Here is a 63,246-nt window from a genome sequence, read left to right as displayed (position 1 = left end):
GAAGGACAATAACATAGTATGCCTATTTACAGCAGCATATGATTTAAAATATGTTTTACCAAAATGAATGAATGTCAATTGATATATTCATGGTATAGAACATATAGAATTGTACATGATACTATAGTCTACCACTGACACAATGCTGATTGATATAGGTTAATGAACAGTGGATTGGTCTGAAGGACTACCATAGTCTACTACTGACACAATGCTGGTTGATATAGGTTAATGAACAGTGGATTGGTCTGAAGGACTACCATAGTCTACTACTGACACAATGCTGATTGATTTAGGTTAATGAACAGTGGCTTGGTCTGAAGGACTGCCATAGTCTACTACTGACAATACTGGTTGATATAGGTTAATGAACAGTGGATTGGTCTGAAGGACTTTAGTAGGACTAGTGATATTATTGTGACTGTTAGATTCTGGGTTAAACCTTGGAACATTGTTATACTCAGCAGCATAGCATCTGAGGAGTGATAGACAGTTTATAGATCATACATAATACTGTATCTGAGGAGTGATAGACTGTTTGCCATCATACAATACTGTATCTGAGGAGTGATAGAGACTGGTTTATACATCATACATAATACTGTATCTGAGAGTGAGGAGTGATAGAAACTATTTTATACATCAGAAGTTAACGTTTATCTGTAGGAGCCAGATGGCTTTGGAATGCTGTTGGGTTGACGAGAGGAAGACACAAGATTGCTAGAGGAGATACTGGTGGAGGTCTTTGGATTAGGCATCAAGGGGGTTGAGGTCAGGTCAGATCCCTTTAAGGGAGAAATAGTGTTGCCACTATTTAGGGTGTTTTGAAGGGGCTGATACAGTGTTACCCACTATTTAGGGTGTTTTTTGAAGGGCTGATACAGTGTTGCCACTATTTAGGGTGTTTTGAAGGGTCTTATACAGTGTTGCCACTATTTAGGTGTTTTGAAGGGTCTTATACAGTGTTGCCACTATTTAGGGTGTTTTGAAGGTCTTATACAGTGTTGCCACTATTTAGGTGTTTTGAAGGGTCTTATACAGTGTTGCCACTATTTAGGTGCGAGAAGGGTCTTATACAGTGTTACCACTATTTAGGGTGTTTTGAAGGGCTGATGCAGTGTTACCACTATTTAGGTGTTTTGAAGGGGCTGATGCAGTGTTACCACTATTTAGGGTGTTTTGAAGGGCACGATGCAGTGTTACCACTATTTTGGGTGTTTTGAAGGGGCTGATACAGTGTTACCACTATTTAGGGTGTTTTGAAGGGGCTGATACAGTGTTGCCACTATTTAGGGTGTTTTGAAGGGCTGATACAGTGTTACCACTATTTTGGGTGTTTTGAAGGGGGCTGATACAGTGTTACCACTATTTAGGGTGTTTTGAAGGGGCTGATACAGTGTTACCACTATTTTGGGTGTTTGAAGGGGCTGATACAGTGTTACCACTATTTAGGTGTTTTGAAGGGGCTGATACAGTGTTACCACTATTTAGGGTGTTTGAAGGGCTGATACAGTGTTGCCACTATTTAGGGTGTTTGAAGGGGCTGATACAGTGTTACCACTATTTAGGGTGTTTTGAAGGGGGGCTGATGACAGTGTTGCCACTATTTAGGGTGTTTTGAAGGGGCTGATACAGTGTTACCACTATTTAGGTGTTTTGAAGGCTTATACAGTGTTGCCACTATTTAGGGTGTTTGAAGGGGCTTATACAGTGTTGCCACTATTTAGGTGTTTTGAAGGGTCTGATACAAGTGTTGCCACTATTTAGGGTGTTTTGAAGGGGCTGATACAGTGTTACCACTATTTAGGGTGTTTTGAAGGGGCTGATACAGTGTTACCACTATTTAGGGTGTTTTGAAGGGGGCTGATACAGTGTTACCACTATTTTTGGGTGTTTTGAAGGGGCTTATACAGTGTTACCACTATTTAGGGTGTTTTGAAGGGGCTGATACAGTGTTGCCACTATTTAGGTGTTTTGAAGGGGCTGATACAGTGTTACCACTATTTTGGGTGTTTTGAAGGGGCTGATACAGTGTTACCACTATTTAGGTGTTTTGAAGGGCTGATACAGTGTTACCACTATTTTGGGTGTTTTGAAGGGCTGATACAGTGTTACCACTATTTTGACGCACAGGGCTCCTGTTACCATCTGAAACAGGGAACAACGTGTTATAGTTCATTATATTTCCGACTGACCTTCAAATAGGCAACGCAATACAGGGCTATTTGTGATAATAAAGTGCTTGATTATAGGTCTAAAGTGGGCTAGGTGGAGATATAGATTAAAATACAGAGACATCATCGCTGTCTATATGCGGTATAAATATAGCCTACCATGCTTGTATGTTTATTACCTTACGTGCTGCTGTCTTTCTGTACGCTACCACTGCATCACATTGACATGTGGCATGTTTTGTGACAGGTGTGTTTATCTGCTTGGGTTCTGTGGGCTACTTATGAACAGAGGGATGTTTATCTGCTTGGGTTCTGTGGGCTACTTTTTAACAGAGGCATGTTTTGTGACAGGTGTGTTTATCTGCTTGGGTTCTGTGGGCTACTTATGAACAGAGGGATGTACTGTGACAGGTGTGTTTATCTGCTTGGGTTCTGTGGGCTACTTATGAACAGAGGGATGTACTGTGACAGGTGTGTTTATCTGCTTGGGTTCTGTGGGCTACTTATGAACAGAGGGATGTACTGTGACAGGTGTGTTTATCTGCTTGGGTTCTGTGGGCTACTTATGAACAGAGGGATGTACTGTGACAGGTGTGTTTATCTGCTTGGGTTCTGTGGGCTACTTATGAACAGAGGGATGTACTGTGACAGGTGTGTTTATCTGCTTGGGTTCTGTGGGCTACTTATGAACAGAGGGATGTACTGTGACAGGTGTGTTTATCTGCTTGGGTTCTGTGGGCTACTTATGAACAGAGGGATGTACTGTGACAGGTGTGTTTATCTGCTTGGGTTCTGTGGGCTACTTATGAACAGAGGGATGTACTGTCTGAAGGTGAAAGCCAAATCATGGCCCAGCTGCTCTATTTGGATAGACAGTGGGAAATCAGTACATCATTCTCTTTCTTATCAGATATATGATGTGCTGAAAACCATGGTAATAGAGGGGTGGTGAGGGCTATTGTGGGGATAATGGGTATAGGGGTTGAATAGAGGGGTGGTGAGGGCTATTGTGGGGATAATGGGTATAGGGGTTGAATAGAGGGGTGGTGAGGGCTATTGTGGGGATAATGGGTATAGGGGTTGAATAGAGGGGTGGGGATGGCCATTAAGGGGATAATGGGTATAGGGGTTGAATAGAGGGGTGGGGATGGCCACTAAGGGGATAATGGGTATAGGGGTTGAATAGAGGGGTGGGGATGGCCACTAAGGGGATAATGGGTATAGGGGTTGAATAGAGAGGTGGGGATGGCCATTAAGGGGATAATGGGTATAGGGGTTGAATAGAGGGGTGGGGATGGCCACTAAGGGGATAATGGGTATAGGGGTTGAATAGAGGGGTGGGGATGGCCATTATGGGGATAATGGACATAGGGGTTGAATAGAGGGGTGGGGATGGCCACTAAGGGGATAATGGGTATAGGGGTTGAATAGAGGGGTGGGGATGGCCATTATGGGGATAATGGACATAGGGGTTGAATAGAGGTGTGGGGATGGCCGATAATGGATATAGGGGTTGAATAGAGGGGTGGGGATGGCCATTATGGGGATAATGTTTTTTGTGTCCAAAACTTTTGACAGGTACTGTGTATGTAGAGGTAGAAACAGCTCACTACACAGACTGTATCTATCTGTAGAGGTAGTAAACAGACAGACGACAACTATCTGCTGAGTCATTAAACAGACCGACAACTATCTGCTGAGTCATTAAAGAGACAGACTACATGTCACTCCCTGGCCATAGAGAGGCTTGTAATTCTCTATTTTGGTTAGGCCAGGGTGTGACTAGGGTGGGCATTCTAGTTTCTTTATTTCTATGTTTTCTATTTCTTTGTGTTTGGCCAGCAGCTGTCTATCGTTGTCTCTGATTGAGAATCATACTTAAGTAGCCTTTTTGCCCACCTGTATTTGTGGGTAGTTGTTTTCTGCTTTGCACCAGACAGAACTGTTTCGTTTTGTTCTACTTTTTTATTTTGCTTCAGTGTTCAGTTTGAATAAATTATCATGAACACGTACCACGCTGCGCTTTGGTCCTCTTCTTCAGACGAGCGTTACACTACAACTATCTGCTAGGTCCTTAAACAGACAGACTACTGCTAGGTCCTTAAACAGACAGACTACTGCTAGGTCCTTAAACAGACAGACTACTGCTAGGTCCTTAAACAGACAGACTACTGCTAGGTCCTTAAACAGACAGACTACTGCTAGGTCCTTAAACAGACAGACTACTGCTAGGTCCTTAAACAGACAGACAACTATCTGCTAGGTCCTTAAACAGACAGACAACTATCTGCTAGGTCCTTAGACTACAACTATCTGCTGAGTCATGAAACAGACAGACTACAACTATCTGCTGAGTCATGAAACAGACACACTACAACTATCTGCTGAGTCATGAAACAGACACACTACAACTATCTGCTGAGTCATGACACAGACACACTACAACTATCTGCTGAGTCATGAAACAGACACACTACAACTATCTGCTGAGTCATGACACAGACACACTACAACTATCTGCTGAGTCATGACACAGACAGACTACAACTATCTGCTGAGTCATGACACAGACAGACTACAACTATCTGCTGAGTCATGACACAGACAGACTACAACTATCTGCTGAGTCATGACACAGACAGACTACAACTATCTGCTGAGTCATGACACAGACAGACTACAACTATCTGCTGAGTCATGACACAGACAGACTACAACTATCTGCTGAGTCATGACACAGACAGACTACAACTATCTGCTGAGTCATGACACAGACACACTACAACTATCTGCTGAGTCATGACACAGACACACTACAACTATCTGCTGAGTCATGACACAGACACACTACAACTATCTGCTGAGTCATGACACAGACACACTACAACTATCTGCTGAGTCATGACACAGACACACTACAACTATCTGCTGAGTCATGACACAGACACACTACAACTATCTGCTGAGTCATGAAGCAGCAACACATACTATCTGCTGAGTCATGAAGCAGCAACACTACAACTATCTGCTGAGTCATGAAGCAGCAACACTACAACTATCTGCTGAGTCATGAAGCAGCAACACTACAACTATCTGCTGAGTCATGAAGCAGCAACACTACAACTATCTGCTGAGTCATGAAGTAGCAACACTACAACTATCTGCTGAGTCATGAAGTAGCAACACTACAACTATCTGCTGAGTCATGAAGTAGCAACACTACAACTATCTGCTGAGTCATGAAGTAGCAACACATACTATCTGCTGAGTCATGAAGCAGCAACACTACAACTATCTGCTGAGTCATGACACAGCAACACTACAACTATCTGCTGAGTCATGAAGCAGCAACACTACAACTATCTGCTGAGTCATGAAGTAGCAACACTACAACTATCTGCTGAGTCATGAAGTAGCAACACTACAACTATCTGCTGAGTCATGACACAGACAGACTACAACTATCTGCTGAGTCATGAAGCAGCAACACTACAACTATCTGCTGAGTCATGACACAGACACACTACAACTATCTGCTGAGTCATGAAGTAGCAACACTACAACTATCTGCTGAGTCATGAAGTAGCAACACTACAACTATCTGCTGAGTCATGAAGTAGCAACACTACAACTATCTGCTGAGTCATGACACAGACAGACTACAACTATCTGCTGAGTCATGAAGCAGCAACACTACAACTATCTGCTGAGTCATGAAGCAGCAACACATACTATTCACTTCAACAACACAACTTATTCACTTCTCACTAAAACGTTTTCATCTGGACTCATTGCCCTTTAGTCTTTGTGCTCAACATATTCATATTTTAACAGTGACCTACCTACATTACTCCTGATTATCTTCAAAGTCAGGTTTATATGAATATGTATGAAGAACGTGATGGTAAACGAAGTCACCTTAACTCCACATCTGTCTGCAATCAGCAGTAGTTGGAATGCATGCTGTCTCCAACACAGACAGCAACCCCTGAATATGTGATTGTGTTTGGTAATGTCACTTATTCTAATCAAGGCATTGCTTGTTCTGGAAAAAACATTGGGAGGATTTTAATGCAACGGAAGAACAGAAACAGACTGGGACTCACTAAGGTCATGGACCCTTATCCAGGGTAGCCTAGTGGTTAGAGCGGTGGACTAGTAACCGGAAGGTAGCCTAGTGGTTAGAGCGTTGGACTAGTAACCAATACCTAGGATAGGATAAGTAATCCTTCTCACCCCCCTTTAAGATTTAGATGCACTATTGTAAAGTGACTGTTCTACTGGATGTCATAAGGTGAATGCACCAATTTGTAAGTCGCTCTGGATAAGAGCGTCTGCTAAATGACTTAAATGTAATGTAAATGTAACCGGAAGGTAGCCTAGTGGTTAGAGCGTTGGACTAGTAACCGGAAGGTAGCCTAGTGGTTAGAGCGTTGGACTAGTAACCGGAAGGTAGCCTAGTGGTTAGAGTGTTGGACTAGTAACCGGAAGGTAGCCTAGTTGGACGAGTAACCGAAAAGTTGCAAGATCGAATCCCTGAGCTGACAAGGTACAAATCTGTTGTTCTGTCCCCTGAACAAGGCAGTTAACCCACTGTTCCCCAAGTTTGCGGACGACACAACAGTGGTAGGCTTGATTACCAACAACGACGAGACGGCCTACAGGGAGGAGGTGAGGTCCCTCGGAGTGTGGTGTCAGGAAAATAACCTCACACTCAACGTCAACAAAACTAAGGAGATGATTGTGGACTTCAGGAAAAAGCAGAGGGAACACCCCCCTATCCACATCGATGGAACAGTAGTGGAGAGGGTAGTAAGTTTTAAGTTCCTCGGCGTACATATCACAGACAAACTGAATTGGTCCACCCACACTAACGGTTTTGACTTGAGGTTATTATTTATAGGGGTGCCAGGTAGGTTGTGCCTACCAGAGAAAACATTAGTTTCTCCTTTTAGTTTGGGTGGGAATGGGTCCCATCTGGTCCGTCAAGTCTACACCAATACAAAGGACTTATGTAAAAGTAAGGATGGAAATAAACTTTTCATAAACCCTTAAAACATTGGAAAGAACTTCAAAACAACTATATTCTTTTGCGTGGGTTGTAATAGCAACAATGATTACACACACATATATAATAATATAACATAATGAGTTCTGGTTCCTCCAGAAATGTCCTGTACCTCAGGCCTAAAAAGAGTCCTGCCCGGTAAAGGAGTTCAGTGAACTCAAGTGACTTTTGTCACACAATGTTTGTCCGTTCATTCAGTGTAGCGTAAACCCAGTATTAAACATACAATCAATATAACACAAATTTTACCACAGAACTTTAAAGCTTCTCAACTCCGATCCTGGGAAAACTTTCTTAGGCTACAAAACACACGTTTAACGGCAACAAAACAAACGGAATAGAGAAGCTTCGGAACTGAGGGTTGAACACATCCGCAGTCACGTCTCCATCACAACCCCACTTTCGCGCAGCTGATGCTGGCTATTTAATTGAGAATTAAAGGGAAAGCGCCCTATTGGAAGGAGCTGCACTGAGACGGTTCGTCACAACACAGACAGCATCATGAAGAAGGCGCAGCAGAGCCTCTTCAACCTCAGGAGGCTGAAGAAATTCGGCTTGTCACCAAAAGCACTCACAAACTTCTACAGATGCACAATCAGAGCATCCTGTCGGGCTGTATCACCGCCTGGTACGGCAACTGCTCCGCCCTCAACCGTAAGGCTCTCCAGAGGGTAGTGAGGACTGCACAACGCATCACCGGGGGCAAACTACCTGCCCTCCAGGACACCTACACCACCCGATGTCACAGGAAGGCCATAAAGATCATCAAGGACATCAACCACCCGAGCCACTGCCTGTTCACCCCGCTATCATCCAGAAGGCGAGGTCAGTACAGCTGCATCAAAGCTGGGACCGAGAGACTGAAAAACAGCTTCTATCTCAAGGCCATCAGACACTAACATTGAGTGGCTGCTGCCAACACACTGACTCAACTCCAGCCACTTAATAATGGGAATTGATGGGAAATGATGTAAATATATCACTAGCCACTTTAAACAATGCTACCTAATATAATGTTTACATACCCTACATTATTCATCTCATATGTATACATATATACTGTACTCTATATCATCTACTGCATCTTTATGTAATACATAAAGTAAAATACATATCTTGCCTATGCCGCTCTGTACCATCACAGCTAGAATATCAACCCAAGGGCCTTGTCTGTGAGCTTCATTAGACTACATTATTCATTAGACTACTCATTAGACATCCCTCTTCTCTTTCTTCAGCTTTGTGGAGCAGAATTATTACATATATGTATTATTATTTATATTATTATTTATTTATTTTTCCTTTATTTAACCAGGCAAGTCAGTTAAGAACATATTCTTATTTTCAATGACGGCCTGGGAACAGTGGGTTAAATGCCTGTTCAGGGGCAGAACGACAGATTTGTACCTTGTCAGCTCGGAGGTTTGAACTCGCAACCTTCCGGTTACTAGTCCAACGCTCTAACCACTAGGCTACCCTGCCGCCCCATAGGTATGTATATATAGGTATGTGTATATAGGTATGTGTATATAGGTATGTCTATATAGGTATGTCTATATAGGTATGGGTATATAGGTATGGGTATATAGGTATGTGTATATAGGTATGTCTATATAGGTATGTGTATATAGGTTTGTGTATATAGGTATGTCTATGTGTATATAGGTATGTGTATATAGGTATGTGTATATAGGTATGTCTATGTGTATATAGGTATGTCTATGTGTATATAGGTATGTGTATATAGGTATGGGTATATAGGTATGTCTATATAGGTATGTCTATGTGTATATAGGTATGGGTATATAGGTATGTCTATATAGGTATGTCTATGTGTATATAGGTATGTGTATATAGGTATGTGTATATAGGTATGTGTATATAGGTATGTGTATATAGGTATGTGTATATAGGTATGTGTATATAGGTATGTGTATATAGGTATGTGTATATAGGTATGGGTATATAGGTATGTGTATATAGGTATGTCTATGTGTATATAGGTATGTCTATGTGTATATAGGTATGGGTATATAGGTATGTGTATATAGGTATGTCTATATAGGTATGTGTATATAGGTATGTGTATATAGGTATGGGTATATAGGTATGTGTATATAGGTATGGGTATATAGGTATGTGTATATAGGTATGTGTATATAGGTATGTGTATATAGGTATGTGTATATAGGTATGGGTATATAGGTATGTGTATATAGGTATGTGTATATAGGTATGGGTATATAGGTGTGTGTATATAGGTATGTCTATGTGTATATAGGTATGTCTATGTGTATATAGGTATGGGTATATAGGTATGTCTATATAGGTATGTCTATATAGGTATGTGTATATAGGTATGTCTATATAGGTATGTGTATATAGGTATGTCTATATAGGTATGTGTATATAGGTATGTGTATATAGGTATGGGTATATAGGTATGTGTATGTGTATATAGGTATGGGTATGTGTATATAGGTATGTGTACATAGTTATGTGTATATAGTTATGTGTATATAGGTATGTCTATATAGGTATGGGTATGTGTATATAGGTATGTGTATATAGTTATGTGTATATAGTTATGTGTATATAGGTATGTGTATATAGGTATGTGTATATAGGTATATGTATATAGGTATGTGTATATAGGTATGTCTATGTGTATATAGGTATGTCTATGTGTATATAGGTATGGGTATATAGGTATGTGTATATAGGTATGTGTATATAGGTATGTGTATATAGGTATGTGTATATAGGTATGTGTATATAGGTATATGTATATAGGTATGTGTATATAGGTATGTGTATATAGGTATGTGTATATAGGTATGGGTATGTGTATATAGGTATGTGTATATAGGTATGTGTATATAGGTATGTGTATATAGGTATGGGTATGTGTATATGGGTATGTGTATATAGGTATGTGTATATAGGTATGTGTATATAGGTATATGTATATAGGTATGTGTATATAGGTATGGGTATATAGGTATGTGTATATAGGTATGTCTATGTGTATATAGGTATGGGTATATAGGTATGTCTATATAGGTATGTGTATATAGGTATGTGTATATAGGTATGTGTATATAGGTATGTGTATATAGGTATGTGTATATAGGTATGTCTATATAGGTATGTGTATATAGGTATGTGTATATAGGTATGTGTATATATAGGTATGTCTATATAGGTATGTGTATGTGTATATAGGTATGTGTATATAGTTATGTATATATAGGTATGTGTATATAGGTATGTGTATATAGGTATGGGTATGTATATATAGGTATGTGTATATAGTTATGTATATATAGGTATGTGTATATAGGTATATGTATATAGGTATGTATATAGGTATGTGTATATAGGTATGTCTATATAGGTATGTGTATATATAGGTATATGTATATAGGTATATGTATATAGGTATGTGTATATAGGTATGGGTATGTGTATATAGGTATGTGTATATAGTTATGTGTATATAGTTATGTGTATATAGGTATGTGTATATAGGTATGTGTATATAGGTATGTGTATATAGGTATGTGTATATAGGTATGTCTATATAGGTATATGTATATAGGTATGTGTATATAGGTATGTGTATATAGGTATATGTATATATAGGTATATGTATATAGGTATGTGTATATAGGTATGTCTATATAGGTATGTGTATATAGGTATGTCTATATAGGTATATGTGTATATAGGTATGTGTATATAGGTATGTGTATATAGGTATGTGTATATAGGTATGTGTATGTGTATATAGGTATATGTATATAGGTATGTGTATATAGGTATGTGTATGTGTATATAGGTATGTGTATATAGGTATGTGTATATAGGTATGGGTATATAGGTATGTCTATGTGTATATAGGTATATGTGTATATAGGTATGTGTATATAGGTATGTCTATATAGGTATGTGTATATAGGTTTGTGTATATAGGTATGTCTATGTGTATATAGGTATGTGTATATAGGTATGTCTATGTGTATATAGGTATGTCTATGTGTATATAGGTATGTGTATATAGGTATGGGTATATAGGTATGTCTATATAGGTATGTCTATGTGTATATAGGTATGGGTATATAGGTATGTCTATATAGGTATGTCTATGTGTATATAGGTATGTGTATATAGGTATGTGTATATAGGTATGTGTATATAGGTATGTGTATATAGGTATGTGTATATAGGTATGTGTATATAGGTATGGGTATATAGGTATGTGTATATAGGTATGTCTATGTGTATATAGGTATGTCTATGTGTATATAGGTATGGGTATATAGGTATGTGTATATAGGTATGTGTATATAGGTATGGGTATATAGGTATGTGTATATAGGTATGGGTATATAGGTATGTGTATATAGGTATGTGTATATAGGTATGTGTATATAGGTATGTGTATATAGGTATATGTATATATAGGTATATGTATATAGGTATGTGTATATAGGTATGTCTATATAGGTATGTGTATATAGGTATGTCTATATAGGTATATGTGTATATAGGTATGTGTATATAGGTATGTGTATATAGGTATGTGTATATAGGTATGTGTATGTGTATATAGGTATATGTATATAGGTATGTGTATGTGTATATAGGTATGTGTATATAGGTATGTGTATATAGGTATGGGTATATAGGTATGTCTATGTGTATATAGGTATATGTGTATATAGGTATGTGTATATAGGTATGTCTATATAGGTATGTGTATATAGGTTTGTGTATATAGGTATGTCTATGTGTATATAGGTATGTGTATATAGGTATGTGTATATAGGTATGTCTATGTGTATATAGGTATGTCTATGTGTATATAGGTATGTGTATATAGGTATGGGTATATAGGTATGTCTATATAGGTATGTCTATGTGTATATAGGTATGGGTATATAGGTATGTCTATATAGGTATGTCTATGTGTATATAGGTATGTGTATATAGGTATGTGTATATAGGTATGTGTATATAGGTATGTGTATATAGGTATGTGTATATAGGTATGTGTATATAGGTATGGGTATATAGGTATGTGTATATAGGTATGTCTATGTGTATATAGGTATGTCTATGTGTATATAGGTATGGGTATATAGGTATGTGTATATAGGTATGTCTATATAGGTATGTGTATATAGGTATGTGTATATAGGTATGTGTATATAGGTATGTGTATATAGGTATGTGTATATAGGTATGTGTATATAGGTATGTGTATATAGGTATGTGTATATAGGTATGTGTATATAGGTATGTGTATATAGGTATGGGTATATAGGTATGTGTATATAGGTATGTGTATATAGGTATGTGTATATAGGTATGGGTATATAGGTATGTGTATATAGGTATGTCTATGTGTATATAGGTATGTCTATGTGTATATAGGTATGGGTATATAGGTATGTGTATATAGGTATGTCTATATAGGTATGTCTATATAGGTATGTGTATATAGGTATGTCTATATAGGTATGTGTATATAGGTATGTCTATATAGGTATGTGTATATAGGTATGTGTATATAGGTATGGGTATATAGGTATGTGTATGTGTATATAGGTATGGGTATGTGTATATAGGTATGTGTATATAGTTATGTGTATATAGTTATGTGTATATAGGTATGTCTATGTGTATATAGGTATGTCTATGTGTATATAGGTATGGGTATATAGGTATGTGTATATAGGTATGTGTATATAGGTATGTGTATATAGGTATGTGTATATAGGTATGTGTATATAGGTATATGTATATAGGTATGTGTATATAGGTATGTCTATGTGTATATAGGTATGGGTATGTGTATATAGGTATGTGTATATAGTTATGTGTATATAGGTATGTGTATATAGGTATGTGTATATAGGTATATGTATATAGGTATGTGTATATAGGTATGTCTATGTGTATATAGGTATGTCTATGTGTATATAGGTATGGGTATATAGGTATGTGTATATAGGTATGTGTATATAGGTATGTGTATATAGGTATGTGTATATAGGTATGTGTATATAGGTATATGTATATAGGTATGTGTATATAGGTATGTGTATATAGGTATGTGTATATAGGTATGTGTATATAGGTATGGGTATGTGTATATAGGTATGTGTATATAGGTATGTCTATGTGTATATAGGTATGTGTATATAGGTATGGGTATGTGTATATGGGTATGTGTATATAGGTATGTGTATATAGGTATGTGTATATAGGTATATGTATATAGGTATGTGTATATAGGTATGGGTATATAGGTATGTGTATATAGGTATGTCTATGTGTATATAGGTATGGGTATATAGGTATGTGGATATAGGTATGTGTATATAGGTATGTGTATATAGGTATGTGTATATAGGTATGTGTATATAGGTATGTGTATATAGGTATGTCTATATAGGTATGTGTATATAGGTATGTGTATATAGGTATGTGTATATATAGGTATGTCTATATAGGTATGTGTATGTGTATATAGGTATGTGTATATAGTTATGTATATATAGGTATGTGTATATAGGTATGTGTATATAGGTATGGGTATGTATATATAGGTATGTGTATATAGTTATGTATATATAGGTATGTGTATATAGGTATATGTATATAGGTATGTGTATATAGGTATGTCTATATAGGTATGTGTATATATAGGTATATGTATATAGGTATATGTATATAGGTATGTGTATATAGGTATGGGTATGTGTATATAGGTATGTGTATATAGTTATGTGTATATAGTTATGTGTATATAGGTATGTGTATATAGGTATGTGTATATAGGTATGTGTATATAGGTATGTGTATATAGGTATGTCTATATAGGTATATGTATATAGGTATGTGTATATAGGTATGTGTATATAGGTATATGTATATATAGGTATATGTATATAGGTATGTGTATATAGGTATGTCTATATAGGTATGTGTATATAGGTATGTCTATATAGGTATATGTGTATATAGGTATGTGTATATAGGTATGTGTATATAGGTATGTGTATATAGGTATGTGTATGTGTATATAGGTATATGTATATAGGTATGTGTATATAGGTATGTGTATGTGTATATAGGTATGTGTATATAGGTATGTGTATATAGGTATGGGTATATAGGTATGTCTATGTGTATATAGGTATATGTGTATATAGGTATGTGTATATAGGTATGTGTATATAGGTATGGGTATATAGGTATGTGTATGTGTATATAGGTATGTGTATATAGGTATATGTATATAGGTATGTGTATATAGGTAAGTCTATGTGTATATAGGTATGTGTATATAGGTATGTGTATATAGGTATGTCTATGTGTATATAGGTATGTGTATATAGGTATGTGTATGTCTATCAAATCAAATCCAATTGTATTTGTCACATACACATGGTTAGCAGATGTTAATGCGAGTGTAGCGAAATGCTTGTGCTTCTAGTTCCGACAATGCCGTAATAACCAACAAGTAATCTAACTAACAATTCCAAAACTACTGTCTTATACACAGTGTAAGGGGATAAAGAATATGTACATAAGGATATATGAATGAGTGATGGTACTGGGCAGCATACAGTAGATGGTATCGAGTACAGTATATACATATGAGATGAGCATGTAGACAAAGTAAACAAAGTGGCATAGTTAAAGTGGCTAGTGATACATGTATTACATAAGGATGCAGTAGATGATTAGTACTTCCGGGTTGGAGCGAGCGGTCGCATCCGCATTTCGCTCCGCAGGTAGTATAACTTTTTCATTACATTTCATTACATTTCATTATAGTACAACGGTTTGATTTGTCTAATCTTAGCAATTTCTTCTTAGCTAGGTACATAGCCGTCTTTGTATCAAAGATAATTGCGTAATTATCGTATTTCGTCGTCCTAACGTAGACTTCACTGCTCTGCCCAGCAGCTAGCCAGCTAGCAAACGTCCACCGATTAGCTGCACTGTAGAAACTATTACACTCAACTGAACAACTTGATTAGTGTAGTGTTAGCTAGCTACATAGCTGTCTTTGCTGTCTTCGTATCCAAGATAATTGTGTAGTCTTAGAGTGATTATCTTAATTTACCGAGGTTAGCTAGCCAGCAATTTGTCGTCCTTAACGTAGGAGACACTGCTAGCTAGCCAACAGCTAGCCAACGTCTTCCGAATAGAACTTCTGCACTCAACAACCCGGTCGCATTCCGCTTCGCTCCACAGGTAGTATCACATTTTCATTTAATTTCATTACAGTACAACGGTTTGATTTGTTTGATCGTAGCTAGCTACATAGCTAGCTACATAGCCGTCTTTGTATCAAAAATAATTGTGTAGTCTAGAGCGATTTTCTAGGTTAGCTAGCCAGCTATTGTCGTTCTTTTAACGCAACGTAACGTAATCAACACTGCTAGCTAGCCAGCTAGCCCCCGAATAGCAGCACTGTAGAAACTATTACACTCAACGGAACGACTTGATTAGTGTAGTGTCAACAACGCAGCCACTGCCAGCTAGCCTACAAAGTCAACAACGCAGCCACTGCCAGCTAGCCTACTTCAGCAGTACTGTATCATTTTAATCATTTTAGTCAATAAGATTCTTGCTACGTAAGCTTAACTTTCTGAACATTCGAGACGTGTAGTCCACTTGTCATTCCAATCTCCTTTGCATTAGCGTAGCCTCTTCTGTAGCCTGTCAACTATGTGTCTGTCTATCCCTGTTCTCTCCTCTCTGCACAGACCATACAAACGCTCCACACCGCGTGGCCGCGGCCAACCTAATCTGTTGGTCCCAGCGCGCACGACCCACGTGGAGTTCCAGGTCTCCGGTAGCCTCTGGAACTGCCGATCTACGGCCAACAAGGCAGAGTTCATCTCAGCCTATGCCTCCCTCCAGTCCCTCGACTTCTTGGCACTGACGGAAACATGGATCACCACAGATAACACTGCCACTCCTACTGCTCTCTCTTCGTCCGCCCACGTGTTCTCGCACACCCCGAGAGCTTCTGGTCAGCGGGGTGGTGGCACCGGGATCCTCATCTCTCCCAAGTGGTCATTCTCTCTTTCTCCCCTTACCCATCTGTCTATCGCCTCCTTTGAATTCCATGCTGTCACAGTTACCAGCCCTTTCAAGCTTAACATCCTTATCATTTATCGCCCTCCAGGTTCCTCGGAGAGTTCATCAATGAGCTTGATGCCTTGATAAGCTCCTTTCCTGAGGACGGCTCACCTCTCACAGTTCTGGGCGACTTTAACCTCCCCACGTCTACCTTTGACTCATTCCTCTCTGCCTCCTTCTTTCCACTCCTCTCCTCTTTTGACCTCACCCTCTCACCTTCCCCCTACTCACAAGGCAGGCAATACGCTCGACCTCATCTTTACTAGATGCTGTTCTTCCACAAACCTCATTGCAACTCCCCTCCAAGTCTCCGACCACTACCTTGTATCCTTTTCCCTCTCGCTCTCATCCAACACTTCCCACACTGCCCCTACTCGGATGGTATCGCGCCGTCCCAACCTTCGCTCTCTCTCCCCCGCTACTCTCTCCTCTTCCATCCTATCATCTCTTACCTCTGCTCAAACCTTCTCCAACCTATCTCCTGATTCTGCCTCCTCAACCCTCCTCTCCTCCCTTTCTGCATCCTTTGACTCTCTATGCCCCCTATCCTCCAGGCCGGCTCGGTCCTCCCCTCCCGCTCCGTGGCTCGACGACTCATTGCGAGCTCACAGAACAGGGCTCCAGGTTGCCGAGCGGAAATGGAGGAAAACTCACCTCCCTGCGGACCTGGCATCGTTTCGCTCCCTCCTCTCTACATTTTCCTCTTCTGTCTCTGCTGCTAAAGCCACTTTCTACCACTCTAAATTCCAAGCTTCTGCCTCTAACCCTAGGAAGCTCTTTGCCACCTTCTCCTCCCTCCTGAATCCTCCTCCCCCCCCCCCCTCCTCCCTCTCTGCAGATGACTTCGTCAACCATTTTGAAAAGAAGGTCGACGACATCCGATCCTCATTTGCTAAGTCAAACGACACCGCTGGTTCTGCTCACACTGCCCTACCCTGTGCTCTGACCTCTTTCTCCCCTCTCTCTCCAGATGAAATCTCGCGTCTTGTGACGGCCGGCCGCCCAACAACCTGCCCGCTGGACCCTATCCCCTCCTCTCTTCTCCAGACCATTTCCGGAAACCTTCTCCCTTACCTCACCTCGCTCATCAACTCATCCCTGACCGCTGGCTACGTCCCTTCCGTCTTCAAGAGAGCGAGAGTTGCACCCCTTCTGAAAAAACCTACACTCGATCCCTCCGATGTCAACAACTACAGACCAGTATCCCTTCTTTCTTTTCTCTCCAAAACTCTTGAACGTGCTGTCCTTGGCCAGCTCTCCCGCTATCTCTCTCAGAATGACCTTCTTGATCCAAATCAGTCAGGTTTCAAGACTAGTCATTCAACTGAGACTGCTCTTCTCTGTATCACGGAGGCGCTCCGCACCGCTAAAGCTAACTCTCTCTCCTCTGCTCTCATCCTTCTAGACCTATCGGCTGCCTTCGATACTGTGAACCATCAGATCCTCCTCTCCACCCTCTCCGAGTTGGGCATCTCCGGCGCGGCCCACGCTTGGATTGCGTCCTACCTGACAGGTCGCTCCTACCAGGTGGCGTGGCGAGAATCTGTCTCCTCACCACGCGCTCTCACCACTGATGTCCCCCAGGGCTCTGTTCTAGGCCCTCTCCTATTCTCGCTATACACCAAGTCACTTGGCTCTGTCATAACCTCACATGGTCTCTCCTATCATTGCTATGCAGACGACACACAATTAATCTTCTCCTTTCCCCCTTCTGATGACCAGGTGGCGAATCGCATCTCTGCATGTCGGGAGGGACGTAGCCAGCGGTCAGGGATGAGTTGATGAGCGAGGTGAGGTAAGGGAGAAGGTCTCCGGAAATGGTCTGGAGAAGAGAGGAGGGGATAGGGTCAAGCGGGCAGGTTGTTGGGCGGCCGGCCGCCACCTCAAGCTGAACCTCGGTAAGACGGAGCTGCTCTTCCTCCCGGGGAAGGACTGCCCGTTCCATGATCTCGCCATCACGGTTGACAACTCCACTGTGTCCTCCTCCCAGAGCGCTAAGAACCTTGGCGTGATCCTGGACAACACCCTGTCGTTCTCAACTAACATCAAGGCGGTGGCCCGTTCCTGTAGGTTCATGCTCTACAACATCCGCAGAGTACGACCCTGCCTCACACAGGAAGCGGCGCAGGTCCTAATCCAGGCACTTGTCATCTCCCGTCTGGACTACTGCAACTCGCTGTTGGCTGGGCTCCCTGCCTGTGCCATTAAACCCCTATAACTCATCCAGAACGCCGCAGCCCGTCTGGTGTTCAACCTTCCCAAGTTCTCTCACGTCACCCCGCTCCTCCGCTCTCTCCACTGGCTTCCAGTTGAAGCTCGCATCCGCTACAAGACCATGGTGCTTGCCTACGGAGCTGTGAGGGGAACGGCACCTCAGTACCTCCAGGCTCTGATCAGGCCCTACACCCATCCACCTCTGGCCTGCTCGCCTCCCTACCACTGAGGAAGTACAGTTCCCGCTCAGCCCAGTCAAAACTGTTCGCTGCTCTGGCCCCCCAATGGTGGAACAAACTCCCTCACGACGCCAGGACAGCGGAGTCAATCACCACGTTCCGGAGACACCTGAAACCCCACCTCTTTAAGGAATACCTAGGATAGGATAAGTAATCCTTCTCACCCCCCCCCCCTTTTAAGATTTAGATGCACTATTGTAAAGTGACTGTACCACTGGATGTCATAAGGTGAATGCACCAATTTGTAAGTCGCTCTGGATAAGAGCGTCTGCTAAATGACCTAAATGTAAATGTAAATGATATAGAGTACAGTATATACGTAAGCATATGAGATGAATAATGTGGGGTAAGTAACATTATATAAGGTAGCATTGTTTAAAGTGGCTAGTGATATATTTACATAATTTCCCATCAATTCCCATTATTAAAGTGGCTGGAGTTGGGTCAGTGTCAATGACAGTGTGTTGGCAGCAGCCACTCAATGTTAGTGGTGGCTGTTTAACAGTCTGATGGCCTTGAGATAGAAGCTGTTTTTCAGTCTCTCGGTCCCAGCTTTGATGCACCTGTACTGACCTCGCCTTCTGGATGATAGCGGGGTGAACAGGCAGTGGCTCGGGTGGTTGATGTCCTTGATGATCTTTATGGCCTTCCTGTAACATCGGGTGGTGTAGGTGTCCTGGAGGGCAGGTAGTTTGCCCCCGGTGATGCGTTGTGCAGACCTCACTACCCTCTGGAGAGCCTTACGGTTGTGGGCGGAGCGGTTGCCGTACCAGGCGGTGATACAGCCCGCCAGGATGCTCTCGATTGTGCATCTGTAGAAGTTTGTGAGTGCTTTTGGTGACAAGCCGAATTTCTTCAGCCTCCTGAGGTTGAAGAGGCGCTGCTGCGCCTTCTTCACGATGCTGTCAGGCGTACCTCCTCCTCCTGACGTTCAGGCGTACCTCCTCCTCCTGACATTCAGGCAGTACCTCCTCCTCCTGACGTTCAGGCAGTACTTCCTCCTACTGACGTTCAGGCTCTACCTCCTCCTCCTGACGTTCAGGCGTACCTCCTCCTCCTGACGTTCAGGCTCTACCTCCTCCTCCTGACGTTCAGGCTCTACCTCCTCCTCCTGACGTTCAGGCTCTACCTCCTCCTACTGACGTTCAGGCAGTACCTCCTCCTCCTGACGTTCAGGCAGTACTTCCTCCTCCTGACGTTCAGGCGGTACCTCCTCCTCCTGACGTTCAGGCAGTACTTCCTCCTCCTGACGTTCAGGCAGTACCTCCTCCTCCTGACGTTCAGGCGTACCTCCTCCTCCTGACGTTCAGGCGGTACCTCCTCCTCCTGACATTCAGGCAGTACCTCCTCCTCCTGACGTTCAGGCAGTACTTCCTCCTCCTGACGTTCAGGCGTACCTCCTCCTCCTGACGTTCAGGCGTACCTCCTCCTCCTGACATTCAGGCAGTACCTCCTCCTCCTGACGTTCAGGCAGTACTTCCTCCTACTGACGTTCAGGCTCTACCTCCTCCTCCTGATGTTCAGGCGTACCTCCTCCTCCTGACGTTCAGGCTCTACCTCCTCCTCCTGACGTTCAGGCTCTACCTCCTCCTCCTGACGTTCAGGCTCTACCTCCTCCTCCTGACGTTCAGGCTCTACCTCCTCCTCCTGACGTTCAGGCAGTACCTCCTCCTCCTGACGTTCAGGCAGTACTTCCTCCTCCTGACGTTCAGGCTCTACCTCCTCCTCCTGACGTTCAGGCAGTACCTCCTCCTCCTGACGTTCAGGCAGTACCTCCTCCTCCTGACGTTCAGGCAGTACCTCCTCCTCCTGACGTTCAGGCAGTACCTCCTCCTCCTGACGTTCAGGCAGTACTTCCTCCTCCTGACGTTCAGGCGTACCTCCTCCTCCTGACGTTCAGGCTCTACCTCCTCCTCCTGACGTTCAGGCTCTACCTCCTCCTCCTGACGTTCAGGCAGTACCTCCTCCTCCTGACGTTCAGGCAGTACTTCCTCCTCCTGACGTTCAGGCTCTACCTCCTCCTCCTGACGTTCAGGCAGTACCTCCTCCTCCTGATGTTCAGGCAGTACCTCCTCCTCCTGACGTTCAGGCAGTACTTCCTCCTCCTGACGTTCAGGCTCTACCTCCTCCTCCTGACGTTCAGGCAGTACCTCCTCCTCCTGATGTTCAGGCAGTACCTCCTCCTCCTGACGTTCAGGCAGTACCTCCTCCTCCTGACGTTCAGGCGTACCTCCTCCTCCTGACGTTCAGGCGGTACCTCCTCCTCCTGACATTCAGGCGGTACCTCCTCCTCCTGACGTTCAGGCAGTACTTCCTCCTCCTGACGTTCAGGCAGTACTTCCTCCTCCTGACGTTCAGGCTCTACCTCCTCCTCCTGATGTTCAGGCGTACCTCCTCCTCCTCCTGACGTTCAGGCTCTACCTCCTCCTCCTGACGTTCAGGCTCTACCTCCTCCTCCTGACGTTCAGGCTCTACCTCCTCCTCCTGACGTTCAGGCTCTACCTCCTCCTCCTGACGTTCAGGCAGTACCTCCTCCTCCTGACATTCAGGCAGTACTTCCTCCTCCTGACGTTCAGGCTCTACCTCCTCCTCCTGACGTTCAGGCAGTACCTCCTCCTCCTGACGTTCAGGCAGTACCTCCTCCTCCTAACGTTCAGGCAGTACCTCCTCCTCCTGACGTTCAGGCAGTACCTCCTCCTCCTGACGTTCAGGCGTACCTCCTCCTCCTGACGTTCAGGCGTACCTCCTCCTCCTGACGTTCAGGCTCTACCTCCTCCTCCTGACGTTCAGGCTCTACTGACGTTCAGGCTCTACCTCCTCCTGACGTTCAGGCTCTACCTCCTCCTCCTGACGTTCAGGCAGTACCTCCTCCTCCTGACGTTCAGGCAGTACTTCCTCCTCCTGACGTTCAGGCTCTACCTCCTCCTCCTGACGTTCAGGCAGTACCTCCTCCTCCTGACGTTCAGGCAGTACTTCCCTCCTCCTGACGTTCAGGCTCTACCTCCTCCTCCTGACGTTCAGGCAGTACTTCCTCCTCCTGACGTTCAGGCAGGCACGTTCAGGCGTACCTCCTCCTCCTGACGTTCAGGCAGTACCTCCTCCTCCTGACGTTCAGGCAGTACCTCCTCCTCTGACGTTCAGGCAGTACCTCCTCCTCCTGACGTTCAGGCGATTGTTCAGATTGTACCTTCAAACAGTGCTTGAAAACTATTACGTTAGGACTACAAAGGGAATCTTCCTCAATGATAGTGTTCTGCCTAATGCCTATGGTGCAACCTTATGTAAATCGGTGGTTGGAACATGCATTCAAAGTTTGAGAGGTTTTCTCTCTCTTCACTAATGCAAAACAGTCATCCCCCATTCTGTTCCCTGCTGTCTCTATTAGATGTGTGTGTGTGTGTGTGTGTGTGTGTGTGTGTGTGTGTGTGTGTGTGTGTGTGTGTGTGTGTGTGTGTGTGTGTGAGAGAGAGAGAGGGTGACTGCTGTGTCTCTCTCTGCTAAAGGCTTATCTTATGTTACTCGGGTTACAATGTCCTTTTCAAAAATGCTAACCTAGTGCAAATGAGATGGATGCTTTTTCACACACTCCCATTACTTGAATGAGGGTGAACAAAGTCAAGCAATGTCAGGGTAGGGAACAGTCCCATTAATGGTTGATGAAGGGTTGTGACTATGCCTGTCAACCATCCATTCACAAAAATAACAACCATCATAATTACCTGGTTATTATAAATGTGGATATTTTTTTTCCCCCTTCAATATTCTATAACACATTGGACAGGAATTCTGGCTGGCTGTACATGCTTGTGTGATTTATATTAGAAAATACAAACCAACACTGTGAATCTGTAATTTACTGTGGTTGCTCATATTCATTCTGTAATATTTAATGTACTGTGGTTGCTCATATTCATTCTGTAAGAGTGCAAATTGTGATATCGTGTTGCTTTACCAATTGTCAAGGTGGTGTTTTCCTGAAGTGAAACAGGCAGACGAACTCGTACATAGCCTGTAAGAGTTTGCATTAGATTTGCATCTATGAACCATTATATTTTCTTAGTGGGACACCTTCCTAATATTGAGGCTCACCCACTTTTGCCCTCGTCGGGTCATGGACTCTACAAGATGTTGAAAGCGTTCCACAGGGATGCTGGCCCATTGTTACGGATACCAGTATCCTGTGTGTGTATCCTGTGTGTGTGTGTGTGTGTGTGTGTGTGTGTGTGTGTGTGTGTGTGTGTGTGTGTGTGTGTGTGTGTGTGTGTGTGTGTGTGTGTGTGTGTGTGTATCCTGTGTTTCTTTTCTCTCCTTCTCCCCTCACAGGTGAAAATCATCACTCCCCAATCAGTCACCAATCCAATCATCAATCAGAAGACACACCTCCTCCTGTTTCCTACCCAATCACAGTTCCTTTCCCTTGGTTTAAAAACCCTGTCAGTTGTTTGCTCTAGAGCTCAATCTCTCTGTAAATGCCATATGTCTGTAGGTCTCTGTGTTTCACTCTCTCGTTGTGTATTAACCTCTCTTTTGTTTGAGCACCTCCATAGCACTTTGTCCTCACCTGTGAGTATTGTTTTTGGTTATGGTGTTAGTTTGATTGCTGGTGGGAAAAGGGGTAACCAAGACAAGTCACCCATGGGCATACACTACCCGTAGGTAGACTTTGTTAAATACACTAGTTAGAACTGGGCGGACCACCCACTATTTTTGGTTAGTTAGTTAGCTGTTGTTAAAGTAGGCTAGTCTAGCTTAGGGGTGTTTTTGAATACTTATTGTTTCTTTCCTTGGGTCCAGCTCTGCCCCTTTTCCTGCTCTCCCCCCATTACCGTGTGTTTTACAATAAACCCAGAGTTTGATGGTAGATTTCAGTTGTCGTGGTTATTTCGTTCTCACTATTATAAATTGCATGAGTTATGTTACAGGGTCTCATTACCATCCCCCTAGACTGTCGGGCCAAAAGGGATTCGTAACACCCATGTTGACTCTACAAGGTGTTGAAAGCGTTCCACAGGGATGCTGGCCCATGTTGACTCTACAAGGTGTTGAAAGCGTTCCACAGGGATGCTGGCCCATGTTGACTCTACAAGGTGTTGAAAGCGTTCCACAGGGATGCTGGCCCATGTTGACTCTACAAGGTGTTGAAAGTGTTCCACAGGGATGCTGGCCCATGTATGTGGACTCCAATGCTTCCCACAGTTGTGTCAAGTTGTCTGGATGTCCTCAGGGTGGTGGACCATTCTTGATACACATGGGAAACTGTCGAGTGTGAAAAACCCAGCAGCATTGCAGTTCTTGACACAAACCGGTGCACCTACTACCGTACCCCGTTCAAAGGCACTTAAATATTTTTGTCTTGTCCATTCATCATCTGAACGACACACAGACACAATCCATGTCTCTATTGTCTCGAGGCTTAGAAAAATCCTTCTTTAACCCGTCTCCTCCCCTTCATCTACATGTCTCCTCCCATTCATCTACATGTCTCCTCCCCTTCATCTACGCTGATTAAAGTGGAATTAACAAGTGAAATCAATAAGGGATTAGAGCCTTCACCTGGATTCACCTGGTCAGTCTACAGCATGTCATGGAAAGAGCAGTGTTCCTAATGTTTTGTACACAAGGTCAGGATGATGTCTTCACCTATACCAAAATACTGTTCTGAGAAGAGCATTGATGAGCTTCTTATCTATGTGGATGAGGTAAATTATCTACAGTGATAGCCAGAGCATATATCATAAAGACTCATCCTCTCAAACAAAATGGAGGAGCAAATTAATCTTAGGCTGTGATTCAACCTGAGGGTGCGTTGTAGTGTGCTTGACATTTAAAGATCACTACCAATTGATCTGTCACGTGCTGCATTTACCGTGAATATTATCTCCGTGAACACAGGAACGTTGCCTTTAAAAGGCATATTGTCGACAGCGTGTTCAATCGGATTAAACTCGGCCTTAAACTGGAAGATTTAATAAACCAGGTGAAAAGGCCACTTATTCCAGATTGTAGGATTTTCTCTGTCTGGTGATGTTAGTAACCTGGCTCAGGCATAAATAGTTATTTAGAGGCTGACAGCCCTGATGAGAAGACATCGTTTGTTTATGTCCCAAAGTGGCACCCTATTCCCTACTGGCTCTGGTCTAAAGTAGTACACTATATAAGGAATAGGGTGCCATTTGGGATGCAGCCCTGAAAAGTGCAGAGAAAGGACCCGAGGGAGACAAGTACCATTTTCTTCCAGTGTCAAGATCCACTTCCTCCTGACACCACTTAGACTGACTCGTAATGAGAAACAGGAGAATCTGTCTGTCTCTGTGTCCCAACTGGAACACTTCTCTATGGGTCATGCTCAAAAGTAGTGCACAATATAGAAAATAGAGTGCAATTTGGGAAGCAGACTGTCCCTGTCCTCACATAGCTGACAATGACTAATTGACTGCCCCTGAACCCACCTACGACATTCTGCTAGGTCATCACTGCCCCAAACCCTCCTACAACATTAATGACTACCACAAACCCTCCTATGAAATGCTGCTCCAAACCCTCCTACAACATTAATGGCTAACCCAAACCCTCCTCCAACATGAATTGCTGCTCCAAACCCTCCTACAACATTAATGGCTAACCCAAACCCTCCTCCAACATGAATTGCTGCTCCAAACCCTCCTACAACATTAATGGCTAACCCAAACCCTCCTCCAACATGAATTGCTGCTCCAAACCCTCCTACAACGTTAATGGATACTCCAAACCCTCCTACAACATTAATGGATACTCCAAACCCTCCTACAACATTAATGGATACTCCAAACCCTCCTCCAACATGAATTGCTGCTCCAAACCCTCCTACAACATTAATGGCTAACCCAAACCCTCCTCCAACATGAATTGCTGCTCCAAACCCTCCTACAACGTTAATGGATACTCCAAACCCTCCTACAACATTAATGGATACTCCAAACCCTCCTACAACATTAATGGATACTCCAAACCCTCCTACAACATTAATGGATACTCCAAACCCTCCTACAACGTTAATGGATACTCCAAACCCTCCTACAACATTAATGAATACTCCACACCCTCCTACAACATTAATGGATACTCCAAACCCTCCTACAACATTAATGGATACTCCACACCCTCCTACAACGTTAATGGATACTCCACACCCTCCTACAACGTTAATGGATACTCCAAACCCTCCTACAACGTTAATGGATACTCCAAACCCTCCTACAACGTTAATGGATACTCCAAACCCTCCTACAACATTAATGGATACTCCAAACCCTCCTACAACATTAATGGATACTCCAAACCCTCCTACAACATTAATGGATACTCCAAACCCTCCTACAACATTAATGGATACTCCAAACCCTCCTACAACATTAATGGATACTCCACACCCTCCTACAACATTAATGGCTAACCCAAACCCTCCTACAACATTAATGGATACTCCACACCCTCCTACAACATTAATGGCTAACCCAAACCCTCCAACATCCAACATTCTATTTTATATAAAGTGTGAAACTGAAGTTTTACATATACATAAGTATTCAGACAGTTTAATTTGTTGAACCACCTTTGGTAGTGATTACAGCCTCGAGTCTTCTTGGGTATGACGCTACAAGCTTCGCACACCTGTATATAGATATTTTCTACCATTCTTCTCTGCAGATCCTCAAGCTCTGTCAGGTTGGATGGGTAGTGTCGCTGCACAGCTATATTCATGTCTCGCCGGAGATGTTCGATCGGGTTCAAGTCCGGGTTCTGGCCGGGCCGCTCAAGGACATTCAGACTTGTCTCGAAGCCACTACTGCGTTGTCTTGGCTGTGTGCTTAGGGTCGTTGTCCTGTTGGAAGTTAAACTTCACCCCAGTCTGAGGTCCTGAGCTCTGGAGCAGATTTTCATCAAGGAGCTCGCTGTACTTTACTCATCTTTCCCTTGATTCTGACTAGTCTCCCAGTCCCTGACACTGGAAAAAAAATCCCCATGGCATGATGCTGCTACCGCCATGCTTCACCGTAGGGATGGTGCCAGGTTTCCACCAGGCGTGACTCTTGGCATTCAGGCCAAAGAGTTGAATCTTGGTTTCGTCAGACCAGAGAATCTTGTTTCTCATGGTCTTTGAGTCTTCGGTGCCTTTTGGTAAACTTCAAGCAGGCTGTCTTTCATATTACTGAGGAGTGGCTTCTGCCTGGCCACTCTAACATAACGGCCTGATTGGGCGATTGCTGCAGAGATGAATGTCCTTCTGGAAGGTTCTCCCATTTCCAAAGAGGAACTCTGTAGCTCTATCAAGAGTGACCATTGGTTCTTGGTCACCTCCCTAACCAAGGCCCTTCTTCCCAGATTGCACAGTTTGGTCGGGTGGCCAGCTCTAGGAAGATTCTTGGTCGTTCCAGACTTCTTTCATCTAAGAATGATGGAGACCACCTTGCTGTTGGGAACTTAAATGCTGCAGACATTTTTTGGTGCCCTTCCACAGATCTGTGCCTCGCCACAATCTTGTCTCTGGGGCTTTACGTACAATTTCTTAGAACTTATGCCTTAGTTTTTGCTCTGACATGCACTGTCACACTACCCGCTATTCTGCTTGAGTCAGTCAATAATGACGTGCGTGACACTTACATATATATATGCCATTTAGCAGACGCTTTTATCCAAAGCGACTTACAGTCATGTGTGCATACATTCTACGTATGGGTGGTCCCGGGAATCGAACCCACTACCCTGGCGTTACAAGCGCCATGCTCTACCAACTGAGCTACAGAAGGACCACATGTTCTCTAATACCTGCCTAGCTGCTATTATCTTATATTACACAGAACGTTGTTACACAGAACATTGTTACACATTCTATTGTTACACAGAACGTTGTTACACATTACATTTTTACACAGAACGTTGTTACACATTCTATTGTTACACAGAACATTGTTACACAGAACATTGTTACACAGAACGTTGTTTCACATTCCATTGTTACACAGAACATTGTTTCACATTCCGTTGTTACACAGAACATTGTTACACATTCTATTGTTACACAGAACGTTGTTACACATTGTTACACAGAACGTTGTTACACATTGTTACACAGAACGTTGTTACACATTCCATTTTAACACAGAACGTTGTTACACATTCCATTTTTACACAGAACGTTGTTACACATTCTATTGTTACACAGAACGTTGTTACACATTCTATTGTTACACAGAACGTTGTTACACATTCTATTGTTACACAGAACGTTGTTACACAGAACGTTGTTACACATTCCATTTTTATACAGAACGTTGTTACAGAGAACATTGTTACACATTCTATTGTTACACAGAACGTTGTTACACAGAACGTTGTTACACATTCCATTTTTACACAGAACGTTGTTACACAGAACGTTGTTACACATTCTATTGTTACACAGAAAATGTTTACACAATGTTAGACATTCCATTGTTACACAGAAAAATTTTACACAATGTTAGACATTCCATTGTTACACATTCCAGAACGTTGTTACACAGAACGTTGTTACACATTCTATTGTTACACAGAACGTTGTTACACATTGTTACACAGAACGTTGTTACACATTCCATTGTTACACAGAACGTTGTTACACATTATTGTTACACATTGTTACACAGAACATTGTTACACATTCCGTTGTTACACATTCCATTTTTACACAGAATGTTGTTAGACATTCCATTGTTACACAGAACATTTTATACATTCCATTGTTACACAGAACATTTTATACATTCTATTGTTACACAGAACGTTGTTACACAGAACGTTGTTACACATTCTATTGTTACACAGAACGTTGTTACACATTATTGTTACACAGAACGTTGTTACACAGAACGTTGTTACACAGAACGTTGTTACACAGAACGTTGTTACACATTCCATTTTTACACAGAATGTTGTTAGACATTCCATTGTTACACAGAACGTTGTTACACATTCTATTGTTACACAGAACGTTGTTACACATTATTGTTACACAGAACGTTGTTACACAGAACGTTGTTACACAGAACGTTGTTACACAGAACGTTGTTACACATTCCATTTTTACACAGAATGTTGTTAGACATTCCATTGTTACACAGAACATTTTATACATTCTATTGTTACACAGAACGTTGTTACACAGAACGTTGTTACACATTCTATTGTTACACAGAACGTTGTTACACATTCCGACAATCTGGATTGTCAGGGAGTACTATTGTCTGGGTCTTTGTCTTGCTAAAGGTTGTCTCCACATGAGCAGAATAAGCAGTGTTGGCAGTCATCTCCACACCTGAGAGGATGTCTAAATGTTTCCTGTTTATGATAAATCTAATTCTATTGGGTTTGACATTTCCATAACTTAGCAGACATTCTTATCCAGTGCAACTTGCAGTGGTGAGTGCATGCATTTTGATACTGGTACACCGTGGGAATTGAACCCACAACCCTGGCATTGGAACTGCCGTGCTCTAAAAACTGAGCTACACCTGTCGCCAAGCTTGCCAGGTAAATCTTAATTGCAAATGTTTCGACTTGTAAACTGTAAAAATCGATGTTTTTGGGGGGCAGCTCAAGTTCGTCTGGTTGCCGGCAGGTACGTTTTAGGTGTAAAGATTCTCTCATGTTGTTTACGCTGTGTTGAAGGTGTAAAGATTGTTTTGGCCAACACCACACACGCTTCTTGGCAGTATTCCTATTGCCTCCCTGTGCACTCTAAAGATTGACATCGAACAGACATTTTCATTAGATATTGATGAAAAGTCAAACCCCTCCTGAGCTAACGACTGATTAGGATTTCAAAGTAACACCTTTCTATGAGACATTTGAGTGAACCTCAAAGCAACAATGGACCCACTGTTCCCCAGGCGCCTAAGACACATTTCAGCTGAATATATTCAGTTGGACAACTGCCTAGGTATCCCCCTTTCCCTTTCAGTGCTTAGGCAACAGTTTCCTTCAGCAGGTTTTCCAATATTAGCTTGTCATTCCACTAATGACAGAGTTGGTCCGATTCAGCAAGTGGACTGGTCTCACCGTGTCTGTACTTTCACTGTCTCATTTCCATATTGCCCAAATGCCACTTACCCAATAGAACATTGAAATGCTTGAATTAAAAACATAAACCAATAGGGTCTAGTATAAATCACAATGTACTGTGTAACAATGGAATGTGTAACACTGTACTGTGTAACAATGCAGACCGAGCTGTTGGGTTGATGTTAGGTGCACCATACGCTAATCTGTCCAAACAGACCCCCCCACCTTACCAGACCAGAGTTTCCCCATATGTGAGACCCACCAGACCCCAGCCTCCCCTCTCCACACCGTCCAACCAGACCCCAGCCTCCCCCTCTCCACGCCATCCAAAGAGACCCCAGCCTCCCCTCTCCACACCGTCCAAAGAGACCCCAGCCTCCCCTCTCCACACCGTCCCAACCAGACCCCAGCCTCCCCCTCTCCACACCGTCCAACCAGACCTCAGCCTCCCCTCTCCACACCGTCCCACAAGACCCCAGCCTCCACTGTCCAACCAGACCCCAGCCTCTCCACACCGTCCCACCAGACCCCAGCCTCTCCACACCGTCCCACCAGACCCCAGCCTCCACTGTCCAACCAGACCCCAGCCTCCCCTCTCCACACCGTCCCACCAGACACCAGCCTCCACTGTCCCACCAGACCCCAGCCTCCCCACACCATCCCACCAGACCCCAACATCTACTGTCCCACCAGACTCCAGCCTCCCATCTCCGCACTGTCCCACCAGACTCCAGCCTCCCCACACCATCCCACAAGACCCCAGCCGCCACTGTCCCACCACTCCAGCCTCCCCTCTCCACACCGTCCAACCAGACCCCAGCCTCCCCTCTCCACATCGTCCCACCAGACCCCAGTCTCCACTGTCCCACCAGACCCCAGCCTCCCCTCTCGACACCGTCCCACCAGACACCAGCCTCCACTGTCCCACCAGACCCCAGCATCTACTGTCCCACCAGACTCCAGCCTCCACTGTCCCACCACTCAGCCTCCCCTCTCCACACTGCCCCACTATGGCTCACATCAACACCATCATCCCACTCCAATTTGCATAACGCCCCAACAGATCCACAGATGACGCAATCTCAATTTCACTCCACCATTTCCCACATGGACAAAAGGAACAGCTATGTGAGAATGCTGTTCAGTTTAGCATTCAACACCATACCCCCACCCTACCGTCCACCCACTATCCCACCTTGCCCTCCACTATCCATTTAATCAAGTCCCAATCCCTGAAAACCGCACTTAATAATATATGGCAAATATAAATCAAACTGGATGGTGATCAGAGATAGACGGGAAGCGTTGACTGTAGCTGAAGGATGGGACTAAAAACAAACAAAAAGATAACTAATGTAAAATATAGTATAGTATGTATAAGCTGGAAGTAGAAGTGTTGTTATCCTCTAGTTTACTTCAATTAGGGGAGGGATGGTAGGGTCAGGGGACAATAATAAAGGAAAATATTAAATAAAAATATATGGGGGACTGGAAATGATACAGACTACTTTGTTGGGAGCTACGATCTGCTAATCATTTACATTTACATTTAAGTCATTTAGCAGCTAATCTATCTATTACAGCTCATCTACCCCACCAAAATAACAAATACATTCAAAAAAGCCTCAATCCCTCAGAGGCATAATAAATGTTGCTGCCAAGTTGTATAAATTGGGGATCAATGATCATTGATTTCCCAGTCTGATACATTTATTAAGGTGACAACCATTTAAGCATTTGCTTGCTTGTTCCATCCATCAGCCCCCCAGCCTGTTCCATCTATCAGCCAGCTGCCTGGTCCCAGTCCCCGAGAGATAGATCCAGCCCACTGCTGACTAACCACACCACTTTGGTAGCAACTATCGGTCTCAGGAATTTAATTACAATGGAATAATTGCCGAGCACTGTCAAGGCAGATTCGACACGCATGGAGGCAGCAGTTAATTTTTCATTTTGGAGCAGACTGAAGAGGTCTCGGGCATAATCTGTTAACCACATGATGTGGATTATTGTGTGTTCAGAAATTGAATTTCCCATAAGAGCAGAATAAATTGGTTCTGGAGTGTCAGCTCCTGTCATAGAAGGTGGTGATATACAACTGCAGATGAACCCTGTCATCTGGAAGAGAAGGGAACCACGCGTGATTATTTCATCTGGTGGGACGGTGTGGAGAGGGAGGCTGGGGTCTGGTGGGACGGTGTGGAGAGGGAGGCTGGGGTCTGGTGGGACGGTGTGGAGAGGGGAGGCAGGGGGTCTGGTGGGGGTGTGGAGAGGAGGCTGGGGTCTGGGAACGGTGTGGGAGGGGAGGCTGGGGTCTGGGGGCGGTGTGGAGAGGTTCTCTGGGGGTCATTGGTGGGAACCAGTGTGTGGTACGATGTGTGAAGGAGGCAGGTCTGGTGGGACGGTGTGGAGAGGAGGCTGGGTCTGGTGGGACGGTGTGGAGAGAGGGAGTGCTGATGGTGAACAGGTGTGGAGGCTTGGTCTGGTGGGCACGGTGTGGAAAGGAGGCTGGGGTCTGGTGAACGGTGTGGAGAGGAGGCTGGGGTCTGGTGGGGACGGTGTGAAGAAGGGAGGCTGGGGTCTGGTGGGACGGTGTGGAGAGGGAGGCTGGGGTCTGGTGGGACGGTGTGGAGAGGGAGGCTGGGGTCTGGTGGGACGGTGTGGAGAGGAGGCTGGGGTCTGGTCACCCGGTGTGGAGAGGGAGGCTGGGGTCTGGTGGGACGGTGTGGAGAGGGAGGCTGGGGTCTGGTGGGACGGTGTGGAGAGGGGAGGCTGGGGTCTGGTGGGACGGTGTGGAGGGGGAGGCTGGGGTCTGGTGGGACGGTGTGGGAGAGGAGGCTGGGGTCTGGTGGGACGGTGTGGAGAGGGAGGCTGTGGTCTGGTGGGACGGTGTGGAGAGGAGGCTGGGGTCTGGTGGGGACGGTGTGGGAGAGGGGAGGCTGGGGTCTGGTGGGACGGTGTGGAGAGGGGAGGCTGGGGTCTGGTGGGACGGTGTGGAGAGGAGGCTGGGGTCTGGTGGGACGGTGTGGAGAGGAGGCTGGGGTCTGGTGGGACGGTGTGGAGAGGGAGGCTGGGGTCTGGTGGGACGGTGTGGAGAGGGAGGCTGGGGTCTGGTGGGACGGTGTGGAGAGGGAGGCTGGGGTCTGGTGGGACGGTGTGGAGAGGGGAGGCTGGGGTCTGGTGGGGACGGTGTGGAGAGGGAGGCTGGGGTCTGGTGGGGACGGTGTGGAGAGGGGAGGCTGGGGTCTGGTGGGACGGTGTGGAGAGGGGAGGCTGGGGTCTGGTGGGACGGTGTGGAGAGGGGAGGCTGGGGTCTGGTGGGGACGGTGTGGAGAGGAGGCTGGGGTCTGGTGGGGACGGTGTGGAGAGGGGAGGCTGGGGTCTGGTGGGACGGTGTGGAGAGGAGGCTGGGGTCTGGTGGGACGGTGTGGAGAGGGAGGCTGGGGTCTGGTGGGGACGGTGTGGAGAGGGAGGCTGGGGTCTGGTGGGGCCGGTGTGGAGAGGGGAGGCTGGGGTCTGGTGGGACGGTGTGGAGAGGAGGCTGGGGTCTGGTGGGACGGTGTGGAGAGGAGGCTGGGGTCTGGTGGGACGGTGTGGAGGGGGAGGCTGGGGTCTGGTGGGACGGTGTGGAGAGGGGAGGCTGGGGTCTGGTGGGACGGTGTGGAGAGGGGAGGCTGGGGTCTGGTGGGACGGTGTGGAGAGGGGAGGCTGGGGTCTGGTGGGACGGTGTGGAGAGGGAGGCTGGGGTCTGGTGGGACGGTGTGGAGAGATGAACCCTGTCATCTGGAAGGGAACCACGCGTGATTATTTCATCTCAGACTTGGTGGCCCCTTTATGTCTTCCTTAAAGTGATGGCACAGACATGGGCTTGTATATTGAGAACCAGGAATCATGAAGATAATATTATTATTATCAGAACTCAGCCCTAGCATTTTCTCAGATGTTTTTGTGCCATAGGATGAACTATATGATGAACTATAGGATGAACCATAGGATGAACTATAGGATGAACTATAGGATGAACCATAGGATGAACTAGAGAATGAACTCATTAAGGAAACCAGACAGGGACAACGTTCTCTGTAACTTCATTAAGGAAACCAGACAGGAACAACGTTCTCTGTAACTTCATTAAGGAAACCAGACAGGGACAACGTTCTCTAACTTCATTAAGGAAACCAGACGGGGACAACGTTCTCTAACTTCATTAAGGAAACCAGACAGGGACAACGTTCTCTAACTTCATTAAGGAAACCAGACAGGGACAACGTTCTCTAACTTCATTAAGGAAACCAGACAGGGACAACGTTCTCTGTAACTTCATTAAGGAAACCAGACAGGGACAACGTTCTCTAACTTCATTAAGGAAACCAGACAGGGACAACGTTCTCTAACTTCATTAAGGAAACCAGACAGGGACAACGTTCTCTGTAAGTTCATTACAGAAACCAGTGTTGACTAATGTATCAGTGTTGATTAAGGAAATCAGTGTTGACTAAGGGTATCAGTGTTGATTAAGGAAATCAGGGTTGACTTGCCATGCACATAGAAATCCCCTTGCGAAGAAAATTCAAAGATTGTGTTTGACGGCTCACATATTTGTTGTCACAACATGAATTTTAACTGAATACCACACCATTAATTGACTACAGCTCAGTGTTCAACACCATAGTGGAAAACTCATCACTGAGCTAATGATTAGCTCAGGGGTGCGTGCTAGTCCCTCCACATACTCCCTGTTCACCCCGACTGTGTGGCCAGGCACGATTCCAACACCATCATTAGGTTTGCTGACAACACAACAGTGGTAGGCCTGATCACCGACAATGATGAGCCACCTATAGGGAGGAGGGTCAGAGACCTGGCAGTGTGTTGCAAGGACAACAATCTCTCCCTCAATGTGAGCAGGACTAAGGAGCTGATCGGGACTATTGGTTCTGCTTGGTGCTGTTGAAAAACATCCCCACAGCATGATGTTTCCACCAGCATGCTTCACCTTAGGGATGGTGCCAGGTTTCCTCCAGATATGACGCTTGGCATTCAGGCCAAATAGTTCAATCTTGGTTTCATCAGAAAAGAGAATCTTGTTTCTCGTGGTCTGAGATTCCTTTAGGTGCCTTTTGACAAACTCCAAGCGGGCTGTCATGTGCCTTTTAGTGGCTTAGTAGTGGCTTCTGTCTGGCCACTCTACCATTAAGGCCTGATTGGTGGAGTGCTGCAGAGATGGTTGTCCATCTGGAAGGGTTCTCCCATCTCCACAGAGGAACTCTGGAGCTCTGTGAGTGACCATCAGGTTCTTCGTCACCTCCCTGACCAAGACCCTTCTCCCATCATTGCTCAGTTTGGCGGCCAGCTATAGGAGGAGTCTTGATGGTTCCAAACTTCTTCCATTTAAGAATGATGGAGGCCACTGTTCTTGAGGACCTTCAATGCTGCAGAAATGTTTTGGTACCCTTCCCCAGTTCTGTGCCACGACACAGAATTGTCTCGGCGCTCTACAGACAATTCCTTCGACCTCATGTCTGGTTTTTGCTCTGACATGCACTGTCAACTGTGGGAACTTATATAGACAGGTGTGTGCCTTTCCAAATCATGTCCAATCAATTGAATTTACCACAGGTTGATTCCAATCAAGTTGTAGAAACATCTCAAGGATGATCAATGGGAAAAGGATTCACCTGAACCCAATACTTATGTAAATCAGGTATTTCAGTTTTATTTTATTTTATTTTATAAATTTGCACAAATTTATCACAACCTGTTTTTGGTTTGTCATTATGGGGTATTGTGTGTAAATTGATAACGAAAAATATATAATTGAATCAATTTTAGGAAAAGGCTGTAAAGTAACAAATGTGAAAAGTCAAGTGGTCTGAATACTTTTCCGAAAACGGTGTATTTTTCAAGTTTCAACCTATGTGTTAACAGAACACACTTTTTCCCTTTGATTAACCCTAATTAAGAACATAAATACTAACTAATATATATTTGAATGTTGTTCCAAGTACAATTTTCACATAAGAGATTTCTACATTTCTTCCATTCAGGTTTCAATCAATTAGATCCGTTTCCTGTTAAGGAAGATACCGTGTTAGTTCCATAACATGATGACTCCAAACACTTTCTTTAAATAAGATTTTCACAACATCTACAATATTGTAGCCAATTGATCACCTCAACAACAAACAACTGAACACATTATTTGCTGACCAACATATTTTCATTCAGTAAATCAAATCAAATGTATTTATAAAGCCCTTCGTACATCAGCTGATATCTCAAAGTGCTGTACAGAAACCCAGCCTAAAACCCCAAACAGCAAGCAATGCAGGTGTAGAAGCACGGTGGCTAGGAAAAACTCCCTAGAAAGGCCAAAACTTAGGAAGAAACCTAGAGAGGAACCAGGCTATGTGGGGTGGCCAGTCCTCTTCTGGCTGTGCCGGGTGGAGATTATAACAGAACATGGCCAAGATGTTCAAATGTTCATATATGACCAGCATAGTCGAATAATAGTAAGGTAGAACAGTTGAAACTGGAGCAGCAGCATGGCCAGGTGGACTGGGGACAGCAAGGAGTCATCATGTCAGGTAGTCCTGGGACATGGTCCTAGGGCTCAGGTCAGTTGAAACTGGAGCAGCAGCATGGCCAGGTGGACTGGGGACAGCAAGGAGTCATCATGTCAGGTAGTCCTGGGGCATGGTCCTAGTGCTCAGGTCCTCCGAGAGAGAGAAAGAAGAGCGAAGGAGAGAATTAGAGAACACACTTAGATTCACACAGGACACCGAATAGGACAGGAGAAGTATTCCAGATATAACAAACTGACCCTAGCCCCCCGACACAAACTGCTGCAGCATAAATACTAGAGGCTGAGACAGGAGGGGTCAGGATACACTGTGGCCCCATCCGAGGACACCCCGGACAGGGCCAAACAGGAAGGATATAACCCCACCCACTTTGCCAAAGCACAGCCCCACACCACTAGAGGATATCTTCAATCACCAACTTACCATCCTGAGACAAGGCTGAGTATAGCCCACAAAGATCTCCGCCACGGCACAACCCAAGGGGGGCGCCAGCAGACAGGATGACCACAACAGTGAATCAACCCACTCAGGTGACGCACCCCTTCCAGGGACGGCATGAGAGAGCCCCAGTAAGCCAGTGACTCAGCCCCTGTAATAGGGTTAGAGGCAGAGAATCCCAGTGGAAAGAGGGAACGGCCAGGCAGAGACAGCAAGGGCGGTTCGTTGCTCCAGAGCCATTCCGTTCACCTTCCCACTCCTGGGCCAGACTACACTCAATCATATGACCCACTGAAGAGATGAGTCTTCAGTAAAGACTTAAAGGTTGAGACCGAGTTTGCGTCTCTGACATGGGTAGGCAGACCGTTCCATAAAAATGGAGCTCTATAGGAGAAAGCCCTGCCTCCAGCTGTTTGCTTAGAAATTCTAGGGACAATTAGGAGGCCTGCGTCTTGTGACCGTAGCGTACGTGTAGGTATGTACGGCAGGACCAAATCAGAGAGATAGGTAGGAGCAAGCCCATGTAATGCTTTGTAGGTTAGCAGTAAAGTTTTCAGTACATTTATCTGCCATCCCTCTTAAATACGCTGTACCTTCTAATTACAATGTTGTCAGACTCACTAGAATACATTGAGAGAAGTGGTTCAGAATATTAGAGATCAATTAATTAAATCCATCTAAATATATACATGTTTGTCTCTGTTTCAGCACCAAATGGTAGATGTAAAGATACTCAGGTCAATTACTTATATTTATGGATCATAAAAAAAATTATTGAGAGACTTTACACGAAAGAAAGAAAACAGTGGCTTGATTCATTCAGAACATTTTTACATTCAGTTCTTGAACTCATTGTAATGGTAGAAGAGTAGCATACAGAGAATTATAATATGGAGAATAGTGTACAACAGCAGGCTAGCTATACCGTCTTCTATTGCCTGCACTAACCACTTGCTTCCCGACTCCCAGTGTCCACATTTACAGTCAGATTCAATCTGTTGTCTACGACCATAACGATTTTTTTGCCTTCATGTCATTTAAAAAAAAAAAAAATATGATCAACTGTTACTAATGATCCTCAGCAACAACCACAGTCGCCGTGACGGCGTTTAGAGGAAGCTAATGAAGGTAAACGAAATGGACCCAAATTCCCAAATTCATGCAGTCAAATGACCTGGTGGTCTCATGGGTGGAATGTTTTTCACATTTTCACAATTTCATAATGAATTAACTTTTTTTTTTTTTGTTTTAAATGTTGAAAATCTGTTGTTTCTATGTCCAACAGTTCTGTTATATTTTCAGTCTTCTGTGATGTATTTAAAGTGTAATATTTGGACGCTAACTCCAAATGGAATACATTTCAACTCTGTATCTGACATGGTGTCTTCTTTCTTTAAAGCCCATAACCATTTGTGTGAGGTGTATTATACTATTGTTGCAAAACTAGATTTGTTTTAGACTACCAGAAACACTCTGAACCTGATTTTATTCCACTGGAATAAAAGGTTCAATGTAATGATGATGTAGATCGTACCAAATGAACGGTACTTAGCAGTACATTTGCAGTTGAACATGTGCAATTATAAGGCAAGCCAAATGAAACTAGTTCAGACAGGACAAACCGTTCGGCAAGGGAGAGGAACGGTTCAAAAACAAATGTCACTTAAAGGGAATGTTTCCGGGTTATGGGGAGGGGAGAGCTTAAGGGAGGGATAGAAGGAAGGAGACGTTGATGCTTAGAGCCGTGTGGAGGGACGGACCAAGGGACGAAAGTCTCACTCAAAGGGAATGTTTCTGGTTATGGGGGTGGGGGAGAGCTTAAGGGTGGAGGGATAGAAGGAAGGAGACGTTGATGCTTTTAGGGGTTATTGACTCCTGTTAGAAATGTAAAAACCAGCAACCAGCCGTGTGGAGGGACGGACCTGAAAGGGACGAAAGTTTGCTGTCTCATTTGTCTGATTTAAAGTAATATATATCTTAAACAAAACAGGAATGTTTCTGGTTATGGGGAGTTGATGCTTCGAGCCGTGTGGAGGAAAGAATTACCACTGATGAATTGGTTTACAATTTCCATCATAGTCATGAAAAAACCAAAACATTGCTCTTTTAGGGGTTATTGACTCCTGTTAGAAATGTAAAAACCAGCAACCAGACGGTCATTACTGATAGTGACTAATATTTAACATGATAGAAATAGGTAAGAGAAATTCAGGGTAGCCTCTCATTGTGACATTCGAGAGTGCCCATATCTGAAAGATAAAAAGATGACCCATAATGGCACAGCATTTAATCAACTTTTATGCTTCAGTTTGCTGCCATACGACTGGTTTCACATTTGTCTGATTTATAAAGGTAATATATATCTTAAACAAAACAGATTACTAATTTAGACCAGTAACCGAAAGGTTGCTGTATGGGAATTATTAGGCACATTGGGGTAGGTACTGACAGAGATCTGGGGAGGCAGGTAGCTTGGTGGTTAGACCAGTAACCGAAAGGTTGCTGTATGGGAATTATTAGGCCGTTATTAGGCACATTGGGGTAGGTACTGACAGAGATCTGGGGAGGCAGGTAGCTTAGTGGTTAGACCAGTAACCGAAAGGTTGCTGTATGGGAATTATTAGGCACATTGGGGTAGGTACTGACAGAGATCTGGGGAGGCAGGTAGCTTAGTGGTTAGACCAGTAACCGAAAGGTTGCTGTATGGGAATTATTAGGCACATTGGGGTAGGTACTGACAGAGATCTGGGGAGGCAGGTAGCTTGGTGGTTAGACCAGTAACCGAAAGGTTGCTGTATGGGAATTATTAGGCCGTTATTAGGCACATTGGGGTAGGTACTGACAGAGATCTGGGGAGGCAGGTAGCTTGGTGGTTAGACCAGTAACCGAAAGGTTGCTGTATGGGAATTATTAGGCCGTTATTAGGCACATTGGGGTAGGTACTGACAGAGATCTGGGGAGGCAGGTAGCTTGGTGGTTAGACCAGTAACCAAAAGGTTGCTGTATCGAATCCCTGAGCTTACAAGGTAAAAATCGGTTGTTCTGCCCCTGAACAAGGCAGTTAAAACCAACTTGTGACGTAGAAGTCCGTCACTGGCCGCGGGCAGCATTTGGTACTTCAACACACACACATATTCATCACTCCTCCCTGCTCCGTTATCAGATAAGGTAACAATGTGGGTCGACACACAAGTTAACTTCTCTGTCTTAGTACATACATTTCACACTTGTCAGTGTTCAAATTTAATATAAGCAATATGTATTATACATATCTATGTTGTGGATGAGCGCGTTTGTTTATTCTGTTCCTCTCTCTATCTCTGTAGCTTCCGGGGATGCTGGATAAGGACCCGAGCTAAGGGAATTGGGCTGACTTTGTAGTGCCTGTCCCGAATGGTTCATTCATGTAAATGGCCATATTGAAAGACACTGTCACTAGTGATGTAATTTTGTAAATGTTGTGGTGATATTGTTTAATAGACATGTTGCAATGTATATACTTTAGTATGTTTAGTTAAATGGAAAATGTAGGTTTGACGAGGTAATGGCTTAATTAATGAGTGTTAATTGTTCTGAGGGGAGGGGCTAGCCCTACAAAAGGAGCCTCTCTTTCAGTTCATGGAGAGGCCATTTTTTTTTTTTTGATTCAGCTGTGAATTTGGTAGCATTGTTTTTAGCTGTCCTATAAGGTATACGTTTGATGGCAGTACTGTGGATGGGGCAGCATTGTGTTTAGCTGTCCTATAAGGTATACGTTTGATGGCAGTACTGTTGTTATTGTTCCAGAATCACTATGTAAATTAACACCCTGAAGCACAGAATAACATTTGCAGGTCCACCATCTTTTTTTATTTTGATAGAGGTTAGGTTTTCCAGTTTAGCCTTAATATATGCCATTTAGCAGACGAGTAGCCTTCTGGCCTACTCTACGTGATAGAGGTTAGGTTTTCCAGTTTAGCCTTCTGGCCTACTCTACGTGATAGAGGTTAGGTTTTCCAGTTTAGCCTTCTGGCCTACTCTACGTGATAGAGGTTAGGTTTTCCAGTACAGCCTTCTGGCCTACTCTACGTTGTTTTCCACACGTGACACCACTGTTCCCCTGTTGGCTGTCATTGTAAATAAGAATTTGTTCTTAACTGACTTGCCTAGTAAAATAAAGGTCCTGTTCTGCCCTCTCCTCTAATTGCGTAAGGACAGTGCACTGGGGTGAACCTACTCTGCCTTCTCATTTAAAAAAAAAAACAGGTAGGCTAGTTGAGAACAAGTTCTCATTTACAACTGCGACCTGGCCAAGATAAAGCAAAGCAGTGCGACACAAACAACAACACAGAGTTACACATGGGATAAACAAGCATACAGTGAATAAGACAATAGAAACAAATAATGTCTATATACAGCGTGTGCAAATGGTGTGAGGAGATAAGGCTATAAATAGGCCATAGTAGCAAATAATTAAAGTTTAGTAAATAAACATTGGAGTGATAGATGAACAGATGACGATGTCCAAGTAGAAATACTAGTGTGCAAAAGAGCAGAAAAGTAAATGAAAAACAATATGGGGATGAAGAGGGGGATGAGGTAGGTAGATTGGGTGGGTTATTTACAGATGGGCTATGTACAGCTACAGCGATCGGTTAGCTGCTCAGATAGCTGATGCTTAAAGTTAGTGAGGGAAATATAAGTCTCCAGCTTCAGAGATTTTTTGCAATTCGTTCCAGTCATTGGCAGCCGAGAACTGGAAGGAAACGCGGCCAAAGTAGGTGTTTGCTTTGGGGAAGACTAGTGAGATATAGCTGCTAAAGCGCATGCTAGGGGTGGGTGTTATTGTGACCAGTGAACTGAGATAAGGCGGAGCTTTACCTAGCATGGACTTGTAGATGACCTGGAGCCAGTGGGTCTGGCGACGAATATGTAGCGAGAGCCAGCCGACTAGAGCATACAGGTCGCAGTGGTGGTAGCATGTCAGTGCTATATGGGGGCTCCAGAGTGGAGCAGGGGTCTAAGACACTACATCTCAGTGCTATATGGGGGCTCCAGAGTGGAGCAGGGGTCTAAGACACTGCATCTCAGTGCTATATGTGGGGGGGCTCCAGAGTGGAGCAGGGGTCTAAGACACTGCATCTCAGTGCTATGTGGGGGGCTCTAGAGTGGAGCAGGGTCTAAGACACTGCATCTCAGTGCTATGTGGGGGGCTCCAGAGTGGAGCAGGGGTCTAAGACACTGCATCTCAGTGCTATATGGGGGGGGCTCCAGAGTGGATCAGGGGTCTAAGACACTGCATCTCAGTACTATGTGGGGGGCTCCAGAGTGGAGCAGGGGTCTAAGACAATACATCTCAGTGCTATATGGGGGGCTCCAGAGTGGAGCAGGGGTCTAAGACACTGCATCTCAGTGCTATATGGGGGGGGCTCCAGAGTGGAGCAGGGGTCTAAGACACTGCATCTCAGTACTATATGGGGGGGGCTCCAGAGTGGAGCAGGGGTCTAAGACACTGCATCTCAGTGCTATATGGGGGCTCCAGAGTGGAGCAGGGGTCTAAGACACTGCATCTCAGTGCTATATGGGGGGCTCCAGAGTGGAGCAGGGGTCTAAGACACTGCATCTCAGTGCTATGGGGGCTCCAGAGTGGAGCAGGGGTCTAAGACACTGCATCTCAGTGCTATATGGGGGGGCTCCAGAGTGGAGCAGGGGTCTAAGACACTGCATCTCAGTGCTATATGGGGGTCTCCAGAGTGGAGCAGGGGTCTAAGACACTGCATCTCAGTGCTATATGGGGACTCCAGAGTGGAGCAGGGGTCTAAGACACTGCATCTCAGTACTATATGGGGGGCTCCAGAGTGGAGCAGGGGTCTAAGACACTGCATCTCAGTGCTATATGGGGGCTCCAGAGTGGAGCAGGGGTCTAAGACACTGCATCTCAGTGCTATATGGGGGCTCCAGAGTGGAGCAGGGTCTAAGACACTGCATCTCAGTGCTATATGGGGGCTCCAGAGTGGAGCAGGGGTCTAAGACACTGCATCTCAGTGCTATATGGGGGCTCCAGAGTGGAGCAGGGGTCTAAGACACTGCATCTCAGTGCTATATGGGGGGGCTCCAGAGTGGAGCAGGGGTCTAAGACACTGCATCTCAGTGCTATATGGGGGCTCCAGAGTGGAGCAGGGGTCTAAGACACTGCATCTCAGTGCTATATGGGGGGGGGGGCTCCAGAGTGGAGCAGGGGTCTAAGACACTGCATCTCAGTGCTATATGGGGGGGGCTCCAGAGTGGAGCAGGGGTCTAAGACACTGCATCTCAGTGCTATATGGGGGGCTCCAGAGTGGAGCAGGGGTCTAAGACACAGTGCATGGGGGGCTCAGAGTGGAGCAGGGGTCTAAGACACTGCATCTCAGTACTATGTGGGGGGGCTCCAGAGTGGAGCAGGGGTCTAAGACACTGCATCTCAGTGCTATGTGGGGGGGTTCCAGAGTGGATCAGGGGTCTAAGACACTGCATCTCAGTGCTATATGGGGGCTCCAGAGTGGAGCAGGGTTCTAAGACACTGCATCTCAGTACTATATGGGGGGCTCCAGAGTGGAGCAGGGGTCTAAGACACTGCATCTCAGTGCTATATGGGGGCTCCAGAGTGGAGCAGGGGTCTAAGACACTGCATCTCAGTGCTATATGGGGGGCTCCAGAGTGGAGCAGGGGTCTAAGACACTGCATCTCAGTGCTATGTGGGGGCTCCAGAGTGGAGCAGGGGTCTAAGACACTGCATCTCAGTGCTATGTGGGGGCTCCAGAGTGGAGCAGGGGTCTAAGACACTGCATCTCAGTGCTATGTGGGAGGGGTTCCAGAGTGGATCAGGGGTCTAAGACACTGCATCTCAGTGCTATATGGGGGCTCCAGAGTGGAGCAGGGTTCTAAGACACTGCATCTCAGTACTATATGGGGGCTCCAGAGTGGAGCAGGGGTCTAAGACACTGCATCTCAGTGCTATATGGGGGCTCCAGAGTGGAGCAGGGGTCTAAGACACTGCATCTCAGTGCTATATGGAGGGGCTCCAGAGTGGAGCAGGGGTCTAAGACACTGCATCTCAGTGGTGGGGGCTCCAGAGAGCAGGGGTCTAAGACACTGCATCTCAGTGCTATGTGGGGGCTCCAGAGTGGAGCAGGGGTCTAAGACACTGCATCTCAGTGCTATGTGGGGGGGCTCCAGAGTGGAGCAGGGGTCTAAGACACTGCATCTCAGTGCTATATGGGGGCTCCAGAGTGGAGCAGGGGTCTAAGACACTGCATCTCAGTACTATATGGGGGCTCCAGAGTGGAGCAGGGTCTAAGACACTGCATCTCAGTGCTATGGGGGGGCTCAGAGTGGAGCAGTGGTCGAAGACACTGCATCTCAGTGCTATGTGGGGGCTCCAGAGTGGAGCAGGGGTCTAAGACACTGCATCTCAGTGCTATATGGGGGCTCCAGAGTGGAGCAGGGTCTAAGACACTGCATCTCAGTACTATGGGGGCTCCAGAGTGGAGCAGGGGTCTAAGACACTGCATCTCAGTGCTATGGGGGCTCCAGAGTGGAGCAGTGGTCGAAGACACTGCATCTCAGTGCTATGTGGGGGGCTCCAGAGTGGAGCAGGGGTCTAAGACACTGCATCTCAGTGCTATATGGGGGGGTTCCAGAGTGGAGCAGGGGTCTAAGACACTGCATCTCAGTGGGGGCTCCAGAGTGGAGCAGGGTTCTAAGACACTGCATCTCAGTACTATATGGGGGGCTCCAGAGTGGAGCAGGGTCTAAGACACTGCATCTCAGTGCTATATGGGGGCTCCAGAGTGGAGCAGGGGTCTAAGACACTGCATCTCAGTGCTATATGGAGGGGCTCCAGAGTGGAGCAGGGTCTAAGACACTGCATCTCAGTGCTATGTGGGGGCTCCAGAGTGGAGCAGGGGTCTAAGACACTGCATCTCAGTGCTATGGGGGGTCCAGGTGGAGCAGTGGTCGAAGACACTGCATCTCAGTGCTATGTGGGGGGCTCCAGAGTGGAGCAGGGGTCTAAGACACTGCATCTCAGTGCTATGTGGGGGCTCCAGAGTGGAGCAGGGGTCTAAGACACTGCATCTCAGTACTATGTGGGGCTCCAGAGTGGAGCAGGGGTCTAAGACACTGCATCTCAGTACTAAGTGTCTAAGACACTGCATCTCAGTGCTATATGGGGGCTCCAGAGTGGAGCAGGGGTCTAAGACACTGCATCTCAGTACTATGTGGGGGCTCCAGAGTGGAGCAGGGGTCTAAGACACTGCATCTCAGTGCTATATGGGGGCTCCAGAGTGGAGCAGGGGTCTAAGACACTGCATCTCAGTGCTATATGGGGGGGGCTCCAGAGTGGAGCAGGGGTCTAAGACACTGCATCTCAGTACTAGAGGCGTCACTGCAGACACTGCTTCGGGTCCAGGCTGCATCACAAACGACCGTGATTGGGCGTACCATTGGGAGGCTGGCCTCCTGCTGCTGCCTTGTCGGTCAGATGGGATAGGATGGCCTCCTGCTGCTGGCTTGATGGTCAGATGGGATAGCACGGTCTCCTGCTGCTGTCTTGATGGTCAGATGGGATAGCACGGTCTCCTGCTGCTGTCTTGATGGTCAGATGGGATAGCACGGTCTCCTGCTGCTGTCTTGATGGTCAGATGGGATAGCACGGTCTTCTTCATGGTTGAACACTGTGTTGTGATTCGCATGTAGATCAAACAAAAGGTTATCAAAGAGCATCTCTAGACAGCTGATTAATCACTACTTAGTTAATATATACAGAAAGTTTTGAAAATACAGAACAGACCTCTCCCTGTCTTATTGCTAGGGTTCCTCCCAGCGCAGAAATGCAGGAGAACATCCCTGTCTTATAGCTAGTGTTCCTCCCAGCGCAGAAATGCAGAAGAACATCCCTGTCTTATTGCTAGGGTTCCTCCCAGTGCAGAAATGCAGAAGAACATCCCTGTCTTATAGCTAGTGTTCCTCCCAGCGCAGAAATGCAGAAGAACATCCCTGTCTTATAGCTAGGGTTCCTCCCAGCGCAGAAATGCAGAAGAACATCCCTGTCTTATAGCTAGGGTTCCTCCCAGTGCAGAAATGCAGGAGAACATCCCTGTCTTATTGCTAGGGTTCCTCCCAGTGCAGAAATGCAGAAGAACATCCCTGTCTTATAGCTAGTGTTCCTCCCAGCGCAGAAATGCAGAAGAACATCCCTGTCTTATAGCTAGGGTTCCTCCCAGCGCAGAAATGCAGAAGAACATCCCTGTCTTATAGCTAGGGTTCCTCCCAGTGCAGAAATGCAGGAGAACATCCCTGTCTTATTGCTAGGGTTCCTCCCAGTGCAGAAATGCAGAAGAACATCCCTGTCTTATAGCTAGTGTTCCTCCCAGTGCAGAAATGCAGGAGAACATCCCTGTCTTATTGCTATGGTTCCTCCCAGTGCAGAAATGCAGAAGAACATCCCTGTCTTATAGCTAGGGTTCCTTCCAGTGCAGAAATGCAGGAGAACATCCCTGTCTTATAGCTAGGGTTCCTCCCAGTGCAGAAATGCAGGAGAAAATCACTGTCTTAGAACTGTGTTTTGTCTCCATCTCTTGGTGCAGATGAGTAAGTACAACAATAAACATGCATGGGAAAGCTGCAGAGCAGTGATTTAGGCCTTGATTCACTCACATGAGAGGTAAATCAGTGTTATATTAGGCTTTTTAAAGGTAATTTCCAATTGAGCCACCAAATACAACATATACCATGATAATGGCCCTGCCAATGAAGGAACATTGTTTTTAAAAGTTGCATAGCCAACAAAGCGAGATCTAATAAAATCCTGGCCCCAAATGATGCTGGTTTATGATGGTGGTGGATGCAATGACTCGATATTATGAAACTAGGTGACTTTACAGACTGTCCATCCTATTAGCCTATCCTTTAAATTGGACTGCTATTTGACCAGCGCCTTGGGCAACCACTATAAAGGGAATATGTGCAATTTGGAACACACATTGGTTCAGGGGATTTTCCAAACCACCAGACCTGACCAGGGTTGACAAATCCCCTAAATATTACTGAGTATTACTATAGCACAAAGGCAGGTGGTCACTAGACACTGTCTCCAGAATAATACATAGACACTCCTGTCTCTAATAATACATAGACACTCCTGTCTCTAGAATAATACATATACACTCCTGTCTCTAATAATACATAGACACTCCTGTCTCTAGAATAATACATAGACACTCCTGTCTCTAGAATAATGCATAGACACTCCTGTCTCTAATAATACATAGACACTCCTGTCTCTAGAATAATACATAGACACACCTGTCTCTAGAATAATACATGGTCACTCCTGTCTCTAGAATAATACATGGACACTCCTGTCTCTAGAATAATACATAGTCACTCCTGTCTCTAGAATAATACATAGACACTCCTGTCTCTAGAATAATACATAGACACTCCTGTCTCTAGAATAATACATCGACACTCCTGTCTCTAGAATAATACATCGACACTCCTGTCTCTAGAATAATACATAGACACTCCTGTCTCTAGAATAATACATAGACACTCCTGTCTCTAGAATAATACATAGACACTCCTGTCTCTAGAATAATACATAGACACTCCTGTCTCTAGAATAATACATAGACACTCCTGTCTCTAGAATAATGCATAGACACTCCTGTCTCTAATAATACATAGACACTCCTGTCTCTAGAATAATACATAGACACACCTGTCTCTAGAATAATACATGGTCACTCCTGTCTCTAATAATACATAGACACTCCTGTCTCTAATAATACATAGACACTCCTGTCTCTAGAATAATACATAGACACACCTGTCTCTAGAATAATACATGGTCACTCCTGTCTCTAGAATAATACATGGACACTCCTGTCTCTAGAATAATACATAGTCACTCCTGTCTCTAGAATAATACATAGACACTCCTGTCTCTAGAATAATACATAGACACTCCTGTCTCTAGAATAATACATCGACACTCCTGTCTCTAGAATAATACATAGACACTCCTGTCTCTAGAATAATACATAGACACTCCTGTCTCTAGAATAATACATAGACACTCCTGTCTCTAGAATAATACATAGACACTCCTGTCTCTAGAATAATACATAGACACTCCTGTCTCTAGAATAATGCATAGACACTCCTGTCTCTAATAATACATAGACACTCCTGTCTCTAGAATAATACATAGACACACCTGTCTCTAGAATAATACATGGTCACTCCTGTCTCTAGAATAATACATAGACACTCCTGTCTCTAGAATAATACATAGACACTCCTGTCTCTAGAATAATAAATAGACACTCCTGTCTCTAGAATAATACATAGACACTCCTGTCTCTAATAATACATAGACACTCCTGTCTCTAGAATAATACATATACACTCCTGTCTCTAGAATAATACATAGACACTCCTGTCTCTAGAATAATACATAGACACTCCTGTCTCTAGAATAATACATAGACACTCCTGTCTCTAGAATAATACATAGACACTCCTGTCTCTAGAATAATACATAGACACTCCTGTCTCTAGAATAATACATAGACACTCCTGTCTCTAGAATAATACATAGACACTCCTGTCTCTAATAATACATGGACACTCCTGTCTCTAGAATAATACATAGTCACTCCTGTCTCTAGAATAATACATAGACACTCCTGTCTCTAGAATAATACATAGACACTCCTGTCTCTAGAATAATACATAGACACTCCTGTCTCTAGAATAATACATAGACACTCCTGTCTCTAGAATAATACATAGACACTCCTGTCTCTAGAATAATACATAGACACTCCTGTCTCTAGAATAATACATAGACACTCCTGTCTCTAGAATAATACATAGACACTCCTGTCTCTAGAATAATACATAGACACTCCTGTCTCTAGAATAATACATAGACACTCCTGTCTCTAGAATAATACATAGACACTCCTGTCTCTAGAATAATACATAGACACTCCTGTCTCTAGAATAATACATAGACACTCCTGTCTCTAGAATAATACATAGACACTCCTGTCTCTAGAATAATACATCGACACTCCTGTCTCTAGAATAATACATAGACACTCCTGTCTCTAGAATAATACATAGACACTCCTGTCTCTAGAATAATACATAGACACTCCTGTCTCTAGAATAATACATAGACACTCCTGTCTCTAGAATAATGCATAGACACTCCTGTCTCTAATAATACATAGACACTCCTGTCTCTAGAATAATACATAGACACACCTGTCTCTAGAATAATACATGGTCACTCCTGTCTCTAGAATAATACATAGACACTCCTGTCTCTAATAATACATAGACACTCCTGTCTCTAGAATAATACATAGACACACCTGTCTCTAGAATAATACATGGTCACTCCTGTCTCTAGAATAATACATGGACACTCCTGTCTCTAGAATAATACATAGTCACTCCTGTCTCTAGAATAATACATAGACACTCCTGTCTCTAGAATAATACATAGACACTCCTGTCTCTAGAATAATACATAGACACTCCTGTCTCTAGAATAATACATAGACACTCCTGTCTCTAGAATAATACATAGACACTCCTGTCTCTAGAATAATACATAGACACTCCTGTCTCTAGAATAATACATAGACACTCCTGTCTCTAGAATAATGCATAGACACTCCTGTCTCTAATAATACATAGACACTCCTGTCTCTAGAATAATACATAGACACACCTGTCTCTAGAATAATACATAGACACTCCTGTCTCTAGAATAATACATAGACACTCCTGTCTCTAGAATAATACATAGACACTCCTGTCTCTAGAATAATAAATAGACACTCCTGTCTCTAGAATAATACATAGACACTCCTGTCTCTAATAATACATAGACACTCCTGTCTCTAGAATAATACATATACACTCCTGTCTCTAGAATAATACATAGACACTCCTGTCTCTAGAATAATACATAGACACTCCTGTCTCTAGAATAATACATAGACACTCCTGTCTCTAGAATAATACATAGACACTCCTGTCTCTAGAATAATACATAGACACTCCTGTCTCTAGAATAATACATAGACACTCCTGTCTCTAGAATAATACATAGACACTCCTGTCTCTAATAATACATAGACACTCCTGTCTCTAGAATAATACATAGACACTCCTGTCTCTAGAATAATACATAGACACTCCTGTCTCTAGAATAATACATAGACACTCCTGTCTCTAGAATAATACATAGACACTCCTGTCTCTAGAATAATACATAGACACTCCTGTCTCTAGAATAATACATAGACACTCCTGTCTCTAGAATAATACATAGACACTCCTGTCTCTAGAATAATACATAGACACTCCTGTCTCTAGAATAATACATAGACACTCCTGTCTCTAGAATAATACATAGACACTCCTGTCTCTAGAATAATACATAGACACTCCTGTCTCTAGAATAATACATAGACACTCCTGTCTCTAGAATAATACATAGACACTCCTGTCTCTAGAATAATACATAGACACTCCTGTCTCTAGAATAATACATAGACACTCCTGTCTCTAGAATAATACATATACACTCCTGTCTCTAGAATAATACATAGACACTCCTGTCTCTAGAATAATACATAGACACTCCTGTCTCTAGAATAATACATAGACACTCCTGTCTCTAGAATAATACATAGACACTCCTGTCTCTAGAATAATACATAGACACTCCTGTCTCTAGAATAATACATAGACACTCCTGTCTCTAGAATAATGCATAGACACTCCTGTCTCTAATAATACATAGACACTCCTGTCTCTAGAATAATACATAGACACACCTGTCTCTAGAATAATACATGGTCACTCCTGTCTCTAATAATACATAGACACTCCTGTCTCTAATAATACATAGACACTCCTGTCTCTAGAATAATACATAGACACTCCTGTCTCACACCTGTCTCTAGAATAATACATGGTCACTCCTGTCTCTAGAATAATACATGGACACTCCTGTCTCTAGAATAATACATAGTCACTCCTGTCTCTAGAATAATACATAGACACTCCTGTCTCTAGAATAATACATAGACACTCCTGTCTCTAGAATAATACATAGACACTCCTGTCTCTAGAATAATACATAGACACTCCTGTCTCTAGAATAATACATAGACACTCCTGTCTCTAGAATAATACATAGACACTCCTGTCTCTAGAATAATACATAGACACTCCTGTCTCTAGAATAATGCATAGACACTCCTGTCTCTAATAATACATAGACACTCCTGTCTCTAGAATAATACATAGACACACCTGTCTCTAGAATAATACATAGACACTCCTGTCTCTAGAATAATACATAGACACTCCTGTCTCTAGAATAATACATAGACACTCCTGTCTCTAGAATAATAAATAGACACTCCTGTCTCTAGAATAATACATAGACACTCCTGTCTCTAGAATAATACATAGACACTCCTGTCTCTAGAATAATACATAGACACTCCTGTCTCTAGAATAATACATAGACACTCCTGTCTCTAGACACTCCTGTCTCTAATAATACATAGACACTCCTGTCTCTAGAATAATACATAGACACTCCTGTCTCTAGAATAATACATAGACACTCCTGTCTCTAGAATAATACATAGACACTCCTGTCTCTAGAATAATACATCGACACTCCTGTCTCTAGAATAATACATAGACACTCCTGTCTCTAGAATAATACATAGACACTCCTGTCTCTAGAATAATACATAGACACTCCTGTCTCTAGAATAATACATAGACACTCCTGTCTCTAGAATAATACATAGACACTCCTGTCTCTAGAATAATACATAGACACTCCTGTCTCTAGAATAATACATAGACACTCCTGTCTCTAGAATAATACATAGACACTCCTGTCTCTAGAATAATACATAGACACTCCTGTCTCTAGAATAATACATAGACACTCCTGTCTCTAGAATAATACATATACACTCCTGTCTCTAGAATAATACATAGACACTCCTGTCTCTAGAATAATACATAGACACTCCTGTCTCTAGAATAATACATAGACACTCCTGTCTCTAGAATAATACATAGACACTCCTGTCTCTAGAATAATACATAGATACTCCTGTCTCTAGAATAATACATAGACACTCCTGTCTCTAGAATAATACATAGACACTCCTGTCTCTAATAATACATAGACACTCCTGTCTCTAGAATAATACATAGACACTCCTGTCTCTAGAATAATACATAGACACTCCTGTCTCTAGAATAATACATGAGTCCACTTTATCAACACAATGTTGTGGATGTTTTATCTGTTCCAGAGTAAAACAATGTCAGTTTGACCTGGATGGTCTGCAGTTGGAAAACATTATCTTTGCTTCTCTTTAAATACCAGGATACTGCGAACCACATCTCCCTATTACAAGATGATTGGCCATTTATTCAAAACTAATGTGTCCCTTCCCTGCCCCAGTACCTTTAAAGACACTATAGACGTTGTAGATGCAGCAGGGCTATGACAGACATGGTTAATCTGCAGGCTCTCTTCTACTGCAGACCGATTAGATCTCCCCGCAGCAATTCAAGGAACTTACATCTTCCAAACGAGCCGCCTGGACAAATGATGCACGACATCAACTGTTAAATAGGTCTTTGGACCCAGGCAATCTATTCCCATCTATTCTACTTTACCACAGCCACTGTAAAGCTCTTCCATAAAAACTTATTTTCCACACCCGTTCAAGGTAAACGCTCTAGGGATATTCTGTGTTGCTCATTTAAATTTGCAATGCAGATGGCTCTTGCCACAACTAGATAGGGTATCTGGAGTGCATCCTGGCATGAGAGTAGTTGGCTGTAAAAAATGCATGAGATATGTGATTTACTGTAGGAGGATGGAAACGCCCAGCTGCTTTCCAGGTACAATCAGTGCAGTATCTCTGGAATTACATCTGGGTGTATTAGATAGAACCTAGATATTTATCTGATATTACAGTAAATGATTGACAAATTAAAATATACAGTAACAATATTGAACAGCAATAATATATTGTTCACAGGTGGCTGGTGGCAAATTAATTTGGGGGATGGGCCCATAGTAATGGCTTGAAGGGAATTGTTGGAATGGTCTCAAGCACATGGAACACATGGTTTCAAAGCGTTTGATACCATTCACAGTCATTATTATGAGCCTTTCTCCCTCAGCAGCCTCCACTAATATTGTTATATGCTGAAGTGTTTCCTAAGACCATCACAATTCTACACAGCATTTCAATGACCAGACATACACAAAAAAACTGAAAATGAGATTGAAAATATATAATTATTTTACATTTAAAAAAATGTTTTTAAATGCTTTGATTGATTACTTGTGAATAGTCTAAAGTTGATTGGGATAAATCAATGCTGTATGTGTGTCTACAGTTTATAGGAGGGTGTTACATTAGAGAGCCAGCTCAGGTTGATTAGAGACAGCTCTGTGGTACTCAGTAGGCAGGTTGAGTAGAGACAGCTCTGTGGTACTCAGTATGAAGGTTGATTAGAGACAGCTCTGTGGTACTCAGTATGCAGGTTGATTAGAGACAGCTCTGTGATACTCAGTATGCAGGTTGATTAGAGACAGCTCTGTGGTACTCAGCATGCAGGTTGAGTAGAGACAGCTCTGTGGTACTCAGTATGCAGGTTGATTAGAGACAGCTCTGTGGTACTATGCAGCTCTGTGGTACTCAGTATGCAGGTTGAGTAGAGACAGCTCTGTGGTACTCAGTATGCAGGTTGATTAGAGACAGCTCTGTGGTACTCAGTATGCAGGTTGAGTAGAGACAGCTCTGTGGTACTCAGTATGCAGGTTGAGTAGAGACAGCTCTGTGGTACTCAGTATGCAGGTTGATTAGAGACAGCTCTGTGGTACTCAGTATGCAGGTTGATTAGAGACAGCTCTGTGGTACTCAGTATGCAGGTTGATTAGAGACAGCTCTGTGGTACTCAGTATGCAGGTTGATTAGAGACAGCTCTGTGGTACTCAGTATGCAGGTTGATTAGAGACAGCTCTGTGGTACTCAGTATGCAGGTTGAGTAGAGACAGCTCTGTGGTACTCAGTATGCAGGTTGATTAGAGACAGCTCAGTACTCAGTATGCAGGTTGATTAGAGACAGCTCTGTGGTACTCAGTATGCAGGTTTATTAGAGACAGCTCTGTGGTACTCAGTATGCAGGTTTATTAGAGACAGCTCTGTGGTACTCAGTAGGCAGGTTGATTAGAGACAGCTCTGTGGTACTCAGTATGCAGGTTGATTAGAGACAGCTCTGTGGTACTCAGTATGCAGGTTGATTAGAGACAGCTCTGTGGTACTCAGTATGCAGGTTGAGTAGAGACAGCTCTGTGGTACTCAGTATGCAGGTTGAGTAGAGACAGCTCTGTGGTACTCAGTATGCAGGTTGAGTAGAGACAGCTCTGTGATACTCAGTATGCAGGTTGATTAGAGACAGCTCTGTGGTACTCAGTATGCAGGTTGATTAGAGACAGCTCTGTGGTACTCAGTATGAAGGTTAATTAGAGACAGCTCTGTGGTACTCAGTATGCAGGTTGATTAGAGACATCTCTGTGGTACTCAGTATGAAGGTTGATTAGAGACAGCTCTGTGGTACTCAGTATGAAGGTTGATTAGAGACATCTCTGTGGTACTCAGTATGAAGGTTGATTAGAGACAGCTCTGTGGTACTCAGTATGCAGGTTGATTAGAGACAGCTCTGTGGTACTCAGTATGCAGGTTGATTAGACATCTCTGTGGACATGCAGGTTGATTAGAGACAGCTCTGTGGTACTCAGTATGCAGGTTGATTAGAGACAGCTCTGTGGTACTCAGCATGCAGGTTGATTAGAGACAGCTCTGTGGTACTCAGTATGCAGGTTGATTAGAGACAGCTCTGTGGTACTCAGTATGCAGGTTGATTAGAGACAGCTCTGTGGAGCATGCAGGTTGATTACTCAGTATCAGCATGCAGGTTGATTAGAGACAGCTCTGTGGTACTCAGTATGCAGGTTGATTAGAGACAGCTCTGTGGTACTCAGTATGCAGGTTGATTAGAGACAGCTCTGTGGTACTCAGTATGAAGGTTGATTAGAGACATCTCTGTGGTACTCAGTATGCAGGTTGAGTAGAGACAGCTCTGTGGTACTCAGCATGCAGGTTGAGTAGAGACAGCTCTGTGGTACTCAGTATGCAGGTTGATTAGATGTCCACATGTACTCTACATTTGGATGCTTCATTACCTCTAATATCAAATAACTGTGAATAAAAAGTATACTAATTTACCTTGATTATATTTTACTCTGACAAATGTTGTCCTGGCAGTTGCCGTTTTACCTAAAATACATTTTATTTTACATTAAAATTACGTCAGAACCTCTACATTCTAAATAGTGTCTTAATGGATATATACAAATTATAGTTTTTTCAGTGAACACACTGAATTTATAACCAGGATAATTATCTGTGAATACATTGCATTTATAACCAGGATAATTATCTGTGAATACTTTGCATTTATAACCAGGATAATTATCTGTGAATACTTTGCATTTATAACCAGGATAATTATCAGTGAATACACAGCATTTATAACCAGGATAATTATCTGTGCATACATTGCATTTATAACCAGGATAATTATCAGGATAAATCTGTGCATACATTGCATTTATAACCAGGATATTTGTTATCAGTGTGTTGGACCTTGGGCTAAGTCCTCTCATATTCATTATGTTTCCTTTGTCAAAGGGAGAAGGGAAGCTATATAATTGTTTTCTCAGATGTACCTTTTAAGTCATGCTATGTTCCTTTAGATGCACTAATTGGTAATAGAACTAGCCTTTGAGCTGCTGCAGTAAGTGGTTTGCTATGTTTTTATTTCTGTACACTGTGACTTTGAGGGTTAACTATTGATTTTCGTCTTCGCAGATGCACTATGAGGAATAGAGTGTGACCTTAGATTCCATGTGTCTATTTTCTTCAGTGGATTCAGTGGATCCTAGGTGTTATCTGGGATGATACTGGGAGTCTCTGTCCTCTTCAGTGGATCCTAGATGTTATCTGGGATGATACTGGGAGTCTCTGTCCTCTTCAGTGGATCCTAGATGTTATCTGGGATGATACTGGGAGTCTCTGTCCTCTTCAGTGGATCCTAGATGTTATCTGGGATGATACTGGGAGTCTCTGTCCTCTTCAGTGGATCCTAGATGTTATCTGGGATGATACTGGGAGTCTCTGTCCTCTTCAGTGGATCCTAGATGTTATCTGGGATGATACTGGGAGTCTCTGTCCTCTTCAGTGGATCCTAGATGTTATCTGGGATGATACTGGGAGTCTCTGTCCTCTTCAGTGGATCCTAGATGTTATCTGGGATGATACTGGGAGTCTCTGTCCTCTTCAGTGGATCCTAGATGTTATCTGGGATGATACTGGGAGTCTCTGTCCTCTTCAGTGGATCCTAGATGTTATCTGGGATGATACTGGGAGTCTCTGTCCTCTTCAGTGGATCCTAGATGTTATCTGGGATGATACTGGGAGTCTCTGTCCTCTTCAGTGGATCCTAGATGTTATCTGGGATGATACTGGGAGTCTCTGTCCTCTTCAGTGGATCCTAGATGTTATCTGGGATGATACTGGGAGTCTCTGTCCTCTTCAGTGGATCCTAGATGTTATCTGGGATGATACTGGGAGTCTCTGTCCTCTTCAGTGGATCCTAGATGTTATCTGGGATGATACTGGGAGTCTCTGTCCTCTTCAGTGGATCCTAGATGTTATCTGGGATGATACTGGGAGTCTCTGTCCTCTTCAGTGGATCCTAGATGTTATCTGGGATGATACTGGGAGTCTCTGTCCTCTTCAGTGGATCCTAGATGTTATCTGGGATGATACTGGGAGTCTCTGTCCTCTTCAGTGGATCCTAGATGTTATCTGGGATGATACTGGGAGTCTCTGTCCTCTTCAGTGGATCCTAGATGTTATCTGGGATGATACTGGGAGTCTCTGTCCTCTTCAGTGGATCCTAGATGTTATCTGGGATGATACTGGGAGTCTCTGTCCTCTTCAGTGGATCCTAGATGTTATCTGGGATGATACTGGGAGTCTCTGTCCTCTTCAGTAGATCCTAGATGTTATCTGGGATGATACTGGGAGTCTCTGTCCTTTTCAGTGGATCCTAGATGTTATCTGGGATGATACTGGTGAGTCTCTGTCCTCTTCAGTGGATCCTAGATGTTATCTGGGATGATACTGGGAGTCTCTGTCCTCTTCAGTGGATCCTAGATGTTATCTGGGATGATACTGGGAGTCTCTGTCCTCTTCAGTGGATCCTAGATGTTATCTGGGATGATACTGGGAGTCTCTGTCCTCTTCAGTGGATCCTAGATGTTATCTGGGATGATACTGGGAGTCTCTGTCCTCTTCAGTGGATCCTAGATGTTATCTGGGATTAGTGGATCCTAGATGTTATCTGGGATGAGTCTCTGTCCTCTTCAGTGGATCCTAGATGTTATCTGGGATGATACTGGGAGTCTCTGTCCTCTACAGTGGATCCTAGATGTTATCTGGGATGATACTGGGAGTCTCTGTCCTCTTCAGTGGATCCTAGATGTTATCTGGGATGATACTGGGAGTCTCTGTCCTCTACAGTGGATCCTAGATGTTATCTGGGCTGTAACCCACAATGTGTTACTGACTCCAGTCTCAGATAGGCAGACAGGTCGTCATAGCTTTATTTGTAATAACTATTTATTTTCTCCTGCGGTGTATCAAGTGGATATCAAGAGGGTATAAAATGGGACATGACCTCCGTCTGATAGCTTGAAGATTGGAAAAAGATTTGTTTTTGAATGGTGTTGTGTTTGCATATAAAACACTTCTGAGCTGAGAGAGCGGATGAATACCTGGATATGAATACCCACCAGTGAGTGGAGACATATCCCATTTCAATCAAGAGATGACAATAACTGTTAGAGTGAATAGAGATTTAGCTGGGGGAAAGCTGCAAGGCTGAGAATCCTCCTCTAGTTAAATGCTTCATGTTGTATTATAAAAGTTGTTTGTTTTTGCCCCTGCAGGTATTTGAGAGGGGAGAGGGGGAGATAGGGGAGGGGAGGGGGCGAGGGGGAGAGGGAAAGGGAAAGAGGGGGCGAGGGGGCAAGGGGGCGAGGGGGAGAGGGGGCGAGGGGAGATAGGGGGAGGGGGAGAGGGAGAGAGGGGCGAGAGGGAGATAGAGGGGGATAGGGGGAGGGGGAGAGGGAGATAGGGGGAGAGGGAGATAGGGGCGAGGGAGAGGGGGGAGAGGGAGATAGGGGGCGAGGGAGAGGGGGAGAGAGGGAGATAGGGGGAGAGAGGGAGATAGGGGGAGAGAGGGAGATAGGGGGGGGTGAGGGGGAGAGGGGCGAGGGGAGAGGGGTGAGGGGGGAGAGGGGCGAGGGGGCGAGGAGGGAGAGAGGGAGATAGGGGGGGGGCGAGGGAGAGAGGGAGAGAGGACTTTTTCCACATTTTGTTACGCTACAGCCTTATTAAAAATATATGAATCAAATGTTTTTCCTCATCAATTTACACAAAATACCCCATAATGACAAAGTGAAAACAGGTTTTGAGAAATGTATTACAAATCATTTTAAAAATGTATTTTATTATTTACGTATGTATTCAGACCCTTTGCTATGAGACTCGACATTGATGTTTGCAGTGATCATACTTGAGATGTAGTCCATCAACTTGATTGGAGTCCATCTGTGGTAAATTCAATTGATTGGGCATTATTAGGAAAGGCACACACTTGTCTATCTAAGGTCTCACAGTTGACAGTACATGCCAGAGCAAAAACCAAGCCATGAGGTCAAAGGAATTGTCCGTTGAGCTCCGATACAGGATTGTGTTGAGGCACAGATCTGGGGAAGGGTACCAAAAATGTCTGCAGCATTGAAAGGTCCCCAAAAACACAGTGGCCTCCATCCCAGTGGACTTGGTCTGGGAGGTAACCATGAACCCAATGGTCACTCTGACATTGCTACAGAGTTCCTCCGTGGAGATGGGAGAACCTTTCGGAAGGACAACCATCTCTGCGGCACTCCACCAAGCAGGCCAGATGGCCACTCCGCAGTAAAGAAAACATGACAGCCTGCTGGGAGTTTGCCTAAAAGCACCTAAAGGACTCAGAGAAACAAAATCCTCTGGTCTGATGAAACTGAGCTTGAACTCTTTGGCCTGAATGCCAAACGTCACATCTGGAGGAAACCTGGCACCATTCCTACGGTGAAGAATGATGGTGGCAGCATCATGCTGTGGGGATTTTTTCAGTGGCATGGACTCAGTCATGATAAAGGGAAAAATGAATGGAAAAAACCCTGACAAACTTTTACAGATACATAATCGAGAGCATCCTGTCGGGCTTTATCACAGCCTGGTATGGCAACTGCACCACCCTGGCCAAAAGTCGTGGCCAAAAGTCGTGGCCAAAAGTTTTGAGAATGACACAAATATTAATTTTCACAAAGGCTGCTGCCTCAGTTTGTATGATGGCAATTTGAATATACTCCAGAATGTTATGAAGAGTGATCAGATGAATTGCAATTAATTGCAAAGTCCTCTTGCCATGCAAATGAACTGAATCCCCCAAAAACATTTCCACTGCATTTCAGCCCTGCCACAAAGGACCAGCTGACATCATGTCAGTGATTTCTCGTTAACACAGGTGTGAGTGTTGACGAGGACAAGGCTGAGATCCATCTGTCATGCTGATTGAGTTTGAATAACAGACTTGAAGCCTCAAAAGGAGGGTGGTGCTTGGAATCATTGAACTTCCTCTGTCAACCATGGTTACCTGCAAGGAAAATGTGCGTCATCATTGCTCTGCACAAAAAGGGCTTCACAGGCAAGGATATTGCTGCCAGTAAGATGGCACCTAAATCAACCATTTAGCGGATCATCAAGAACTTCAAGGAGAGTGGTTCAATTGTTATGAAGAAGGCTTCAGGGCGCCCAAGAAAGTCCAGCAAGCGCCGGGACATCTCCTAAAGTTGATTCAGCTGCGGGATCAGGGCACCACCAGTACAGAGCTTGCTCAGGAATGGCAGCAGGCAGGTGTGAGTTTATCTGCACGCACAATGAGGCAAACACTTTTGGAGGATGACCTGGTGTCAAGAAGGGTGGCAAAGAAGCCACTTCTCTCCAGAAAAAAACATTAGGGACAGACTGATATTCTGCAAAAGGTACAGGGATTGGACTGCTGAGGACTGGGGTAAAGTCATTTTCTCTGATGAATCCCTTTCTGATTGTTTGGGGCATCTGGAAAAAAGCTTTTCTGGAGAAGACAAGGTGAGCGCTACCATCAGTCCTGTGTCATGCCAACAGTAAAGCATCCTAAGACCATTCTCAGCCAAGGGAGTGGGCTCACTCACAATTTTGCCTAAGAACACAGCCATGAATAAAGAATGGTAACAACACATCCTCCGAGAGCAACTTCTCCCAACCATCCAGGAACAGTTTGGTGACGAACAATGCCTTTTCCAGCATGATGGAGCACCTTGCCATAAGGCAAAAGTGATAACTAAGTGGCTAGTGGAACAAAACATCAATATTTTGGGTCCATGGCCAGGAAACTCCCCAGACCTTAATCCCATTGAGAACTTGTCAATCCTCAAGAGGCGGGTGGACAAACAAAACCACACAAATTCTGACAAACTCCAAGCATTGATTATGGAAGAGTGGGCTGCCATCAGTCAGATGTGGCCCAGAAGTTAATTGACAGCATGCCAGGGTGGATTGCAGAGGTCTTGAAAAAGAAGGGTGAACACTGCAAATATTGCCTCTTTGCATCAATTTAATGTAATTGTCAATAAAAGCCTTTGACACTTATGAAATGCTTGTAATTATACTTCAGTATTCAATAGTAACATCTGACAAAAATATCTAAAGACACTGAAGCAGCAAACTTTGTTTTCTCAAAACCTTTGGGCACTTTAAAAATGTTTACATATCTTACATTACTCATATCACATGTATATAATGTATTTTATACCATCTATTGCACCTTGTCTATGCCGCTCGGCCATGTACTTATATGTACATATTTTCATTCACCATTTAGATTTGTGTGAATCAGGAAGTTGTTGTGGAATTGTTAGATTACTTGTTATTAAAGATTACTGCACTGTCGGAAGTAGAAGCACAAGCATTTTGCTACGCTCGCATTAACATCTGCTAACCATGTGTTTGTGACCAATAACATTTCATTTTATTTGATGAAAACCTGCTCCAGAGTGCCCACAATCTGAAAGTGGGGCGGAGGTTCATCTTCCAACTGGACAACATCCCTAAGCATACAGCCAAGACAAAGCAGTCTATGATTGTCCATGAGTGGCCCAGCTAGAGCTCAGACATCTCTGGAGAGACCTGAAATAGCTCTGCAGCAAAGGTCCCCAAAGAATGGAAGAAACTCTCAAAATACAGGTGTACCAACCTTGTATAGTTATACCCAAGAAGTCTTGAGGTTGTAATTGCTGTGAAAGGTGCTTCAACCAAGTACTGTATATATATATATATATCTATACAGTTGAAGTTGGAAGTTTGCATCCACTTAGGTTGGAGTCATTAAAACTAGTTTTTGTCCACTTCACACATTTCTTGTTAACAAACTATAGTTTTGGCAAGTCAGTTAGGACATCTACTTTGTGCATGACACAAGTAATGTTTCCAACAATTGTTTACAGACAGATTATTTCACTTTTTATTCACTGTATCACAATTCCAGTGGGTCAAAAGTTTACATACACTAAGTTGACTGTGCTTTTAAACAGCTTGGAAAATTCCAGAAAATGATGTCATGACTTTAGAAGCTTCTGATAGGCTAATTGAAATCATTTGAGTCAATTGGAGGTGTACCTGTGGATGTATTTCAAGGCCTACCTTCAAACTCAGTGCCTCTTTTCTTGACATCATGGGAAAATCTAAATAAATCATCCAAGACCTCAGAATTTTTTTGTAGACATCCAAAAGTCTGGTTGATCCTTGGGAGCAATTTCCAAATGCCTGAAGATACCACGTTCATCTGTACAAACAATAGTATGCAAGTATAAACACCATGAGACCACACAGTCGTCATACCACTCAGGAAGGAGATGCATTCTGTCTCCTAGAGAGGAACGTACTTTAGTGTGAAAAGTGCAAATCAATCCCAGAACAACAGTAAAGGACCTTGTGAAGATGCTGTTGGAAACGGGTACAACAGTATCTAGATCCACAGTAAAATGTGTCCTATATCGACATGACCTGAAAGGCCACTCAGCAAGGACGAAGCCACTGCTCCAAAACCGCCATATAAAAGCCAGACAACGGTTTGCAACTGCACATGGGGACAAAGATCATACCTTTTGGAGAAATGTCCTTTGGTCTGATGAAACAAAAATAGAACTGTTAGGCCATAATGACTATTGTTATGTTTGGAGGAAAAAGGGGGAGGCTTGCAAGCTGAAGAACACCATCCCAACCATGAAGCACGAGGGTGGCAGCATCATGTTGTGGGTGTTCTTTGCTGCAGGAAGGACTTGTGCACTTCACAAAATAGATGGCATCATGAGGAAGGGAAATTATGTGGATATATTGAAGCAACATCTCAAGACATCAGTCAGGAAGTTAAAGCTTGGTCGTTAATGGGTCTTCCAAATGGACAATGACCCCAAGCATACTTCCAAAGTTGTGGCAAAATGGATTAAAGACATCAAAGTCAAGATATTGGAGTGGCCATCACAAAGCCCTGACCTCAATCACATAGAAAAATTGTGCGTGATTAAGAAGGCCTACAAACCTGACTCAGTTACACCAGCTCTGTCAGGAGGAATGGGCCAAAATTCACCCAAGTTGTTGTGGGAAGCTTGTGGAAGGCTACCCGAAATGTTTGACCCAAGTTAAACAATTTAAAGGCAATGCTACAAAATATTAATTGAGTGTATGTAAAGTTATGTCCCACTGGGAATGTGATGAAATAAATAAAAGCTGAAATAAATCATTCTCTCTTACTATTATTCTGACATTTCACATTTTTTAAATAAAGTGGTGATCCCAACTGACCTAAAACAGGGATTTTTACTCACATTAAATATCAGGAATTGTGAAAAACTGAGTTGAAATGTATTAGGCGAAGGTGCATGTAAACTCCTGTCTTCAACAGTAGAT

At 43.8% G+C, this 63,246-nt stretch overlaps 1 long non-coding RNA gene across 1 annotated transcript; it reads right to left on the bottom strand.

The window, feature by feature from the left end:
- Positions 1 to 20,101: 20,101 nt before the first annotated feature.
- LOC127908942 (uncharacterized) lies at positions 20,102 to 21,822 on the bottom strand. The gene is made up of 5 exons (XR_008069134.1): positions 21,702 to 21,822; positions 21,312 to 21,392; positions 20,798 to 20,905; positions 20,502 to 20,690; positions 20,102 to 20,127 (listed from the first exon to the last, which is right to left on the bottom strand). It is a non-coding gene; the product is annotated as an uncharacterized LOC127908942 (long non-coding RNA).
- Between the last annotated feature and the right edge of the window lie 41,424 nt (positions 21,823 to 63,246).

Source organism: Oncorhynchus keta, chromosome 18, assembly GCF_023373465.1.
Source record: "Oncorhynchus keta strain PuntledgeMale-10-30-2019 chromosome 18, Oket_V2, whole genome shotgun sequence".
NCBI lineage: Eukaryota > Metazoa > Chordata > Actinopteri > Salmoniformes > Salmonidae > Oncorhynchus > Oncorhynchus keta.
The sequence above is the reverse complement of the archived record's forward strand: the minus strand, read 5'-3'. Positions and strand labels throughout refer to the sequence as shown.